Here is a 66,625-nt window from a genome sequence, read left to right as displayed (position 1 = left end):
ACTTCTTAGCTGCAAAGGCACTACACTTACCAAAAGTTCGAGTGAATCCAAGTATTCGACAACAATACCTAATTATAAGTCTACTTTTTCTTACTACACATAGGTAATCTCTTATGAAAAGTAATCTATTTGAGATACTGTAGAGTATACTAAAAGTAAGCATCGTTTCTAACAAAAATTTGAATACTACTTCGTTATCTTGTAAAGAACTAGTTTATTTTGCTAGATCAAACATTGTTTTTAAACTAGAAACAGTAATAGTTCCATCCTTCTGTCCCCCCCCTGGTAACTTCCATCAACATTTAAATCATAAGCAGTCCAGCTGTACCACCGCAGCCGAAAGAGCCCAAGCCCAATGACTGGCAAAATACACATCCACAATGCAAATGGTAATACCATATCCACAACATACAAAGCGCCACCCACCCTGAAGGAACTTTTCCCCGAGAGAAATGGGGTTGATCAAAATTCAAAACTCCAATTGCTCTGCCTATGCTTAAGCCATAGCCTTCATTTGAAAAATGTCAAATGACAGATTAAATAAATCAACTTTAGTGGAACACTCAAAATCTGTTTAGAGTTTGTGCCTCCTTGTGAGGTTCTGTAGTGTTAAAGGGACTTAAAAAAAAAAAAGAGATTATGTGGTATCACGGTGGCCAAATTTTCATTGATCATGTTTAACGTTGTGTTTGGCATGAAGGATTTGAAAGGGAAGGAAGGGAGGAGAAAAGATTTTGATCATTTTCTTTTGTTTGACAACTTAAAAATTTTGAGGGAAGGAAAAATTTTCTAAATTTTGTCATATTATTATCATTATACCTATGTTTATTTTCAATAACCCTGTATCATCCCAAACCCTTTTTTTCTTCTCTCCAAACACTACTCTCTCCTTCCCCACTCAAAAGGTAAAGCCAATAAAATAACAAACGAATTATCCATGCCATATTTTAAAGAGTTCGATCAAAAACCAATAAAATAACAAGCGGATAAAAACTGAAACATATAATTATTATTGTTATATATTGTAAGTATAATCATAAAATATAATTTCTGTTCACAGAACAAAACTATAGAGTATAATTATATATTAAATGTTGTTTATAATTCTATTTTATTAAACATTCTATAAAATTTGAAAAAATAATCTTAAATAAAATAATAGCAAAGTTGTCCCTATAAAATATTTTCCCTCTCCTCCCTTCATGAACCAAATAAAATAACATTCGAACTCCTCCCTTCCCCTGTTTTTTAATAAATCCAAACGAGGTAATATTAAAATCATTTCATTCTTTTTCTCTCATCTTCCCTTTATTAAAATCTCTTCCTTCATTTTTTTTCATTGAACCAAACAGACCCTTGACACTTTTTTGTGGTTAATTTCAATAATTCATAACATATTTTATAATTTTTGAAAATTATAAATTAATATTCTCTGAAAGGATTAGAATGTCTATTATTTAATGCAAAAGGCATCATTTAAAAATATTATTACTTGCCCCTGAAATTCGTAAATTTCTAAAATCACCTTGATAAATCGAAGACATGATCATCACAGATAATCCAAACCCGCTGCTTTCTTCAGTTTCTTGGATTAGGTTAATTAAGCATGCCTAGCGAGCTACAGCTTATTTTAAAACAAGTCTAAAATGGATACGGGATTTTACACTTATAAATTTAAAATTGATATAATTTTTAATTTTGAAAAAAAAATATAAACAGCCCTCTAGTTTAATCACCAGCGATAATCAATTGTAATATTGATATCGTAATGTATGCTTGCTAAACACTTAATAACAACTTTACTTAAATTAATAAAATTAATTTAAATTAGTTATTTTTTTAATGTTAAATTACCCTCAATAAAAATTATCAGAGGAGTTTGGTTAATTAGTAGTTAGGGTGTTTCACAGTTAATATTTAATTAGCGATATTAGATTGAAAAAAAGTAATTAACAGGAGTTGGTCTAATTGATAAGGAGTTGGCTCATAATTCATAAAACTGTAAGTTCAAACCCCACAGTCAATGTGAGAATTTTATTGGTGGGCAGTTTATAAACGTTCTCTGAGCTTAGTTTCTTCTTTTTTTTAATAACAAAAATTAGTGCTGTAAACAAAACAGCTCTTGGGAATATACCGGGATATTCTTTTGACCCGTCGCAGTCTCTAAACTTGATATAATTTGCTGTTTTTTTTTTCCTATGCAGTATTTTTAAATTAATACTGTCATGATGAAACATTATTAACGTTCTGTCAATTTCCCCGCATTACACTTCCGCCATTATGGGTACATGATCCCAAAGCTCCGCACCATACAATTCGAAATAGAATCCAAAAATGTCATCCTCAAAATAATGTCTCGAATTTCCAAGTGAACTTTCCACTGAAATTATTGCGGATAATGTGTCATGCTCTGTTTATTTGACTAGAAACACGTTTTGAGAATTTAGGCTTCTTTAGTTGGGTTTTTAGTCCGCCCTACTTAAGAATCAGAAGTTGGATTGGGAGGCTGGCCCAAAAAAAAAATTTCGATTGTGAGGTACGACTTAGGGGGTGTTTGGATAGAAACCAGATTATGGTTTCAGAGGTGCTTTTACGGTTTACGAAGTAAATATGTGGAGGAATTTGTCTCGTTTTACAAAAAAGTACTTCTGAAACCATGATTTGGAGGTTGCCAAACACCCTTTTAGTTAAGCACTTGCGAGTTACTTATTGCTTATCTATCCTGCTTATAGGTGGGTTGGAAAAGGGCTGGTTAAAATACTACTCTGATTCTATTTATAAGATACTTTTAATATATTTCACACAGGCTAAGAAAAATCTTAAAATACATTAATTTTCCATTAAAATATAATAATCTTTCAACTCTACCCATATTTACCTACACCATAATAAATGAAAGACAAAATAGTATATTCACACTAAAAATTTAATAAAATGACTTATAAATAGAACAAAAGAAAAAATTTTCTCTCTCTGTCCTATAAATAGGACCAGAGGAGTATAATCAACCCAATGAAAATTGATATTGCTGTGCTTTTATTGAAAAATATTTAGACCAAATTCTATATATCCGTGATATCAAGTTTTTTGATCACATGTCTTACTTTTTATATGAGTTTATAATTAAATGTTATTAAGTATTAATATTTTAAAAATAGAACATATGATCATAGATGATTGGAAAACCTGACATAACAGATATAAAGAACTTGATTTAAGTATTGTTCTTATATATAATATATTTAAATCATATTTTTAAATAATAAAAATTTGAAATAACTTTTATAAAATTGTCTTCTTCCCCAACTGTAGTTTATGAATTGAAATTGAGGTGAAAGTTGCAGCGCCCATGCCGCATTACTCGCATGATTAGCATCCATGGCTAATTACAGACAAAAACAAGAGACTAACTCCGTAGCAAGTACTATTTTTATTTTAAATATAAGAACTAGTTAAAGATTCAATTTATTTTTAAATATGAGACTCTAATCTAGTTTATCTCTTGTATTTATTTTTTTCAAAGTAATTCCTTTTGTGACTGTTTATGTTAAAATGCTTTTATTGTAAAACACATAATTAACAAGGATTTTAGGGAAAACAACACTCATTTCTTACAAATAATTAATTTAACTAATTTTTTTAACATTGATAAATTAGTTATATAACTCTTATATTAAAAATAGAAAATAGTACTATTCAGAACTAAGGGACAGTATCATCATAGAATATCACAATACTTTAAATAACAAAATAAATCATAAAGCAATGACAATTAAATATAAGCAAAAATAATGTGCTCGAGCATCACAACAAAGCCTTTACGGATCACTTTATTTGGTTCCCCCTTTTTGATTCCTATTTAATCTCTAATGAAAATACTAAGATAAAGAGATCAAATCTAACATCAGAATGCTACTGGAATTTTAACATATACAAACAAACTAGCCACACGACAGATATATAACTAATTATCACTAATCATCATCATGTATATATATTTATGTAAACATCCCTCATAGGGAACACATGCAAAAATGTTATTAAAAAAATATAGAATTAATACAGTTTTTGATCTCTCAAGTTTCAAATTATTGGTTTTAGTTTTCAAGTTTTTTTCCGTCTAAACTATTAATTCTTATAATTTAATAAAAACCGGAACCATTTTCTTCTTTGAAAAATCAAAATCAAAATGAGTACAAACTTGACAGATTAAAGATTGTATTAACCCAAAAATATATTATTCCATATAAGTAAATAAAAAAATAAAGTTAACAAAGCACAAATATGAGACACTGATATTTTTTCTTGTTTTCCCTAATTAAAAACGATATCGTTTCAAGTTTAGTACAGAAAAAAAAAATCCAAGACTAAATCTTATTAACCTGTCCAAAACTCTTCACAAAATAGATTGGTTGATTTGTGTGCCCTAACGAACCAAATGAGGTAGTTAATACGAGGAGCATGGTTGAGCGTGGTGGGGGGAAAAAAAAGAAGGCGAGTATACGACGTTGCGGTGCACATGGGAGTTTCTGGATTCCTTTTCGTTTCTCAAGAAATGCCATTTAGAAAAAAAGAAGTATCAAATTTGATCTTTGCAAGTTGCAACGTTAACGTTATTCTTCAATCTTCCCACACAAAAATGCCTTTCTATTTATCTCTTTTTTTGCTCACGCTTATCCTGGCGGTATCCGATCCTTCTGGGAATCACGGGGATCCGCCAAACGCTCACCTCCAAAAACCCAACCTTATCTCATTTCCAATTCGTCCTTCTGGAATTAGTATTACCATGCCACGAAATGTGCGCGCGCGATATATATATATATATATATATATATAAATATATATATATTCTTTTTTATATTTTTATCTTAACAAGGGATTTGAAATACAACGAAACCACACTATAAGTGATACGGGAGTGATTTTATAACGACTTATGTAAAAGGTTTTTTGAGGGAAAGCAAACACCTCATAAATCAAACTAGCGGAAACAAATTGAAAGTTGGCAAAGAATATATAAGAAGTCCATTTTAATCTTCAAGATTTAAAATTTGATTAAAAGAGATTTTGATATACTGAAAAGACGCTGAAAGAAGTGCTTTCGTGTACAAAATAAAACTTTTTTTACATAATTATTTCGTATGTCATAAAATTACTTCTACAAAATAATCCAAATATCCCTTAAATTCAACACAACCAAGTTAAATTATAGTATACCTTAAAAAGAATGATTTCGTTATGTACAATATGGTAGGCAAATCATATCTAATTAATTTCATTCCATTTTCTTTAAGAATTTATTTACTTGGTTTTATGTTTTGAAAATAAGATGAAAATTTTTAAAGAGAAATATTTTTATAAAAAATTTGATAATTCTATGAATAATACTTTTTATTTTAAAATTAACCCAACTTTTTTAAGGAAAAGATGACAGAAAAAACCATGAAAATTATAAAATTCTAAATTAAGAATTCTCACAAAAATATGATGTAATTTGTAAAGTCAATTGTTGTTAAAATCTGCTAAAATGTCACAACGAATTCTAATTTAGAATTTTGTAATTTCTTTTATCTTTATATGTCATTTTTTCTTTTTCTTTTTGTTAATATAATTTTTGGCCCCTCTAAGAGTAAAATGGTCTAATTTTTTATTGGATTCTAAGAACTAATATTTTCAATGAAAAGAAGTTTGAGAGACCAAAACCTATAGTTTAAGATTTGATAAACTAAAAACAAATTGAAAGCAAATTTGAGAGACCAAAATTTATATTAACTCTTTTTTTTTTTCAAAAGTGCCAGCCTTGTTTTAGTTTTGAGAGTTCATAAAAAGGTGACTCAAATTTTGATTAGTTTTAAAACTTGCATTAAAGGTTTGGATATTAATTAAACTCACCCCTCTGTTGAAGACCAAAATCTTTCTAACCACTTGTAATTAGTTGCTTAATCAATAAATCAAATATGCTTAGGAAGTAGTAATTATTAGTTAGTTAATTAAGAAAGGGGAAATGTCCGTGATGAATTAGGATTTGACAAGTGAGGGTGACCTGAATAGTGGGGAAACAAAAAGCGAGTGGGCAAGCGACGAAAATGATTATTAAGGAGAGACAACAAAATTTGGAGGACAAGATGGTTAACAAGTTTGGCTCGGTAGTGGAAGTGAAAGTGAGGATCACGCATTTTGGATGATTCGCAGGGAAAGCGAAAAAAGCAAACAGGTGCACGCGAATCCCTCAAACCCTCCCACTGGCTCAGTGCTCCACAGCTACCATCTATGGTGCTCACACCCCCACTGTTGATATGGTCACGCTCATTTGTAATGTAAATATACCAATTTTATTAGTAGCTCGTGTACTGTGTATGGTAGAAAGAAATAAAAAGGCACTTCTCATTCTTAATATCAAAATTAGATACCATCTTCAGTTATTGATATAAAAATGAGCTTTGTATTTAATTTTTTATTGATATAAAAACGAGCTTTGTATTTAATTTAGTCTTAAATATAAAATCTTAATCTATTTTATTCCTCACGTCTTTTTATTTTTCCCAATATAGTTTTAGTAATAGTTACGTATGTTAAATGTTTCATTAAATAGTAATTTAAGCTAATATATAGTTAAATTAAGGTATTTTAGATAAGACAATATTTATTTATTACAAATAATTAACTTAATTAATTTTTTTAATCTACTTAAATTAGCCAACTAACTCTTATATTAAGAATAGTGTATTTACTAACTTGCAGATATTAAGGAAGTTAATTAAGTTAGTTATTTGTAATAAATAGATATTATCTTCACTAAAACATTCTTGTTAATTACGTGCATTAAAATTACCCATTAATGGAACTCAATTACTATAAGAATTACTTGGGGACAAAATGCATAAATATTATAGAAAAATTAAATTAAAATTTTATATTTAAAATCAAGTTGATTTTTTAACTAATTTTTATATTAAAAACCAGAGAATATGGTATATTAATTTGTTGTGGCGGTTGCTAACACATCTTCTTAGGTCTTTCTTAAATGTGAAACTGCAAGTTGGATTTTTTATAAATATGTTATGATTAATATATGTATATGTATAGGTGTTTGTATACTCTGTTGGTTTCTTTTTGTAAATTTTAATTTTTTGAATGGGTTTGGTAATTTTTATAAGCTTTGCAAATGTTTGAATATTTAATACCAGTCATGATTTTCAATATACAAGTTAGTGGGCTAATTTGAATATACATTAAGTTAATGAAATTTGTTAAGTTAGTTGTTCATAATAAATAGGTCTTATCTTCTTTAGAACACGCTTGCTAGTCATGTGTGTTGGTTAAGACTACTATCTAATAAAACATTTAATATATATAACTACTACAATGATTATTTTGAAAACAAAAGAATAAGAAATAAGATAAATTTAGATTTTATATTTAGGACAAAATTGAATGCCAAACTAGTTCTTATATTAAGGATTAGAGGTAGTACATATATTTTTTTTGTTTTTACTCATAATTGACGATATGTCTCTTTTATTTATTTTTTTTATCCACTTTTTTTTATAATTTTTTTCATTCATTCTCTCCCATATTTTTTCAACTTGTTCTCTTCTACTCACACTCTCCATAGAAGTATTTTACAAAAGTAAATTATATATTTTTTATATTTATTGTTTTTAATTAATTTTAACCAACTTTTTATTTAGTGTTATTTAGTTACACGAAACTTGTAAAAACAATGCCAGGGAGTATTGTTCTGGCACAACCGCAAAGACTACCCTCTACCTCTGGCCATTCCACTGCCGGGAGACAACAAAAGAAGGGCGAGGCCAAATTAAAATTAGATCATTTATTTAAGAATATAATTTTTGTAGAATTAAATTATTTTAAGTCAGTTTCTAACCGAATGCTACCTCATGTCCTTAATATAAGACCTCATTTGATTTTTATTTTAATCCTAAATATAAGACCCCAATCCACTTTGTCTTTCATATTTATGTATTTTTCCTGAGGTAATCCTTCTAATAATGGTAGTTATAACCAATATACTTTATTAGCAAAAATATTCTAGGAAAGATAATATTTATTTATTATAAATAACTAAATTAATTTATTTTTTAATATCAAATTAGTCAACTAACTCTTATAATTAGAACTGGAAGTAGTACTTCTTTTTCCTTTCGCATCTGTTATTTACAGGTTTCTAGCTGTCATGACTAATTTAGATAGATGAGGTTAAGACATTACTACCTCCATCTTTAATATAAGATTCAATCAATCAATTTAATGAAATTAGTTAAAGTTGCTTAGTTACTTTAAACTATTTATATTTATCTTTTTTCTTCAAATTAATTTGTCTCGTTTATAAACTCATATATAATCTAATGATCCCTAAAAATATTTTTAAAAAATTATGTGACATATATTAAATTAAATAATTTAGTAGTTTTCTTAATCTCTCCGAATTAATCAATTAAATTTTATATTAAACATCGATAACAATTCTCATTGAAGGTGTTGTAAGATTTGTCTAGAAACATGATAACCCTTTTTAGGATAAAAGGAATATCATTCGAAGTCTTTAATATCATGAAAATCATTTTTCTGCACAACATGGATCTTTATCCCTTCTCAAGTCATATTATTCACAAATTAACAGCAGCATGTCAAACTTAAGTCATGTTACACACAAGTTAAAAATGCAACTTATAGTTTAGATTTCGTACAGCACAAACAAAACGGATCTAGTTTTATATTTTAAATATTCTACATTTCACATCCTGAAAACAGATCGCTTTCAATTACTTTGTTTAATTCCCAAATACGCTGTCACCTTTTAAAGCATCGTATTGTGCCATTATATACACTAATAGTTAATAGTTAATAATGCATTTATTTATGTTATCCCAGCCTCTTCATATTATAAATAGCAATGGTGTCAAATCAGTCAACATCTCTCCCTAAGCAGATGCAAAGAGCCTTTTATCACCACCGAACGCTTAGATCGATTGACTGTGAGGTCATTTTAGTTTGACTAAAGTTAGGGATTCAATCCTGCTTGAGAACGTAGCAGCGTAGAGTGGTAGGCAAGCCATCCGTTAGAGGATCCTTCACAGGTGTCGCTCCAGGTTAGTCTAGACCCGTTGAAAAGCCTGAAAGATGATATTGGCCTGGGATATCAGAGGAGCTCAACTCAAAAAAAAAAAGAGAGCTCTTTAACCCCCCAGTGGCCAAGCAAAATCATGTAATTAATTGAAGGGAAAATGTCGTTTAAGGAGCGTAGTACATAATTAATTTCAAAAGCCTCTAAAACTTTCTAAAATTTTACTGCAAGATCAAGGAGGCAAATTGATATTAATTCCACAAAGAAAATGACACTATTGCCCTTCATAATACTTATTACGGAGTGACGTATAAATGGACTAATTCCAATTGTAAATAAAGGTATATATGTTGCAAATTATCTGGCCTCACTCACAAATGGGCACTTTCACACTTGTTTACTCACAAATTTTTTTCAGGTGATAAAGGAACTAATTTCAGTTGTAAATATATGTATGTTGTAAATTGTTTAATTTCACTTGTAAATGGGCTCTTTCACTTCTTCTTTTTTTGGTGAAGAGGGCTCTTTCACTTTTATTATGAGAGACAATAGCATCATTTTCTTTGTATAATTAATATCAGTTTGTCCTCTTGGTTCTGCAGTGAAGTTTCAGAAACTTTTAGAGATTTTTTAAAATTAATTTTGTATTGTGATCCTTAAACAAAATTTTCCCTTAATTTGAACTAAACTATGCTATTACCATGCAAACCCCTCTCATGAAGCGGAACCAAAGAAACGGAAAATAATGACAAGGTTAAAGGAAAAATCAACCTCGTATTGTAATTCAGTATTGCAATGACTAATTTACCCTGCATAATGAAGAAAGAATTTTAACGAGGTCTTAAGGAAAAAAAAAACTAATAAATTGTAATGACAAATGAGCATTTATCTTTTGTTCTCATAAAACTTATAATTGCAAGATACTCAATTATTATTGAGACTTTTTAGTAATTATATTTTTAACCTAGCAATTTTCACTAAAATAAACTATCCTGAATGACTAAAAATGGAGGTTGTCCACATACTTGATCCTAATCCCCTATATATCAAAACTATTTTTCTTTTTTTTTCTTTTTTTTTTTCAGTTGACAGAATTATTTTTCTGTTTACAGCCGTAACACACTTTCTATGGACAAATTGCCTCTTCTCTTACCCTTTGGTTGAATTGAGAGAAAATGAGTAGGAAGTAAAAAAAAAAAAAAACTGGGAAGGAAAACAGAAAGAGAAGTGGGGTTTTTTGTTTTGGATGAATAAAGAAAAATGGAGAAAAAACGGGGCATGTTCCATTTTCTCGAATTCTCGCCCACTAATGGAAAGAAAACCATATTTACATGTCTGCCCCTGTCTCTTTCTATTAAATCCCGCTGCATGAATTTGAAAGAAAGCTTTGTACTCTTCTCAAGCAGCCGGATTCATTCTTTAAAAAAAAAAAAAACTTATAGTTTTAAAATAAGATTTGGTTTGAAATAACATTTTTTCCACCAAAAAATGTAACTGTACTTAGTATTGAGAAATAGCATTTTTGTTATTAAATTATTTAGCTTTAATGTATAATAACATAAAATTATATTTTTATTAAATAATTTAATTTTGAATATTTGAGATAAAATTATATTTTTATTAGATAATTTAATTTTGAATTATTTGATCATATTAACGTTAATATGATTTTTTATGGTGACATTTAATTTGATTTTAAACCTAATATATATTTGATGTATGAGTAAGGTTGTTTTAATCATTTGGGTATTTGCTCTTTTTTTTTTTTTTTCCTTCCCTCCATTTTCTTTCCTTCCATTTTCCTTCATGATTTATCTCAACTTTTCATCCCATTCAAATAGAGCATTAGTATTTCTTAAATGCTCATTATTTCTTCACAAAAACTATATATACCCTCTTTTTTTAATTTGTCATTTAATGCTGCACATGGCTGCTTATATAAAATTAATAGAAACGGATTTCATGCACTAAGGTGGAGGTATGCCATATTTCCCTATTATTATTTAATAGTAACTACATACTACTATTATTTTTAATTTATAGTCAAAACTAAGAACATTTCCGTCTAAAACAGTTTTCTATACCATTGCATTTTATATATGAAATGAGGCTCATAATTTTAGCACATAGAGAAATGCTGTGTATTTAACCCGTGTGTTGTAAGAAAGAACCAGCATTTATAGCTTGTTCTTATTTATAACAGATATTTATAGAATGCCTTAAATTTTGTTTTCTTTTGCCCCCATTTAATTCTCTCTCTCACTCACCCTCTTTCCTCCACAATCTTATTTATTATGATAATTTCCTTTTTCTTTGGCCAGCTAATAATTTTCTTATAAATTACAATTCTTTTCACACATTTATTATTTCTAACTAATTTTAGCTTCTCTTGGCCGTCAATTTTAATTAACGGTCTAATCAATTGATTTGGTCAAATGTTTCTTATAAAAAAGAATGAGGAGAATACTATCTATAATTTATTCCTGAAAATAATGCCTCGAGACTTGCCCTTTTTTTAGCCAACTTTTTTTAGCCAACTAGAACCTCAATATATAAGGTAATTTTTGAAATACTCCTTTTAATCCTTTTCATAAACTATAATCATAAATTATAATTTTTTTGGCAAGTTAATTTTAATATATATATCTATTAGCTTTATCTATAATTAATTATATGTACCACATTAATTATAACATTATCTTTCCCTTGTTTTTCCTCACCTATGGCTCACGGATAATTAAAATCACATCTCAATAAAAGGATTTAATTACCCCAAAGTCCATCAACGAATGAAGAACAAATAATGACAAGTTTCAAACTAGGAAATAATATCATGTTCACATTGGTCACTTGTTATTAAACTTTTTGATAAGTAGATTTTTTTTTGGGACCTCTTGGTAATTCTCCTTATGACTCATCCTATGTATAAATAAGGATTTGTTAAAAAAAAAACCATTTCCCACATATTTTTTTGCCTTTTAAGTTTTAACTAATTTTAATCAATTTTTAAGTGGGAAAATTGCAATGAGGTCCTATCCAAGGGAATTAAATACAAAAGGTCCCTTAAAATCATTAATTTATTTTAAAGTCCTAAGAGACTTTATTGTAATAAATTTTATTTGTTTAATTATTAAATTGCCTTCTTTTTCTTTTTCTTTTTTAAAGTTTGTACTGACAACTTGAAAAGCAATCGATGACAATTTAAGATGTAAGGATTAACAACTATTGTGGTAGGTATTTACAGCATATTTTTCTTAACACATTACAAAATGTAATGCATGAATTGTTAATACTTGCTGTAATATTTGTTAATTCTTATACTTTAAGTTGTCAACGACTGTTCTTTCTGTCGTCAATACAAACTTAAGAAAAAAAGAGTAATTTGGTAATTAAATAGATAAATTCTTTTATAATAAGGTCTCTTAAGACTTCAGAATAATTTGATAATTTTAAAAGATTTTTTTGTATTTAATTCTCTTGGATGTGATTTGTTGCAATTTTTCCTTTTCAAATTTACTTAATTCAGTTAGTTATATTTTATAAAGAAAAACTAGAGGCAATGGTAGAGGAGCTGTAATAAGCTTATCTTGAAAATAAAATTAAATTAAAATTTTTCCGCAGACTTTACAATCTAAATCTGATTAAAATACTAAAATCTAAAATTAGACCTACATTTTAGATAAATTCCTAATCAAGCCAAAAGACATAATTAGGGATATATAAACGTTGTTAAAAGTCTAAAATACCCCTATATGATTATAATTTGAGTTGTCATATCCTCCTCACAAATTTTTTTCCTGAATTCCTTTTGTCAGAATTCCTTTGGCCAGCTAATAATTTTCTTATTTTCTTTTTATACTCTCCCTCTTTTTATAAATGAGTGTATTTTTAAGGAAAAATTACAATTCTTTTAACATATTTATTATTTATAACTAATTTGAACTTTTTTTTGCCATCAATTTTAACTAACTGTCTAATCAATTGGTTTGGTCAAATGTTTCTTATGAAAAAGAATGAGAAGAATACTATCTATAATTTATTCCTGAAAATAATAATGCCTCGAGACTTGCCTTTTTTAAAGCCAACTAGAACCCCAATATATAAGGTAATTTTTGAAATACTCCTTTTAATCCTTTTCATAAATTATAATTTTTTTGTAAGTTACATTTAGGGGGTGTTTGGATGAAACCAAACCATAATTTGGAGAATAGCTTCTGGAAAATGGATTTTGGAGAGAATAAATTTTATGAAAAATTGATTCTGAGAAGTAGAGTGTTTGGATAGTTGTTACCAGAAGCACTTTTTACATGTGCAAATTACTAAAAAGGACATAAATTAATATGATAATTATATAAGGGATAGATTTTATAATATATTTTGATTTGAAGAAATAAAATTATTAATCAAATAATTTTTACTAACATAATTAATAATATATAAGATAATATAACTAATAAATAATTAATATGTGTATATATATTTATAAATTATAAGATTAAATAGTGAAGAACCGAGTGTGGAATGAAGAGTGAGGCATCAATTATGAAAGCTGCTTTGTCATATGCTGTTGGGCTCACACCAACGTTTGGAAAATTTGAGCCAAAAGCAATTTCAAATCATTTCCGCCGAAACAATAGTTTTGGTGTTCAAAACCATGGTTTGACCCCAAACCATGGTTTCACATTTTCTGTCCCTGTTTGGCTGGTTTCTTCCCCAAACCATGGTTTGGAGGAACATCCAAACAGGGCTTTAATATGTATCTATTAGCTTTATCTATAATTAATTATATGTACTACATTAATTATAACATTATCTTTCACTTTTCTCTCACTTATGGCTTAGGGATAATTAAAAATCACATCTTAATAAAAGGATTTAATTACCCCAAAGTCCATCAACAAATGAAGAATAAACAATGACAAGTTTCAAAATAGGAAACAATAACATGTTCAAATTGGTCACTTGTTATTAAACTTTTTGATAAGTAAATTTTTTTCTTGGGACCTCTTGGTAATTCTCCCTATGACTCGTCCTATGTATAAATAAGGATTTGTTGGGAAAAAAAAAACATTTCTCACATATTTTTTGCCTTTTAACTAATTTTAATCAATCTTTAAGTGGAAAAATTACAATGAGGTCTCACCTAAGGGAATTAGATACAAAAAGGTCCCTTAAAATTATTCAATTATTTTAAAGTCCCAAGGGACTTTATTATAATAAATTTTATTTGTTTAATTATCAAATTGTTTCTTTTTTTTTAAAGTTTGCATTGACAACTCGAAAAGCAATCGATGACAACTTAAAGTGTAAGGATTAACAACTATCGTGGCAGGTATATTTTTTCAACACATCACAAAATGCAATGCATGAGTTGTTAATACTTGTTGTAATAGTTGTTAATTCTTACACTTTAAGTTGTCAACGACTGTTTTTTTAGTTGTCAATACAAACTTAAAAAAAAAAACAGCAATTTGGTAATTAAACAAATAAATTCTTTTACAATAAGGTCTCTTAAGACTTTAGAATAATTTGATAATTTTAAAATATTTTTTTGTATTTAATTCTCTTGGATGTGATTTATTGCGATTTTTCCTTTTCAAATTTACTTAATTCAGTTAGTTATATTTTATAAAGAAAAACTAGAGGCAATGGTAGAGGAGCCCATTTCGGCCAACTCTCCATCATCTTTCTTTGGCTGAGTAGCATGTATTTCCATGGTGCTAGTTTTTCCAATTATGAAGCATGGCTAAGCGATCCTGTAATAAGCTTATCTTGAAAATAAAATTAAAATTTTTTCGCAGACTTTACAATTTAAATCTGATTAAAATACTAAAATATAAAATTAGACCTACATTTTAGATAAATTCCTAATCAAGCCAAAAGTCATAATTAGGGATATATAAACGTTGTTAAAAGTCTAAAATACCCCTATATGATTATAATTTGAGTTGTTATATCTTCCTCATAAATTTTTTTCCTGAATTTTTTTGTCAGATTTTCCAAAAATATAAAATAGTAAATCTTTAGTAAATGATAAAAAATTACAACACAGTCATAGATTTGCATTAATAATTACCCCAACGCCATCATTAATGTAACAGTGCAGGTCGCTGATAGATTTTAATTTTGAACGTGTTTAATTTCTGTTCAGTTTTAATATTAACCCATCCTCTATATACTTAATAATACATACAAATATATGTAATTTTTTTTTATTAAACATATATTTTTTGAATAGAACACATGTACATTTTAAGAGTAGAAAACTTATCTAGACAACAAATTTTTGCCAGATTTTGGATTAAGGACAATGTTATAATTTATTATTTTCATATTTTAGCAAAACAATTTGTGAGGGAGAAAAATATAAAAATATTTTTTGGTTTTTTAACAATATTCATAAATTTCTTAGCCTAATTAAAAATTTATTCAAAATGAATACCTGATCTTAAATTTTAATATTTTAATTAGATTTAAATAGGATTCTACCTGAAAAAAAAATCGAATGGTAATATAAAATTTATAACCTCCTGGCTCCAAGCCAGCCCACAAAGTGGAATATTGCCGATAAATAAAGCAGTTATATGCAACGAGGGAGCATCTTTTTGCTTTTCCACTGTTTAAGTACCCGAGCGAGTAAAGCTCCCGAGGATCGGTGAAACGGATCATTGACCCAGTAACAGGCGCCGCCGCCGCTCCGGAAGCTGACACTGTTCACCGCCGGCTGAGATTCCCAAAAAGCCAGTAAAGGCGAAAAGGGGTCACGATATTTTATATTTTCTCGGGCCTAAGATGGTCACGATGTTATCTGCATTTAAAATCTCCACCAAACAATACATTTCTCAACCACAAAACGACACGTGTCAGTTCGTTTCCCGTTTGTAGGGCTAGGGTCAGCGCGCACGTCCTCTGAGCGGGAGCATCTCTGTCTCGCCCTCTGCTTCTTCCTTCGTTTCTTCCCCAAACTTTTTGGCAAAAAAAATTGACAAACACAGATTTATCATCATTTCATAAAAACAGTATTTTCATAATACTTATAAAATAACTATAATTATAATAATAAATTTATTCTCTTTCTCGGTCCAATTTTTTTTTCCCTCTCCTTCTGAGGTGGTGGTCACTCGCAAGTTCGTGATCAGTTGTTCCTTCAAAACCCTAGCCACCATCCAGCCGCCTATTGTTCGTCCAGGATATGAATCTCATCTGTAAGTATTTGTTTTTGTATTGATCAATGCTAACTTAAAATGCCTTTTTCGTGTAATAGTGACGTAATGACTTTTGGCTCTCCGCATTGAATTCTCACAAGATATATAATTCTTCACTGGCAATTCAATTCTTGGAGCTTCCATCCAATTTCTTCATTTTGTTTGTTTTTATTTTGTCAAAATTGGCGTGGGAATTCGCTGCGGTTCATGAACTTTCGATTTTTTCCCTCCAAGACCTTGTTAATTTTTCAGCAATTTGCGCTTACTTGTATATCCCTTTTTTTTGTTCTCGCCCATTTTTAAATTTTACTCCTAAACTGTTTTCATGTGCCGTTGAAGATTCCACTGTTCATGGATCATGACCGTATTCAAAGTACAATTGCGGTCCAAGGAAATTTGAAAGCTTCAGCTGGCGTTAGGCTGGGTGAGGGATAGTTTCTTCTGAATCATCGATGGGAGAAGACGGACTGCGCATTAGTGGCCTTTCAGCTGGTCTGGCAGTTATATTGAACGGGGAGGACAGTAAAGAAAATTTGCCGAAAACTCGGCTTTTATCATGTTGTGATGAATCAGGTCATGAGTCTGTGGAGCGAACCCTTGAATACGTGTTTGGCCTCCCCAATAGATCACTCAGTCCATTGACTGGTCCAGTTGATAGCAATATAATTTGCTCTATCATTAGGAACAATTTCTCTAGATTTAATGCAAAATTGGGTGATTCATTTTGCGAAAGAGATGGAATTTGTATTATGGAGAATGGCTCTGGACGTGACGTTGTTGGCCTAGAAGATTACAGTATCTATGGGGACTTAAGAATCATCAAGCCGCCATTGCTTATAGAGAGCCTGGCAATGTTTAGTAGTGCCAGGGCTAATGCTTGTGTTTGGAAAGGAAAATGGATGTATGAGGTTTTGTTAGAAACTTCTGGTATACAGCAGCTTGGTTGGGCCACTCTCTCGTCCCCTTTTACTGAACATGAAGGTGTTGGTGATGGTGATGATTCATATGCATACGATGGTAGAAGAGTTAGCAAGTGGAATAAGAAATCTGAAACATATGGTCAGTCATGGGTTGTTGGTGATGTCATAGGATGTTGCATAGATCTTGATCGTGATGAAATACTTTTTTTCAGGAATGGTAATTCACTTGGGGTGGCATTCCATGGAATTCGAAAAATGGGGCCTGGTTTTGGTTATTACCCAGCAGTCTCTCTTTCTCAAGGTGAACGATGTGAGTTAAACTTAGGGGCTCGTCCCTTCAAGTATCCAATCAAAGGTTATCGTCCTCTTCAAGCTCCTCCTTCAAAGTGCTATTTTGTCACCCATTTGCTGCAGTGTTGGTCAAGGCTTTTGAGCATGCATTCTATGGACCGGAAGGAGCATTCATTAGTTCAGAAATTGAGAAGGATGAAGAGGTTTGATTCATTAGAAGAGTTTTTTCATCCTGTTTCTCATGCAATATGTGAGGAGCTTTTCTCTGTACTCGAAGCAGATGCTGGGAACACAGAGTATATGGTTTGGGGTCCACTGTTGTCTTTCATGTTTGAGGTTTTTGGATTGCATGCACCACATGATTATTCAAGCTTGGATAAAGTTGTGGATGCACTTTTAGAATTTCGAGGATCACATGTGCTGTTTGAACACTTCTTAAATGCCCTTTCATTTGGTTGCAAAACTGCATCATTAGTTTTAACGGACTGCCCTTACTCTGGATCATATCCTTACCTTGCTTTGCTCTGTCATCTATTAAGACGAGAAGAACTTATGGTTCTTTGGTGGAAGTCACCAGATTTTGAATTCTTGTTTGAAGGCTTTTTGTCTCAAAAGAATCCAAACAAACATGACCTTGAATCTATGATGCCAACTGTTTGGTGGCCTGGTTCATGTGAAGATGCATCTCACGAAGGTAATATGGTGCTGACAACCACAGCTTTGTCTGAAGCAATAAGCAAGGTTAGATTTTCTCATTGCAATAGCTTTATTTTAGTTAATATCTTAATTGAATCTCTTTTTCTTTACTGTCTTGTGGTGCATAATACTTTATTTTGAAGATGCAGTGAGCCAACAACGGATAACCAATGAAAAGTTTGAATACATAAGCAACTTTATTGTTGAAGCCTTACATATGAAGAGTAATATATATGTCAATGGAAAATGAGAAAAAGTTGCATTCAATGACAAACATGCAATTGGATTGTTTTGAATTTTTGCGCTTACCTGGACTGGTGGAGTTAGGATCCCTTTTCTTGACGCATATACTGCTGTGCTATCATTGCTGGCGTTCTAACTTCATGTGCGTCAAGATATGTGTCAAGTATGTGGACACGTTGGTTCCATCACGCATACATGAAGCTAAACAACTATGAGAAAAGTTAGTTAATTTTACTACTGACAATGAGGCCAAAAAGTGTCTTTATCTAACTATTCTGCTAGACAAATCATGTTATATAATTAATGCTTGTAAGTGCTTATTTCTAGGAATTCCCATGTTAATAAATGGCTTGATTGGGCAAAATGGATCTATATGTTTCTTATATCAGTATTTTTGTAATTATGGAGTCGCTTTCACTTTTATTTGAGAATATCTTATCATTAATAGTTCCATCTCGTTTGGCCCTGACTGGGAATTGGGAACCATGGCTCATGATAAATCATATGCATTAAGAATATTATGTAAGGACGATGAAATACTGGCATAATAACTTAGACTATAGTTTTCTTCTGTTTGTTCTTCTGCCATGTCTCTCTTTATTTTCCTCTGAATATACCTTTTCTGCAAGCAGATTGAGGAGAAACATAGAGACCTTTGTCGCCTTGTGATACAATTCATACCACCTACATCGCCTCCCCAGTTACCTGGGGCAGTGTTTAGGGCATTCTTGCATAGTCTTCTATTGAAGAACAGGGGAGTAGATAGAAATGTCCCACCTCCTGGAGTTTCAAATAACTCTGTTCTTGTTTCAGTTTATACTGTTGTGCTCCATTTTCTATCTGAAGGATTTGGCTTGGGTGACATCTGTGGTTGGTTGAAGAGCTGCAAATCTGATGGCTCAGATGTTGGTTTTCTTCATAAAGGCGGTCAACAAAGTTTTCCTGTAGGATTATTCCTAAAAGATGATCCACATAAGACTGATATTTCCAGGCTTGGGGGATCTTATACTCATTTATTTAAACTGCACCCTGCAATAGATCATGAAAATGAAGTAGTTCGGTGGGATGAAGGATGCATGGATGATGAAGAATGCAGAATAACTCATACATCAAGGCAGAAGCCCTGCTGCTGTTCAAGTTATGATGCTGATTTTACTAGAATCTCGAAGAATCCAATCAAGTACATGGCCAAAGGTTCTCGCGGCCATTGCAGTTCTATTCCAGAAAGACCAGCTCATGTCACTGCAGAATGTAGTGACCGGAGTTTGGATGATGAGATAACAGATAAGCCTGGCACAAGCGATCAATCTGAACCCGAGTATAGTTATCGCCATGTACATCATATGAAGAGTGTACTAAAGGAGAGTAATATTTCTACAGCTATGCTACAAGAAGAGGAACTACTAGATGTGTTGCTGTGGTTATATCATGTTGGTCTTACTACGAATTTTAAGCAGGTGAATACAGATGATGTTGAAAAAACTTGTTTTAGATTATACCACGTGTTTGTGTCATTTGACTTTATTCCTGAAATTTCGTGAAGTTTTAGTGGTAAGGGTCTTGGGTTTGTCCAAAATGCCTTAATTCTCTGTTGAGGAGGAAAATGTTAGGGCTTATTATGAGGTGCGTCAGTCATATTCCCCTTTGGCTCTTGTCCGAAGTAACTAGGTATGGCTTGCTGATAGTTGATTTCTGCATTTTCTATGGGTCAACGCTCAATATTTCTGTGTCAACTGGAATTGAGGATGCTCCTCATTTCCGTTCTTAACTCTTAACTCTTTTATAATCACTATCTCCATGATTTTGTCCCAAATATAATGTTAAACAATGCGTTCTGATTTTCTAGTGTTAACTAGGAGGGGGGCTTGGGGAAGAATTTTATTTTCTGGAGGTCATCTCAGTACTGAATGTGAAATTTTGATCTGGTTTTGTAGGCATCATACTACTTGACTCATCAGTCACAGTCAATCTCCCTTCTTGAAGAAGCTGATAAACAAATTAGAGATAGAGCTTGCAGTGAGCAACTGAAGAAACTAAAAGAAGCTCGTAATGAATATCGGGAGGAGGTTATGGATTGTGTGAGACATTGTGCTTGGTAATATGATCATATGGAGAACCTCTCAACTCATTCTTGCTTTATCTGTTTTCTCCCCTTCCTTTTTACTCTTTTAAACCATCTGCTTCAAACAGTATTAGCTTGACAATTTTATGAAGTGATGTATAATAGTAGTCAATGTAATTTTTGTTCATTTGATCTTATTGTTAACCCACTCTTAAGGACTTGCAATTCAACAGCTCGTTGTTGACCTTTCCCCCCTTTCCAAAGCACACATTTTAGTCACAATTAATAATTAGTCTTGCTTTTCTCCTTCCTGCAAGTTGTACTTTCCTTTATAGTGCATCCAGTTTGAATAGATAGCTCCATGTGACAGTGTACCTACTTTAAACTTCTACTTCAACTTGTCTTATTGGGATTTTTTTCTGTCTGGTGGAGTCCTTGTAGTTTTTAGCCCCTTGTTAAGGTTGAATGCTCATTAGCCTGACTTAGATATTGTGAAGTAAGGAGAGTTTCATGAGGTTGTCACTGGGATTATCATATATTATTTAAATCTTTTCAGACCAAAAAAATGATATGCTTTTCTTTTGCTGGTGTAGTTTGATGTTTCTGAGGACTTGTAATAACCCATATAGAGCCTTAAAGTATTTTCAGCTGTATTTTAAGCATTTTTAAGACTTTGTTATTATATTTAGTTTTAAACAGTTATTATTATTACTATGCTTGTGGGGCATGATACAATTAAGTTTTGCTATTAAATATACTATTTTTTGGTTCTGTGTTAATGATAAAATCACAAATGTAGCGTAGTACTTAATGTTATGCTTTTGCAATCTTTGTTTTCTGAATGCTTCCCACATAATAGCATCCTTGAACATTTTAGTTTAGAAATCTCAAACTTGATAAACTTGAGGAGTCTTGTTACTGTTGTTTTTTCTCATATTATTTGTTACCTATGGCCAAATCTTCATGCTATACAGGTATCGGATCTCTCTATTTTCTCGATGGAAACAGAGAGGAATGTATGCAATGTGCATGTGGGTTGTCCAGCTGCTGTTGGTTCTTAGCAAAATGGATTCGGTGTTTGTTTATGTTCCTGAATATTATCTGGAAGCTCTGGTAATTTTACTGGTTGAAATTTAAGAATAAATTTTCTTCACTTTGTTGCAGAGAAATATTATTCAATCAGTGGTTATCCTTCGTCCTTTCTTTTCCTGTCGCATGTCAAACAAATTAAAATGGTTCTTTGACCGTTATTGTTTCGTGGCCTTGAAGGGCTGTACTCAGGTGTTTATGTGTGCCTTGAGTGTTTATAGTAGGAGAGGGCCTCTTAAAATGCATAGAAATTGATAAGATGTTTGCTGTTTTTATACAGATCCGACCTGCCTGAATTAATGTGCTTCTAAGTTACATTTCACCTTTTTTTTTTTTTAAAATACTTCTTTCATTATTATTCATTAATATTTTGTCCTCATGCAGGTTGATTGCTTTCATGCATTACGGAAAAGTGATCCTCCATTTGTTCCTTCAACAATTTTGATCAAGCAAGGACTTGCTTCATTTGTATGTATAACCTTTTTAGTCTTTATTTTTTTACTCGTTCTTTCTTTTTGTTGGACAAAAAGTTTTTCCACTCAAAGTTGATTATCCGGGTGTTGGAGGAACCAAACCAAGTTGCTGTGAGGAATGACATGACCCATTTGGACCCAGCTTCTTCACTTATAAGTGTATTTTTCATGGCCATGCCATATGTGTCAGCATCCACACACAAACTGTCTTTTTTTTACCTTCTTTTTTTTTTTGTTGGATAATCACTGTTACTTTACTATTCCTCGAGTTCTCAAGGCGTGTGATACGCACGCAAACCTCTGTTACTGGCTAGTGTGAATATGGAGCGGAGTTCGTGTGCTTTACCTTTTGAAATGTAATAAGTCAATTGTTCACACACTGAAACACTGATGAACTATGACTTGGAGCCGAACCAAGTTGAGAGTGGTGGTTTTGTTTGGGCGCTTCTATTAGAACTTTTCACTTGTTAGGTTTCTGAAATTAATGAATGGTGAAGGCTGTTTTTATTGGAGATTGACCCTTAAATAGCATTTATCCTGACAATGAACACGCCTAATTGTCTGTTACTGGGCTTTGGGCTTTAAATCTTGGTAAAACGTTGTCTTTAAAAAAAAAAAAACTTGTGAAAGATTCAATGCGACGAATGGTAAATGCTTAACGCTTTTATATGAAGTAATTTGATACTTTCTTTTACTTTTAAAGTAAGCATTGAGCATTTTTATGATGTCTCAAGTAACGCTTTTGTATTTCTTGATATTCTTGTGCTATACAATTGATATAGAAAGGATTTCCCCCATTAAACACTCCGTAGGTAGGAGACCACTTGATATTTCTTATCAGAAGAATGTTGCAATTCTTGGTGGCATGTTTAGTTTCATTTGGACCTGGTGCTTGGCTGATCTAAAATGGTAATTATACCATGCAAAATAGTTGATCTAAAATTGACTGGAAAAAGTACAGATAACAGGAAGCATTGAGCTCTTTTAGTATTAAAAATATGAAAAGCCATCAGGAAGCATTGAATAGATTTAAGACCTGAGCATTTCTATCAAAGTATATCTTGGTTGGAACGCTCGTGTCTAGTGATAACTGATGAGATATGGATTGTTGGTGATTTTTCCTTCAGTTTGTGCTTTGTCCAGTGTGATCGTCAAATGATTGAGTAATTTTAAATAGCTATAATTATTTATTGTGTTATTAATGTAATAGTGCTTAAACAAATCAATTAGCAATTAGGGCATGGCTTCCTTGCACATTTGGTTTAATAAGATTGTTGGCTGTTTCTTATCCATGAATTCTTGAGTTGTGTCTGATTTGTTTCCGCCAGGTCACCTTTGTTGTTACCCATTTCAATGATCCAAGAATAGCAAATGCTGATCTTAGGGATCTTCTTCTTCAGTCTATATCCGTACTGGTTCAGTACAGGGAGTATTTGGCTGCTTTTGAAAGCAATGAAGCTGCCACCCAAATGATGCCGAAAGCGTTACTATCAGCATTTGATAACCGATCATGGATCCCTGTGACAAACATACTTCTGCGGTTGTGCAAGGGCTCTGGTTTTGGTTCTTCAAAGAATGGGGAGTCATCTTCATCATCAGTGCATTTCCAGGTCTGTAACAACCTCCGGACGTCTTGTACTTGGTAATTTGTTTTTCTCAGATTGATTCTAATCAGATTTATCATTTTGTTTGTGCATTTTGATTTGATGCAGAGGTTACTTAAAGATGCTTGCATGAATGATGAAGGACTGTTCTCAGCTTTTCTAAACCGTTTATTTAATACACTTAGCTGGACAATGACTGAATTTTCAGTTTCTGTTAGGGAAATGCAAGAGAAGTATCAGGTATGGATATAGTATTCTTTTTTATTCTTACAGGTTGCAAGTTGGTATGTGGCTTACTATTCAATCATTATGCTGCTTAAGTTAGTTATTTGGTAGTAGTAAGCATTCTAATTGGATCTTGATGTGGGTGGATTAAGTTTATACTCATCCGGTTCTTAATATAAGACCTATTTAACTAATTTGATTAGATTAGGAAAGTTAGATAAGTTAGTTAATTATAAGAAATATAATATTTTTTCCCTAAAACACCATAATCATCTTTTTTAATATCCCCTCTCCCTCTTCTACTTGATTATAGTTGAGAGAGTATCCATAGGGGTAATTTAGGAAAAATTGATAAATATAAGAAATAGGTTTTATATTTAAGACTAAAATCAACTTAACAATTGGGTCTTATATTAAGGACCGGAGGAGTACTTTGTTACTTATCTGTTTCTTTGCATGGCTGGAACTGGAAGTCTTTGGGTTCTTGGATTTTTTGTTATGAAATGCACTTGTTATTGTGGAGGTTATCCGTTTTAAGCAGTTTTAGTTTTGTTTTCAAGATGTTACATGTCAATAATATTGAAATTAATTTGTATCAAATTTGCAGATATTCTAATAATGTTCTGTTGGCTATCTACTTTTCATTCTGTAATTATTTGGTGAAATACACCTATCGCAGGTTATAGAATTCCAGCAAAGGAAATGCTGTGTTATATTTGATCTTTCATGCAATCTTGCACGGATCCTGGAGTTCTATACTCGTGAGATTCCTCAAGCATTCTTGTTAGGACCTGACACAAATCTTCGAAGGTTGACTGAGTTGATTGTGTTTATCTTAAATCACATTACTTCTGCGGCAGACGGTGAATTTTTTGACCTGTAAGTTCTGAGCTTGTAACTTGAGGTTATAAACCACCAGGACAGGGAAATGGAAGTTATCTTTTTTAACTCGAATCTGCTATTTAACTGCATTGTTCCTTAGTATTATATATCAGATCTTGTTATTTTATCAGTGTCTTGAAAAATTGAGACTATGCGGGCTAACTTAATGTAGTTTTCATTTATGCTATTTGATAAATTGGGTTCCATTATTCCAGATCTCTTAGAAGATTTGGCCAAACTTCGGAGAAAGTAAATCGAGGCATGATTCTGGCACCGCTCGTAGGGATAATCTTAAATTTATTGGATGCCTCTAACAAGGCAGAATGCCAGGAGAGCAATGATCTTGTGGATATCTTTGCAAGCATGGACTGTCCGGATACTGTTCAATGTGGATTCCTGTATCTTCTGGATTATAACTGGGTTAGATATTATCACTCTTTGACCATGTTGAATCTTAGTCCTCGAGTCTTTATGCATTTTCCTGCTTAATGTATCCTTTCTTCAACTTCATGCAAGTCTCAAGTAGTTTAGACGTATATTTAATTGAACTGTCTTAAAACTGTATACTAGGGTCATGCTGCCGGGACCTGTTATGAGAAAAGATATGCTAGTGGCACAAAATAAGTGTTTTATTTCTGGTTCTGGTTCTTATGCGGATCTGCTTCTGTGTCAGTAGATTTTCTCTTTTGGAGTAGAGCTTTATAAGTTCCAGAGATCTTTGAAGTCATTTGAAGTTCTGCATTTTATCGGAAGTCTTATTTCTATAATAACCTCTGACAGTCTCACTGGTGTGGAGTACGAACCATTTGCAAAATGAAATGTGAGCTGTTGAATAAATTTGGGATTCTCCTGCTTTTATTTGAAATTTGCTCAGTTTCACACAGATCTCTGAAGTGGTTGTATATTAATTTAAAAGATGAATCTTATTGACATCATGCATAGATTCACTGTCTGTGATTTTCATTTTATCAGGATGGACTATGTAGGGGGGGCACTTACATTGCAAAATATGAGCAACTAGAGAATTTTCTGAGCCTCCTTACTTGCCGCACGGGAGCTCATCATGAGAAAATGGATATTGTGGAGGATGCAGATGTTGATGATGGCATGTGCTGCATTTGTTATGCAAGTGAAGCCAATGCCCGAATTGCGCCTTGCTCGCACAAGTCTTGCTATGGCTGTATTACCAGGCACCTTTTAAACTGCCAGAGATGTTTCTTCTGCAATGCAACGGTGACGGACGTTACCCGAATCGGTTAGAATGCAGACTACAAGTCCTTCACCTGAGGGTTTGCTTGGCCTTTCTGGTGGAAGTTTAGGCCGTCAGTGACTGATTATTTGATTATCAATGAACCCCAGATTTGAAAAATGACATTGCACAGAGGAAATGAAACACAGATGGGAAATAGAGGGGGGAAGTGGGGGTGGGGGGTTTAGTGTAGGGGAAATTCTATTCAGGACTTTGAAATGCTGACATCATTATTGACGTGTAATTAGTTTTTGGGGGGTTAAACACAGGCCACGAAGGAAGTAGCCATCGGTGAATGAAGAATTTTGCAGGTTAAGTTAGAGGGTATCATTATTCTGTAAATATGCGATATGTAAATGGCAAAGAAAGTCTTCTCAGGGGTATCCATTCTGTTAGCATTCTCGCAGATCCTCGTATTTCAGTATTCATAATGCTGGCTTAAGGCCATAGCAATGTACAGCTGAAGTATTCTATAAGACAAGGAAAAAGGATGTATAGGGGAAGCTGACAGGTTTTTTCCTCAATTAAAGGGTTGTTTGTATTCCTGCAGAAGTACTTTTTAAAAAAACTTTTTCGTAAATCAAGATACACTTTTTATATATTTATTTTGTATATTGTAAAATTATTTTTAGAATCATAATTGGGTTTTTATTCAAATAACCCTTAAATATATTGTAGCCGCAAAACCTACAAGTTAAATGCTTACAGTTCAAGGAAGAATCTGAGGGAAAAAGTGCTCCGAAAATATTTTGTTATGCTTTTCATTTATGCGTGACAAAGTTTGGTCCTAAATTTTATGACTTTAAAGTTTATATGTTTTATATTCCTAGTTGTGGAGGAGAAGCTTCTCCATTGTGTAAAGCGCATAGCATGGGTATAGGTTAAGCGAATAGCATGAAACTCGCAAGTTTCTGACGGAAGATTACTTGGTTAATGATGAATTAATGATATGGGAGTTTTTATATTTTATCCGTTTTGAATTCATGCATCTTGTTAAAATTATACTACTCTGATTCATAATATAAGTTATTTGTAACATATTTTCACATATTAGGAAATGTATTAAATTAACAAAAATTTTGAATTTTACTCTTGTTTTTGCTCTCTACGTTTTCAAATTATTTTTATATTTTTTTTCTCTTTCCAATACAAATAAAATAACGGTGAAATTGAAAAGCAAATATTAAATATATTATAAATATATTATATTTAAGATTAAAATTTTTCCTTACAAGTTACTCATATTTAGTACCGGAGTGTTATTAGTTCCCATTTTAAAAATTTAAATACTTGAATTTGTTGCGCTGATATTACTTTCGTTATACTATTAATTAAATGTGTTGAATGTGTCGGTGAGGATTCCTCAAACTCTTTTTTCGATAGCAGGATTCTTCAATTTGATACAAGTGACGTTTACTACAAAAGTGTTTGGATGAGTATAAAATGCTTTTATGTAAATTAAGATAAAATTTCTTTCAAATATTTTGTACATTGTAAAATTATTTTTAAAATTATGACTTGGTTTTTATTTAAACATCTCTAAAATAGATATTTAAAAATAATTTTACAGAGTTCATTGTATACTTAGGAGGTGTTTGGATAGAAACCAAACCATGGTTTTAGAAGTGTTTTTACGGATTACGAAGTAAATCATGAAACCGTGGTTTTGGTTTTGCCAAACACCCCCTAAGTGTACAATGGAAATTTGCATGGATTTCTGTAAAAACATTCCAGACACTCTCCAAAACTTGCTTGGAGAATATTTTGGGAAGCTATGGCTAGTAATAAATAAAGAGGACATTTGCTCAAAAAAATTAAATTTGAGCAAAATTTTAGACGTCTTATCATTTGTCAACAGTCAACGTACTCTTCTAAAATTTTTTACACTAATTATACTTAATTAATTTATTTAGCTTATTCTAAAATTAAAATTAAAATTCTTTAAAACATCCAAAAAAAAAAAGAAATTGAAAAACAAATTTGGGGGCGTAGCGTGATGCCAGGTCCATAGAGAGGCTAATTTTTGCTGATTCAGCAGTTAGGAATTCTCAGTTTCCCGATAGAGTATTTTGCATTCTTGAATTCAAGAGATGGCGATGATGAGAGAAGAATAGATTACTTTGTTAGTTTGTTATAATTCATTGACTATAGTTTCTATTAGAACCAAAATCGTTCCGTTCTTGTATTGGGTCGTCGTCTTCAGGATTACTGAATCGCGGAGAGCCAGAAATGGCGAGCTCTCTGCAAGTGCGAGCAACGAAATCACCACTTTGTCCGCCTTCCAAGAATCTTTTCGCCGGCAACAACATCGACGCCGGCCGTCGGAGACTACTCTGTAGGAGAAGACCTCCTCTACCATTCGTTTCTTTGACCCTACAATCGCATTCTAATGCAGCTGCTCCCTCGACTTCCGAGCCCTCGCATTCGCATTACACCTTCTCCGTTGGATCTTCTCCAATTTCTCCTTCTCTTCATCTCTCTCACTGGAATCTTACCAATCGCCATATCGCTCTTCTCAATGTCATCGCTTGCGCGGTATATTACTTTTCTTTCTTTCTTTTATTTGGTTCTGTTACTTTCACTTGTGGGTTCTCTTTCAGCTTCACCAAATTCGTTTCCGGAATTTCCTTGTTAATTCTATTTCAGAATTCTATTTCGTTATCCTGCAATAAATTCATAGCTGTTATGATGTGGTAAATCCGGAACCCTGCTTCACAAAAGTGAATGTATATAATGCGTATCATGTGGTGCATGCACTTGTATATGGTAGAAATGGTACATTGGAAGAGAGATGTTTTGTGAATGTATGTATTATATCTGAAGGGACATAATGAATATATATAATGATAGGAATAATTATACAAATAGAGCACTTGAAGAGATATAACGAGGGAAAAAATATATGATCGATATAATGATATGGAGATGTTAGCCAGAGTCGCATTCTTTTGTGTCGTTTCTATTAATGCATGAACGAATAGATGAAGGAGACAGAATTCATGTGCCGGTTGCTTTTTTGTTGGAACTTTTGTAACTTCTTATATTTCCTCTCGCTACATAGACTCTTCGGATATTACTATTTTTCTCCCTCTTTTTGCTTGTAATTTTAGTTAGATGTAACTGGTAAAGTCATGTCTTGTTCTGTTGTGCAGACGGCAATATCTACCACATGGCTGTTTTGTTCTGCAATTCCCACGCTTCTGGTTTGGGTTCTTAAAACTTGGCTTCCATGACTTTTTATCTTATTGGATTGCTTTTGGAGGGATTAATTTAGACCAATGTATTCAAATTGCAATGTTCCTTCTTAATAAAGGCTTTCAAGAGAGCAGCAGAATCAATGGAGAGGCTGATGGATTCCACAAGGGAGGAGCTTCCTGATACAATGGCTGCCATTCGACTATCTGGGATGGAAATATGCGACTTGACAACGGAGCTCAGTGATGTTGGGTATCATTATTAACTGCAAATTCATTTTGCTGATAAAAAAATATCAGTAAACTACTATATGGCGATTATTATTCTTAATAAAAATGCTGCTATTCTTGAGTTAAAGCGTTATTTACGTTAATTAAAGTGAGTTATCAAGCTGATCTATGATATGAGTATACAGCTTTCATATTTGATTACTTAAAATCTGCAGTCAAGAGATTACCCAAGGTGTGAGGAGCTCCACTCGAGCAGTCCGCGTAGCTGAAGAGAGACTTCGAGGTTTCACAACCATGGCTTCATCAGGTACTTTCCTAATTATGCTGCAAAATCTAGTTGTCTAAATTTTAGACATAAGATTCTTTTAAAATGAAAATAAAAATCTATTTTGGTTCTTATGTCATGACCGTTACTTTAATATGCTTCATGAACATTTTGTATCAATTCATAGCATCTGAGAATATGATCTGGTTGAATCAAATTATCTGATCTTCGAAGAATTTTTTATTGTCTTAATACTCCTAGAAAGGGAAAATTAGAGTGAAATCATGCATTGGATTACTAAAGTGATGCAAAAAGTTTGAAGCACTGGATTAATAATTAGACTATTTTCTATGATCAAAATAAGACTTCTGTCATTAAATTTGGGGCTGTGGCAAAGAATTTCACTTCATGATCACTTTGGTTAGCTTCATTGCAGGCAGGGGCGAGCCCGAGAGCCCAGCCAGTTGAGCCTCTCGTAGCAAAAAATGCTAGGGGCTTGAGAGAGGGTCTTGTGAAGGGTCGTACAATCTTGCAGATGTTTTTCACTCTTACCCATTTTTCAAAGTTTGCTCTTAACTACATCACTAGAAGCAGAAAGAGTTAGGGCCAAAGAAGATGCTATATGTTCCTGCTGAGCAATATAGACGTTCTCTTCTGTATATTTTTTGTTCCTCTCTTTTTCATGAGAACGTGGAAATAGTTATGGATTATGCATTTCCCTTTAGACTAATGACAACGCATTAAGGTGGAATAGAATCGAAGATGCTTCACGGCGTATTTGGTATAAAGGAGTTTGGCACTCTGGAAACCAGATGCCGATAAACTCTGGAATAGTTCTTCCCATAAAGGGGTTGAGGGACCTTTTCAGATTCTCGAATACATTGGTTACTGATTTTTTTTTTGTTTGGATCTAATGATTTTCTGTTGATTTGTGGGTTAATATAGGGTTTGTCCATCTTTCCTGTCGTGGTTCTTCGCATATGTCAAGTTCAGCATTTTTTTTTTCAAACGTCGTTTTTATTTTTGTGTAGGTAATGTTCATGGCATGCTAAATATGTTACTGTCATACTATGCGTTTATGGAATATGAGAAAGTGCTATATTATGTGCGGTCTGTGAATTGCAGAACTTGTCAAAGATTTTATATTTTGAAGGCCGAATAAGGCATTTCTTTTTATCACATTTTTCATTTTCTGTGTGATTGAATGATGATGAATGGAATCTAGTCTTCATTTTTTAATAAGATAAATACCTTTTTTCCTCAATATCAAGAAGGTAGATTAGTTTAGTTAGAAACTTCAAGTATGTGGGTAGACATAAATTTTTTCTAATAATAACCTCCAGGAAATTGATTAAAATAGTTCATTTATTATTGGATGTGTTACCAGTATTTCTCTCCTTGTTTTAACAAGGATATAAATGAAAAAACAATAAATAATCTAGATAAAAGTAAACTGTTTTTTTATAATAATAAATAAAATTATAGGGTAAAAGTACATACTAGTTCTCAGGTGTAGAATTTTTTTTTTTTTTCCCCAATCAAAGAACGCTGATGTTGCAAGGGTATGATGAGGACTGATATGACCGCCAGATCAAATGGAGGGACCGTTGGCCGAAAGGAAAAAAAATCGGGAGGGGCCATTACCTGAGGCCCTAACAATTTTCAACATCAAATATGATGATGTCTCTGACTAGATGATACTCAGTGCAACTAGTTTACCTAATTTTTTGGGGAAACAAAAGAGAGCTCAGCCATTTGATATTTGAAGCAGAAACAATGAGACCAGGGGGACGACGTGCATCGAGGTTAGACCATGATTACTGTTTCTATTCATATTCATCGGGGTTAGACGTGCATCGATGTCAATATTCATATTTTATAGTAAGTTCAGCTATTGATACGTTTTGAACACAAATACGATGGCCCAACATCTAATTGAACCATTAAAATGGCAGAACCCCTGCTGCCTCTTTCAGTATAGTACTTGATTAAGACGTCCAATAATAAAAGGCCCCCAAAAAAAAAAACAAACCTTGTTTAACAAAACCCTCAAATTAAGACTTCCAGATTCTCGCATGCGCAGCAAGAACAGGGAGGGAGGAAGAAACCCATAAAGCTAGAAAGACGAACACAGAGCTAACATTATTATTAAGCAGAGAGAGAGAGAGAGAGTTTAAAACCTATGGGGCTGCAAATTCAAGTAGTAGAAACGTTAACTTGGCCACCTTGCCCTTTGGTTAATGGTGGTCTTGATGGCTTCCTGAGGTTTCGTGATGTTCCTTCTCCGTATTTCTTTTCAGTTGCAGAGTCGAGACCAAGGCACTTGGAAACAGCCTTCACCAATCGTTCTATGAAATAACAGGGCTTGTATAAATTGAAAGCCCTCTCTCTTTCCGTCTCCATAGTGTTTTTTCCCCCCAAATACCATTTAGCTCCTTCCCCTTTCTTTTGCTGCATCGGTTCTTAAAAGAGTGCTTATTGACACGCCACTTCATGCTTCAGCTTTCCAACATGTTGCAGCAATTAGACGCGTGCCGCTTCGGGTACCTTCACGTGCATTTTCGGTTCCAATTTATCAGTTTCCCCTTACATCTTGCTCTCGTGCTTTCCATGACTAATTCAGATACAATTATATCAGCTTGTATTAAAAGACGAGGGTTTTGGAATTTGAACTCCTATAAACTGCACCCTGCACTTTCTATAATATTCTGCTAAAATGAATACGTTATATCATACACCAAGGATCGTTTTGGAATGTTGTGGAAGCCTGTTCATTATCAAATAACAACAACATTTCGGTCGGGAGATCCTATTTTAACGTTTTCTTTTCTCCTGCCCTGAGTCCCCGTCATAGTCAGAACGGCTTGTTAAGATTAAACATTAAAATTGTACATAAACCCCATCATTTTCGTGACTTTCGTCTGTTCCACCAGGTGCCAGGTTCAGTCCCAAAATACAATCAAGCGTCAGATTACTCAGCCGAAAGTTTACCGTCCTTTAATTGAATAAATATCATACCACGAGTCCAATCCCATTCTTTTATCAGAAGTCTGTTCTTTAAATTCTTACCGTGGCCATAAATCATGATGAGCGTGAGACCATTATGGGAAATTCGGATTCGAGCAGAAGTAAGGAACTAGGAAGATTATACAGAGCACTGAATAAAACTGATGCTAATTATGTTGATAAATTCGTGGGATCATTTAATGATATGACAACATATGAAGTAAGAATCAGCTTTGTTTTGGTTTTCTGCATCTTTGGGTAGGAGGGGAGTCAGGTGCAGGGTCCAAACCCAGACATTTGAGAAAGGCAACCCTAGCTAACTGGAAATAATGGCAAGGGTGGAACCGGGAGGAACCCTCCCTCTCTCCAAATTCTTCTGCACTCACTATCCTTCTCGTTGTTCCTGATGATACTTCACCTTTTATACTGCGATTCTCTCCCCCCTGCAAAATTATGTAATTCCCATCACAACAGTACAATGACAAGCTATTTGTGCGTGTATCAGTCATCTGTTCTCAATGTAAGAGTTATAAATAAACATGGATTCCCTAGCTCTCAGGATTCAGGAATTTAAGGACATCACATTTTGATAATCTATCAGAGATCTTTGCTTTTCGACTAGGTAAACGACATGAAAGAAAACCAGAGTGATTTTAAGCTGGGCAAGTTCAATAATGAACGAGAACATAATTGCAACGTGCAAATGTTTGTAGCCTTAGCAGCCACTGTTTAAGCCAGCAAGGCAAAAAAACTTTATACGTCCCAAAATGATGCTAGCACGATTATAATGCAAGACTGAATCAAAACCAGGAGGATTATTATGTAGTTTAGAACTTTAGATTATAGATCTCATCCAACAGAACACCACAGTTTTTTAAATTTTTTTTAATAGAATAATTATAAATGGATGTCGAACACTTGATGAGCATAAATAGGATCAATCAAATGAGAAAACGTTTCGGATCTATTAGTCCTTAGCAAAACTCCATTTCCACTGGATCTATCTCTAATGTACTTTCTATACTGTCCCTCTAATATTAGCAAATCTCAGCCATTTTGAGCCAATCCAGAGGGGCTACCAAATTCCTAAACAAATACACGCTACAGGGAAGGCAGAGAACAGTGGCAGAAAAAAGAAATTTTGGGTGGGTATTAGAAGCCAATGGACAATTTGTAATTGCATAGGTCTAGGTTAAATCGAGTTATATCTAAACTTGTCGATAATTACAATCTGTCCTTGAAAACACTTCTTGGGACCAATCCTACTCACTTCTTTCTCCATCTAATTAGGGATACGTTATCCAGAATAAACAAGAACTTTCCTTATCTTCGAAGTCCCAAAATTAGAAAATACCCAAACATAAGCAATATACAATGCAGAATGATAAATAAGAACATTAGAGGGCCCAAATCTGAAAGGAGTGGAATACTTCAAGGATGGTGATGACTTTCATCCTCTACGTCCAATTCAAATACTAGCTATTAGGTTAAAGCTAAAATCTGAAGGAAGAATCAATCAGATGAACAAGAACTATTAAACCATCTAATTATTGCTATGGATAAACACGATGCGGTTGTTGCTTGGAGTAAGAGAAAATCAAGATTTCAAATGCCATCTAATTTCTTCGTTTCCACGATAACTAGGTTTCTGAGAGGGTGAATTAAGAACTTAAGAATGTTAACAATAAAAGAAAAGGTTCATATCCCTCCTCCACAGATCGAGACATCAATGTCAAAAGAGAACGAAGAGAAAAGGAAAACAATCTATGCCAAGCCGAAACACCGCGATTTCTTTGACTAGATGAAGACCAAGAAATACATTAAGTTTAAATATCAAGATCATAAACCCAAATTCTGCGAAATGAGAGGAAGATATTAAAAATATATAGCAAGAAAGAAAAATTCGGTACCTGTGTATCCAGTCTTCGGTTGATTACGAAAGTAGTGGTCGAGGGATCGTGTTTACCACTGGGTTTTTCTACCTGTCGAATCTCATCGAAAAGGAAGCGACTGGTAGATGCAGATTCAGCAGCGGTGGGGCCCTCCGTGGCTGCGACGGTGGAGGCATCGTCGGAGGAATCCAAGGCGAAGACGGTGAAACAATATAGAAGAGCGACGAGGAGAAACAGAACCACCAGCTGAATCCAAATCAGCCATGGAATCCCAGAGCTCTGAAAGGCAAGCACGTCCCCAGGATCGAACATAGTAATTAACAATAATCTGGGGACATAGTAATTTAGATAGCAAATTTAAGAAGAAAGAGAGAAGAACATTGATTCGTTGACGGGTTGAAGTTGAACTTTGAATTGAAGTAAACTTCAACACGAGGGAGAGTGATGAGAAAGGATTCCCTCTGGGTCACTGGCACAAAAATGGTGGATTTTCAGTCATTTCTATGAGAAATTCAGGCTGAAGGTTCACGCGCTTCCTTCTGCGCGTGCTAGAACTCGCTTCAGATTCCGCCCATCCTTTTCTACTGCCTGGTAGACGTTGACATGCCAGAAGGTACTCGACAGTAGACACCGCTCTTCCTTGTTTCTTTTCTTTTCTGGTTAATTTTTTTTCTCTCTTCATGACCCGAAAAAATGGGGGGAAAAAAGGTATCAAAGGAAGGAAAATAATGGTAAAATTGACATTTTAATAATCTAACTTTAGCTAAAATTTGGAAATATTTTTTTTATTTTCGGAGGATAAATTTTGAAATCCTAAATTAGTTATAGTTTAGTTGATCTTTTTGTTAAATACAAACTGCAAAAAATAGTTGCTTTTTATTTTGTAATATAAATATTTATTAAATGCATCAATGCGATTGAGTTTACAGTTGTTTGTAGTATGCTGGGATAACTTTTTTTTTTGTGTAGTTGGGTTAATAAATTACCTTGTATAGCCTTAGTTAATTATCTTCTTCAAATTAGTTCTAATTTAATGCAAATTGAATAAAGTGACCCTAAAAATATAAAGTCAACAACCACACACAACACAACTTCGAAGCAAAAAAACCCACCTTGATAAGGATTGAATTGACACATTCCATCATTTGTGGTTTTTATGTGATGAAAATGATGTTTAATCTAAACCTTTCAACAATTAAAATATTAGCTTTAAAAATATTCATTACCGAATTATTAAAACAACTTGCGTGTTTCCATATAAAATATTTACCTATTTTATCTGTGTGGGGATGGGCATGACAGCCTACAACCATTGACGGAAAAATTGGGTGTAATTAGCATAAGAACAAAATTAAGTATATTTATTAAGAAAATATAAATTAATTTAATGATAAAAATGAATAAATAACAATTATGTTTATATATTTAAGGAATACTAAAAATATATTAGGTAAAAATACTCAACTAAAAATGGGTCAGAAAACATTAGTTAGCTTGAAATATATTAGATGGAAAAACAATTTAAATAGAATTGAAGAGTTACGTTAACTTTAGAAGTGAAAGTAAAATTCAAAATAAAAATTAAACATAATAAATAGTTGGTCAAAAAACCTATATAAAACTCAAAAGGTGAACTATTTCCTTCTGGTCCGTTTATGATAAAAATAAATTTATTATACAAGTTAAATGACAAACACATTTTGCAATTATTACTTTTCTTTGCTTTTGCTAAGTACTTCTTTGATCATTAATATAACATCTACTCTTTTGTCCAAAATAAATTTATAAGACCTGCCCAATTCATTTGAGCGGTCTGAAAAAGCTAGATTAATTAATTAATTATAAAAAATATGATTTTATTTTCTAAAAGTATTGAGTAATATTATATTATATATTTATTTATAAATTAAATAAATTAGTCTGAGAGAATATAACAAATATTAAAAAAAAAATGAATTGAAATTTTATATTCAGATTTAAATTTAATTCTCAAGTAATTTCTATAATAAATTTGGTAAGAGTATTTATTAGTTTTTCCTCTGTTTTGCAAGTACTCCCTCTCGTACCTATTTCAAGAAGTTAATTAAATTAAGTGATTAAATGTATCTTAAATAAAGTTTTTCTTTTCTATATTTGAAGAGTATGATTGGAAAGTAGTAAAATACTACCTCACATCTTAATTATAAAAACTAATTAACTGATTTGAGGAGATTAAGAAAAAAATTAAATTAGTTATTTGTAATAAATATGTGTTATCTTTTTAAAAATATTTTTGCCAATTAAGATACTGGTTATAACTATCATTGTTAGAAAGACTGTCTTGAAAAAAATATATAAATATGAAAAATAAAATAAATTAAAATCTGATATTTATAATCAAAATAAAAATTAAACAAGATCTTATATAAATAATGTAGTACTACTTTCGATTCTTAATATAAAACCTTGTTTGATTTTTATTTTGATTTTAAATATAAGACCCCAATCCACTTTCTCTCTCATATTTACTCAATTTTTTTCAAAATGGTCCTTCTAATAATTATAATTTTAGTCAATACACTTAATTAGTAAAGATATTTTAAAAAAGATTACACTTATTTAAAACAAATAATTAATTCAATTTACTTTATTAATCTTTTTAAATTAGTTAACTAATTTTTATAATTAGAATCGGAAGTAGTATTTTTTAAGTACTCATATACTCAAAAGTTTCTCTCACAATTGATTATCTTTCCTGACCATAATCGTTTTTGACATGACCGAGCGGAGTACGGTTTTAGTGTTTTAAAAACATTTTAAATGGCCATGCATTGAACGAGGGCTAAACGCTGCAACTTGCATACGGAGACAATTGCGCGAGTGTTGCACACGCGCATTGGCCGTTGGCAAAATTGGTGGTGGACATTTACAGGGATTTCACATTACTTTTTAGACGCTAACAAAAGAGAAGAGACAGTTAGCCGCATAATTTATAAGACAAAATACTATTTACAGTAATTATTGTGGGCCTTAATAATACAAATTTTTTCAGCAAAAAAACACCAACAAAAAAAAATACGTAACAAAATACATTCATTCAAGATGTAATGATGGTGCAGATTTGACTCCTATATCACTTTTTTTTTTTTTACCCACCCAACTCATCGGAATTTTGTTTCGACTACATTTGGATTCAACCTACGTCGCGCACCTAGCTGTGGTGAGTGAGTCTCCCAACAGGGATTTCTACGTACGCTGAGGCTCAAACTCGAGACTTCGCTTAAACAGTACCAAGCCGCTTACCACTTAGATCAACTCCTGTTAGTGACTCCTGTATCACTTGATAGTCCATAACGGAAGAAATATTTCTTAAACATGTTAAGAAGGGCAGATATCTAACCGTCCACCATTAAAAAAAAAAAAAAAAGGCCAATAAAATTTTCTCAACAACCAGTGAAATCTACGAGCTCTGTACGGAACTAAAAAAAAAGGTCAATCTAAACGCAATAAAAATGTCAATCTAGTGTATCATTACAAAATTGTGAAAAATTTAATGACATAATTGATAAATTAAAACATATTACTTCTGATCTTTAATATAAGAGCTAATTGACTAATTTGAGTATAAGTAGTTAAGTTAGTTATTTATAATAAATATGTGTTGTTTTTCCTAAAATATCCTTACTAATCAAGTGTATTAAGTAGAACTACCATTACTAGAAAGACCCTTTTGAGAAAAAAATAGATAAATATAAAAAATAAAATGGATTGAGATTTTTTATAATTAGAACTAAAATAAAAGTTAAAAGAGATTTTATATTAATGACTAGAGGTAGTAATTTCTTTTACTTATAAATAAGACCAAAGGTGCATGAATTATGGGAGAATTATGATTAGATCTCAAGAAAGAGAAATAATTACGAAAAAGTTTTAATAACAACCTTATCAGCCTATAATAACAAGTTTCAAAGTAGACAATGACAGGTTGACAACTTTTAGAACTTATTTTGTAATTATTTTTTTCTTAGAACTTGATTGTAATTCTCCAATGACTTATTCGGCGAGTTAAAAATTAATAGCGTATTTAATATGCTACCACCTCTAGTTTTAAATATAAGATCTAATTGACAATTAAGATGTAAGTTATAATGTCATATGTACTCTAAAGTAGATCGGGAAGTAGTACTTTGGAAGTGGTCCTGAGCTAAATGGATGGAAAATTAACCCTAAAGGCGGGTAACCAAAGCCTGAACTCGGGGAGCAAGCTTGTTATAGAACAAACAAGGGTGTTGAATCTAACTTAATGTGTTAGCGTCACAGGGCGAACCATTTTAATCAATCGAAGTTGCACAGTAACAAGCTATTATAACCTTTTTAATGGTAAGTGTGCACACGCCTGAAGCTTCTCTAATTTTAATTATATAATCCGTACATAATAATGCTTTATTCTAAGATTTCAATTCTTTCACATGTTTCTTGTAGCATATACCGTTTCATAAGTCCAAAATATGGAATAAACGAGGGTTTCATTTCTGTTTCATTTTAGTCTTTATTTTATGGCTACATAGCTTTTCGTCTAAGGAATAAGAAACTTTTCTTTTTAGTAGATGAATGGTCTTTTCATTGGGAAAAGCTATCTCTTCCGTAATGATGAAGTACATGAAAACAACGCCACTTTGAGCTACTAACAGGAGTTGGATCTAGTGGAAAAAAAAAACGCCAATTTGGGCTTCCTTTTATGAGAATAGTCCTTCCTCCTTTTGCCACTTTGATGTGTTAGTTATTATTCTGGCCAGTATAATATTGGGTTGGGTTTGCACTTAATATGTTTTTTCTTCAATGTACACAAGCCATTTTCGAATAATATTGCTTTTCAATAGGAGGATTATAGGCCAAAAAAAAATGAATTGTCCGAATCTAGTAAATAGGGGAACAAAAATTGTTCAAAGAACTCACTTCAATTGAATTCCATAATGCTGAAATATTAGATCCCACATGGTTGGATTGGCAGGAAAAAGCAAAGAAAAGCTTGAAGCTAATTAGTCCATTTTTTTTCAATACGGATGCGTTTTAGAAGGAGAGAGACACTTCGAAAGCGTCTGAAATTTATAAAATTTAAATGTGATTTTTTGTTGTTGTTGAAGGAATGCCAAACACGCAATGAATGTATTTTGTTTTTTGGGCAACAACACGCATGAGAGTTAGGATTTCTTTATTTATTTGTTTTTTGCTACACATGTGTATCCTCCTAAATCCTATTCAAGACATTGTCAATGTCAGGTACTAAATATAGGTATCTCTCCTAACTGTGATTCAAACCTTGTTTTATCACTTTATGAGAGATTAACTCCTGCTATTAGACCTAAATCCCCTTGATAAGTTAGGATCTCGTTAGAATGCGAGGCGGATGGGAAGAATTAGGGGCTGCAGAAAGGACCATTGTGAACCCAACAGTGTTTTAGTCATGAGAGGGAACGAAGGAGATCTCGGTGCGATGGGCCTGATCCCGAGTTGGTCTAACTTCTGGCCCATTTTGACTGTGAAGCAGGCTCGAAGAATGGTGAGCCCATAACACAACCTCTTGATCTAATTATTGTAAGGTCTTGCAAGGAAGTCTGCGGTGGTATCCTGGTGTCTTTTGAAGTGATAGACAGTGAATTTATAACAAGAAAACTAGTTTTTTTTTTTGGTATAACTTACTTATATTTATAAAAGTCACTTGAGGTTGTCTCTCTTTTTTTAAAATTTCTATTTTCTCCCATTAATTACCCATATTAATATTATTGTATTTATTATCACGTAAATTGTTTAGAATTTAGATGGTCAATTCTCTCTTTTACACTATATGTCCTCACAAATAAAAATATTTTTTTAAAAAAAAATCATTTCTTACATATTTATTGTCTCTAAATCATTTTAATCAAAATTTTTACTAACGTTATTCCACTAATTAACTCTTAAGAAAGGAACGGAGGGAGTCCTTGAGAAATCAAAATATCGTTATAAATGAAATGACATATATAGCCTCCGCCTTACCAAGTTTTGTCTCTTTCCTTCTTTCACGAATTCTCGTACCCTGGTGGGTCACGCATTCCGTGTTGGAGTTTCTAACATGGACTCAACGTGAGAATGGGAAGCCCTTTGCTCTCTGGAATCTTCGCACACTCCAAAGTCCAAACAACTAGCTTTCATTCCCCTTTATTACGAGCCATTCCTTAAAACGTTTATCCAGTGTTCGAAAACCACGTTCCCAGTGCAGCATTTGACACGTAATGGCCATTCAGTCCTACCACCACCTTCCGTTCCAGTTTTCATAGCGCCAAATTGTTCACGCCAACGACCTCTCTAAGATTCACGGAATCTGCAGAGGTCTCTTCTCCATCCCGTTTTAACATGGCATCTTCGGCGCGTGTTGCGCACTGCCAGCTGCGGCCCCCAGCACCGTCGGTTCGGTCGAAGGAGCAGTTTGTTCCAGGTCAGATTCCCGTTCCGAAACCCAAGCCGGCGGAGTTAGAAGCCACAAACATCGTTCTCCAGCCCCGTCTGTGTAACCTGAGATCTTACGGGTCCGATCGGTCGGGAGGCGTGATCCGGACTAGAAACGACGGCGTTGATGCCGCCGATGACGTGTCCCCCTTCTTTGCCACCCTGTCTGAATATATTGAGAGCTCTCGGAAAAGCCATGATTTCGAGATCATCTCAGGTCGCCTGGCTATGGTAATCTCTCAACTTACTAATCACTTGCAATTTCAAAGAGGAAAAGAAGAAATCCACAATGAATCATCTAATATTTTTAAATGATCGATCATTTTAAAGCAATGGATTAGTAAGAATAACACTTGGGGGTTCGGTGAAGCTTGTGTTTGCAGGGACATTGACGATGGAAATCGTGACGGGGAACTCAGTGTTCAGAAAGATGGAGATGGAAGGGATAGTGGAAGCAGGAGGGGTGTGTTTGGGAGCGGTAGCTTTTGCGGCCATATTTGCGTGGTTCTCAAGTGCTCGAAACAGAGTGAGCAAGGCGTTCACAATCGGATGCAACACTTTCATCGATTCTGTGATTGATCGGATCGTGGATAGCTTGTTCTACGAAAGTGAGCTTAGTGACTGGTCTGATGAATTGTGAAGCTGTGTCAGTATCTAAGCGTTTTGGTTTGGCTGTGTGTAAAAGAAAACTATAGAAAATGAGAGGTGGAGGTATAATTAGGCAAGTGAGAGTCCAAGACTTGGATTTGATGAGCACCTCTGTAGCTTTATACGTTGCTGGATAGTACATAGCATGATGATGTAAACAGCTTATATATGTTTGGTGTTTTATATAGAAAAGAAGAATGGTAACTAGTTGATATGGAGCGTCAGAATTACATTCAAAAGCTCCAGACTGATTTCGCGTTTCGGTGTCGAGTTAGATCTTTGGGGAAGGCACTAGTTTAATTTCAGAGAGGGGAAAAAAGAGAGAATTGTTGAGAGTGGGATTTGAACCCACGCCCTTTCGGACCAGAACCTTAATCTGGCGCCTTAGACCAACTCGGCCATCTCAACTTAGATGACGGCTTTTTAATTCACAATACACATTCCATTAATAGTTTTTTTTTTTATATCTTTATTTTAGTTTTAATCTCTGTAATTTCATATCATAAAAAGGGTAAAATGATTTAAATTTTTATTAAATTATAGGAAAAAATATTATTAAAATTTTTTTGAAAGATCAAAACTTATTATTTAAAATTTGAGAGACCAAAAACAAAATAAAAACAATCAAAGTTGGTATTAACTCTTTTTTTTTTTCCAAATCAGTTGGGCCTTTTCTCTTTTATTTCTTCTAAAATCTATAACTCCCCAAAAGACAAAAAAGGTCCAGAATAAAATAGGAGTACTGGCATGTGATGGCCCATCATATTGCCTTGGGGTTTTGTATACTGGTGGGCCCAAGGAAAGGATTAGTTAAGAATTGTGGTTATATTTTCTTCCCCAAAGCACGAAGGAATTGTATTCATGCTTTTTTTTTCTTGGACAAAATTGTTTTCATGATTTGAATTACCAAAATTAGATAAAAATCAAATACTAGCTCTGGTTTTTAATATAAGATCTAGTTGGTTAATTTAAGTAAATTTAAAAAGTAGGTTAAATTAGTTTTTTATAATAAATAGATGTTATCTTTTTTAAAACCCCCCATTAATTATCTGTGTTAACTGGAACTATCATTTGATGGAACTTTTAAAATGCGTAACTACTATTATGACTACTTTAAAAAAAAATTAAATATGATAAATAAAATGGATTTGAAATTTTAAATTTAAAACAAATTTGAATATCAAACTAACTCTTTTATTAAGAATCAGAGATAGTATAATCAAACAAAAATGACAATATGAGAATGTAGATGGAACAGTAGATTCTACTGTGTCGCAAAATGAAAGGGGAGCTTGCTCTATAGTACCAGACTCCATTCTCCATTGGAATATGAAGTTCTGAGCATGATTATGCTCATAATCTGAGTTTAATTATTGATTAATGCTAATCTAAGCCACAAAAAAAAAAAACTCATTGGAACACAGGAATGATGATTTATATGATTCCGGAGAAATGGACATTAAAAGTTTTGACGGGGACAACTGTCGGCATAGGAATTCAGATGGTATAATTAATATTCTCCTATTTCTTGCCTAAAAAGGTATAAATTCGTTGTTAACATGTGAACTTGCGCAGTAGGGCCAGCTGCAGTGAGTCAAAGCAATATGGGGCACACTGTAGAGGGGATACAAACGCTGTAATTCTACAGTTCATGCAGAGAGAAAAGCCAAAAACACTTCTCAACAACACGTCTACATTCATTAATTAATGCTCATGTCTTTTCTTTTCTTTTTTCTTTTTAATATTCATCCGGCTGTGAAGAAATATTTTTTTAAATGTATCTAAGTACGATGGTTAAATCATGTCTATCTTATAAATAAGGGGAGTAAAGAATTAAAAAAATTGACCTCTTAATTCTGAACTCTCAAGGCAAGAAAAATTCAAAATTAACCAAGATAACTTAGCGCAAATAAGAGTTTTGTCTTTGTGGAGAGTAATGGTATATTTTTACTCTCTCTTTTTGACCTTGTTATTTTTTACTCTTTCAAACTGGTACTTAACTGTAAATTTTTTTTTAAAAAAAAACTAGTTTAAAGAGCTTTATAGTTTTTATTAATTTTGAATCAGGTTTTTATACTTTTTTTTTTCTTTTTATTGATTCTTTGAATTTTATAATGTTAAGGCTATTAGTCCCTTAGAGTTAAATCTAGTAACAGTGTTAAATTTTCTGTTAGTCAAGTTTGAAACATCTTTGTCCACTCTGGCACTCTCTCCTTCGACCATACCTGACCCAGCTCTTCCATCTCCTTCATTCGCCCAACAACTTTATCTTCCTACCCACCATTCCCCTGCTTATTAAAACATGTATTGTTGCAGAATCATCTATGGAGGTAAAAATAAAATAGTAGGAGATTCTGGGTTTCTCTGGCCAAACAGAATTAAATTTATAGTATTAAAAAATCAGCACTAAAATTATGGAGAGGTTGAAAGCAACGGTGAGCCAATTATCAGTAAGGAGACGATGGGTAAAGAGATGAAATAATGGAAAGAATGGAGAGAGGAGAGCTTGGTTCGATATGGTGGAAGGACCGGGTAGGCAAAATGTTTCAGATTTGGACTAATGAAAAATTTAACACTATTAATAGATTTAACTCCAAGGATTAATATATCTAACATTATAAATTAAAGCACCCAAAAAAAAAGAAAGAAGAAAAAACATGAGGACTGATTCAAAGTTGATGAAAACTGTAAATATCTTCAAATTGGTTTTCCCAATTTTTTAAACCTGTTTTCAAAGCACATTTTCAAGTATTCCTGTGTTAAAAACTTTGACTGTGGCCTTTGGAAAATTTCAATTTATAATCCTAATTAGAGCCAAGAAGTAACAGGTTAGGTTGATGAAAATCAGGTTCGTTTTGAAACGGATCTTTTGAGTCCGTAACTGGCAAGACCGAACCCGTGACGGGTTAACCCGCAGGGTTGGCGGGCTAGCTCTTTTTTATATTATTTTTTAAAATTTTTTTCCCTCCCTCAAATATAATTATGTTTACTCATTTGGTCCTTTATCTTATTCTTATTATTTAAAATTACCATAATGTAATATATCTTTTACTTTATATTTTGAATTTTACTTGTGACAAAGTTAGTTGAGCAAAAAGAAGGTGATTATAATTATGATGCTTAACCAAATAATTTCACATCTTCCTATCATTCTTTGAACTATATCAACATTGAATAATAGTTCATTGTTGAGCACTTGATAGTGATTTGTAACATTGTGTTTGTATTGTTATTAATTTAGATTTGTTATGTTTTAATTTGGGATGTATGTTTAATCATTTAGGATGATGAATCATGTATGCTTATAGTAGTATTTTGGAATATTTGAAACTTTGGATTTCATATATTTATTTATGATAATTTCTATATGCATATTTTATTTTAGGTGTTTAAGAATTAAAATAAATTTTATTAAAAGAAAATGGAAGGCACAAAAAAAATTTTAAAAAAAAAGTGGCGACTCACCAACCCACCCTGATGGTTGAGTTGGAAAAATATCAACTCGTCATAAGTCGATCTTTTTAGGACCAGCCTGTCAATCCTTGAGCCTATCATGGGCCAACCCGTAACTAGTGGGTTGGTCCATATTACCGGCTCTAATCCTAATATATGGAATATTTCTGATTAAGAGGGATTTACTCTCTCTTGTTGTTCCTATTATGGGAGCCATTTTAACAAAAAGTTGTTGGTCTTCTTTATAAAAGTTTCAACAGTGCTTGTTCTGGTTTAAAATATAAACTAAATTTTATCTATTGCATTTATTAAGAAACTAATTAAAATCAATTTAAAACAATAAATGTGTAAAACATATATTTGTTTTTTCTAATATATCCTTATTAATGAAAAAAATAACTAAAAGATGTAATAAATGAATTAAAGAGGAAAGAGAATATATAGGGGTAAAATTGAAAAAAAAAAACTCATTAAATACTTGGACAAAAATGAATGTTATCTTATAAAAAAAATCAAACCCTTTAAAAAGGTTTAACTTATATTTTGAACTGGAGGGAGTATTAAATATTTTTCTGTACATATCCATATTTAATTAGGACAGTAAGAAAATAAAAATTAATATAATTTTTAAATTTAGTACAATTAATAAGGTTAATATTATAAACCACTTGAATTTGAGTTTTTATAATAAAGACTAGAGAGAGTTTCTTTTATCATCAATATCCCAAAGTTATTAAAAAAAAAAAAGGACAGATTTTTACTGTGGGTGAATCATACTCTATTTTCATTAGGGTTTTGTTTCGTTTAATTGAGGGGAGAGAAGAGGAGGTTAATTAAATAACAGAGAGAGGAGGAAAAGGGAGGTTATAGGTTTTGTTTGGTTAGAGGGGAGAAGAGAGAAAAGATTTCTTGTTTGATTTATAAGGAGAGGAAAAAGAAAATAATTATAAATTAATAAATATGTTTTTATCTCTATATTTAGACTGTTTTATTTTTTATCTCTATAATTTAGAAAGCAATATTAAACGAACTTTTTTGGTGAGAATACAGGGTGATAGAAAAGTAAAAGATAAAAGAATTTAATAATAAACAAAAAGTTTCGTCTATGAAGAAAAGATCACTTGAACACTTTAAGAAGAAACCATCATGGGGCACAAGACAGTATTCAGTAAGTTGCCTACCCACAAGAAGAAAGAAGCATATCGAAATGATTTTTTTCCATACGCAATAATTTCAATATTCACAACAATCACATTCTTTAATGCCTATTTTCCTTTAAAATATTTTGAAATGCAAGAATGTTTACAAATTCAAATATGTTTCGCATGTTGTTTTTTAAATTAAATATCTATTAAAACGGATCCAATGTCACAACTATAAACGATCACACAGTCTGTTTGATCCTTCGTCTGGATATTATTAGTTAATATAAATGTTATATTTCATTAATTCATTTTTAAACTGCATTGAATTTAAAAGAAACTGAATTTTCTGTTACAACTATGCCATTACCATGTACAGTGGCTGTTAATGTCGGTCGTCAGGACTTATCTCCCACCTACATATATAGGGCTTTGGTGGTCATGGGAGATTCAAAAATGGTGAAGCCTAACTGATTAAGAATCAAATATTTGATACAAAAATCATAAATTACCAATTGAAATAGTTTTTTTTTATTTTTATGACGAGTCAAATTCTAATAAGTTATGCTTATTACATTCTCCGACCATTTTTTTTAAATAAAAAACAACTACTAAAACCGCACGGTTCAAAATATTAGTTAATTTTTGCTAAAAATAATAAATATGTAAGATATATACTTCTTTTCAAACATACAATTGTTTAAAGAAAAATTATTCATCTGATCTTATTTATAAGTCACTTTTAACATATTTCATACAGATCAAGAAAAACTTTAAACTTTATTAACTCTCATTTAAAATTTAACAACTTTTTAACTTTAGCTCTAGTTAATACTCCCTCCGTTTCTTATTATAAGAGACATTTGATGCTTATGACATGTTTCAATATATAAGAGACACTTAAAAGTTGTCTCTATTTTTTTGTATTGATGTCCTATTTTACCCCTATTTATTTTGTCTCCAACTCGTACTCTCTCTCCCTCCCACTTTTCTTTTTTTTTTAATAATTTAATTATTCTCTCTCATATTCTCTCTCCTTATTAATAGGGGCATTGTTGGAAAAGCCATTATACTTTTTACATATTAATTGAGCTCAACTAATTTTAATTGTTTTTTTTATTAACGTAATTTGGTTATTTGTCTCTTATAATAAGGAACGGAGAAAGTATATATTATACTTCAAGTAAACAAAATTAACACAATACTAAATAGAGGGTAAAATTCTATATCCATATAAAAAAATTTTCTCAATACCTTATATATAGGACCAAAAAATATTTTTTTATCTTATAAATAGAACCAGAAAAGTATGTGAAAAATAATTAGGATAAATTTATTGTAAAGAGATAATAAAGAATCGTATATTTACTTAGCGTAAAAATGAAATGACAAATTTGAAGTTTGAAAAAAAAAAGGGAAAATCACTAACAGGTCCCACAGAAGACAATTTATTACTCTGAGGTCCCACGAAATGTCAAAATCACTGACAGGTCCCAAGAGACTTCAGAGTAATATTTTCGTTTTGTAAAATGACATTACTGCCCCTCATATTCCAGATTCACATTTGCTCTGTCATTACGATTTACAACCTCAGCAGCGACTATTAACAACCTAATGAGAGGGCGTTAACAACCCTAGCAGTATCCGTTAACAACTTACTTTATAGAATTATATAACCTCTACATAAGAGTAAATTATAACCAAATAATATAATACAACAACTTTAACACTAAAAGGGGAAGCTTTTTGATATCATTAAGAATTTTAACTAGATTCAATAGGATTATAGTAATATTTTAATGCGAATATCCATTTACAATCTCAACAACGATTATTAACAACCGAATGAGAGGGCATTAACAACCTAAGCAGTAGCCGTTAACAACTTACTCTATAGAATTATATAACCTCTACATAAGAGTAAATTATAACCAAATAATATAATACAATAACTTTAACACTAAAATGGGAAGCTTTTTGATATCATTAAGAATTTTAACTAGATTCAATAGGATTATAATAATATTTTAATGCGAATATCCATTTACAATTTCAACAGCGATTATTAACAACCGAATGAGAGGGCATTAACAACCTAAGCAGTAGCCGTTAACAACTTACTCTATAGAATTATATAACCTCCGCATAAGAGTAAATTATAACCAAATAGTATAATACAACAACTTTAATACTAAAATGGGAAGCTTTTCGATATCATTAAGAATTTTAACTAAATCCAATAGGATTATAGTAATATTTTAATGTGAAGATCCATTTACAACCTCAATAGCGACTATTAACAACCGAATGAGAAGGCATTAACAACCTAAGCAGTATCCGTTAACAACTTACTCTATAGAATTATATAACCTCCGCGTAAGAGTAAATTATAACCAAATAGTATAATACAACAACTTTAACATTAAAATGGGAAGCTTTTTGATATCATTAAGAATTTTAACCAAACTCAATAGGATTATAGCAACATTTTAATGCGAAAATCCATTTACAACATCAACAGTAAGTATTAATAACCTAAGGAGAATTGTTAACAACCTTAGCAGTGTCTGTTAACAACTAATTTTATCGGATAATATAACTTCTGACTATAACTAACTAAACTATAACTAAATAGTCTTAAAGTTAATCTTATATAGTTGTTAGAGGTTATATTATCCTATAAAGTCAATTATTAATAGATACTGCCTAGATTGTCAACAGCTCTCTTTGGGTTATTAATACTCACCATTGAGATTGTAAATGGATCTTCGCATTAAAATGTTGCTATAATCATATTGGGTTTAGTTAAAATTCTTAATAATATCAAAAAGCTTTCCATTTTAGTATTAAAGTTGTTGTATTATACTATTTGGTTATAATTTACTCTTATGCGGAGGTTATATAATTCTATAGAGTAAGTTGTTAATGGCTACTGCTTAGGTTGTTAATGCCCTCTCATTCGGTTGTTAATAATCGCTGTTGAGATTGTAAATGGATATTCGCATTAAAATATTACTATAATCCTATTGAATCTAGTTAAAATTCTTAATGATATCAAAAAGCTTCCCATTTTAGTGTTAAAGTTGTTGTATTATATTATTTGGTTATAATTTACTCTTATGTAGAGGTTATATAATTCTATAAAGTAAGTTGTTAACGGATACTGCTAGGGTTGTTAACGCCTTCTCATTAGGTTGTTAATAGTCGCTGCTGAGGTTGTAAATCGTAATAACAGAGCAAATGTGAATCTGGAATATGAGGGGCAATAATGTCATTTTACAAAACGAAAATATTACTCTGAGGTCCCTTGGGACCTGTCAGTGATTTTGACATTTCGTAAGACCTCAGAGTAATAAATTGTCTTCTGTGGGACCTGTTAGTGATTTTCCCAAAAAAAAATTAATTAGTTTGTTATATATTTAGAGAGGTTGTTATTTATGAAAACAAAAGGAGCTAGGGGAGTAGGAAGGAGGGGGAGGCTAAAGTAGCTGTGCGTCTGATCAGTGTCCGCCAACAGACTCAACCAATGCAAACACATTCAATTCAATTAATTTCGACTCATCAATCACTCAACCAACCAAAGCCTTGGCACGCACTTCATCCCCATCCCCTCCTTCTGCAGTTCTCCTTCCCCCCTAATATTTTTTTTTCCGATGAGCGTACTCTGATATTCGATCCGCTTTAGCTACTGCAGAGACTCGCATGGAGGGCCACTTTTCGAAGCCAGTACGTCCATTCACAATTCGAAGATTTACTTTTTCTTTGGATTGAAAAGAAACTAGGGAGGAAAGGAAATTAGAGAAAAAAACATAAAGAGAAATAAACAGGGAAGAAAATGTGAAAAGAAGAAAAAATAAAATAGGCCTCATCTATCATTTTCTTTTCATACTTTTTCCGTCTCTTATTATAAAATCTACTTAACTATATTATGTGATTTAAAAAAAATGTTAAAATTAATTAAGGTAATAATATTTTTTCCAAATATACATCCTTATTTATAAATGGGTAGGTGTGAGTGAGAAAAAAATGAGAGAGAATGTATGGAAAAAAAGATAATGAGAGAAAATATATTAATTAAGGATAACATGGGTAAAAATATATTTATTGTTTAGACAAATTCAAAAAGGATCTTATAAATAGGAACAAACCAATTTAAAAAATTAGATCTTATAATAATGGACGGAGGAGTATATGAAGAGACTTGGAAAAGAAAACAAGATTTCCATAACTTTTTATTTCTTTATTTTAAAACTATATTTTTATTAAATAACTTGGTTTTAAAACATAATAATTTGAGAGTATATATAAATCAAATAACTTGATTTTAAATTATTTGATAATGCTAATATTAATATAATTTTTTTATTGTAATATTTAATTTAATTGTAAATATGATACATTTTGATAAGGATATTTTAATTATTTAGATATTTGCTAATTTTTTTTTTAATATTTTCTCTTATCCGTCCAAACAAGCAAATAAGAGGGATGATAACAATTTTTTTTTTTTTAATCTTTTCCTTCTCTCTATTTTCTCCGTTCCCATTTTCTTTCCTCTCACCAGAGCCTTAGACTCTGGACTTTACTTCCTAGCGCCTCATCTTATCTTATTAGACCAACTGTATCTTGCTTCCCCTCTGGTATTAACGCCATCTTTGGCACTCTCACATGACTCCACTCATCGCAAATAACTGATTTATAAAAATTAAAAATATTAATTAAATCAATTATTTACAAAAAAATGGGTGTTGATTTTGTAAATTAAAAAAATCTAATCATTTGTGTTATAACTTAATAAAAAAACTTTAATACATATAATTGTTAGTCTTAAAAAAAAATTATAAACAAGACATATCGCGAATGACGGCAAGCTATTCAAAAGAGCCAAGAGATGTTTCCAAAGCTTGGGGCTTAGGTCGTAGGTCAAGCTAGCAGACGAAAGGTTCGAATAAACTTGTGACCAGTCTCGGGTATGGGCGTTGATGGAGACTCGCAGCTGAACAAGAAGCAATGGTCTCTGGTTCGGCCTAGTGCCTACATCACGGTTGCTTGCTCACCAAGCCATTCTGACTTTTCGCTTCTTTCTTTACAGTCAGTCTCACTCCTCTCCTGATCTATAAAAATAAACTTTTATTTTTAATATAAAAATTAGGTAATTAATTTTAAAATATTAAAAAATTAGTTAATTTAATTATTTATAATAATAAAAATGGTTCTTTTTAAAATGTCCTTGTTAATTATGTATATAAGTATATTAGTTAAAACTGTCATTTGATGAAACTTTTAACATATATAACAATTATAACAACTATTTTGAAAAAAATAAATATGAGAGACAATATGAATTGAGATTTAATATTTAGGATCAAATTAAATGTCATATTGGTTCTTATAATAAGTATTAGATGTAGTATTTAATTAGCTCAATTTTTTAGGACCATAGAGAGTATTAAATACTATCTCCGGTCCTAATCATAAGAGCTAGTTGATTAATTTGAGGAGATTAAAAAAAAGTTAAGTTAGTTATTTATCATAAATAGGTGTTGTCTTTCCTACAATATTCTTGTTAATCAAGTGTATTGGCTAGAACTACTATTGTTAGAAGGATTATCTTAGGAAAAAAATACATAAATATTAGAGACAAAATAGATTAGGGTTTTATATTTAAAATTAAAATAAAAATCAAACATTACGAATCAGAAATAGTATTATGAGTTTTATTTTTCAAATCAAATATGCCATCAGCGTCTTCTTCATTCACTGTCAATATGTGAATGATATAAGATTTTTTTATTAAAGATAATACTATTTGAGATATCATTGAATACTAAATAAATATAGAGGGATCTTTTGCTGAGAAGTTAAATTTTGATTCACAGTGTCATAAGATGAGCTATCACCTCTTGCTAGATGCAATCACAATTGATTTTATGAAGAATTATAATCAAGTCTTAGAGAAGAGAAATAATTACTAAAAGATCCTAATAACAACTTAAGTAGTCTGTAATGACAAGTTTTATAGAGAATGACAACTTCTACGACTTGTTTTGTAATACTACCTCCGATCCTTAATATAAGACCCTGTTTGACTTTTATTTTGATCATAAATATAAGATCTCAATCCATTTTGTCTCTCATATTTACTTAATTTTTTCCAAAATAGTCCTTCTAATAATTATAGTTCTAGTCAATACACTTGATTAGCATGGATATTTTAAGAAAGACAACACCTATTTAGGACAAATAATTAACTCAATTTACTTTTTTAATCTTTTCAAATTAGTCAACTGATTCTTATAATTAGGATCAGAGGTAGTTTTTGTTTTTTCCCAGAGGATTTGATTATAATGCTCTCTTGATTCTGTACCATGTAGTTGGTCCTTTCTCGCAATGCTTCAAGGTCCATAGGCGAAAGAACAGGACAGAAGGGTGTATTATTTAGAAATAGGGAATACTATAATTTGGATTTGAGAAGGCCCACTAAGATACAGAAATATAAGAGAGGGGGGAAGAGGTCACGCGTACGAGTACGAGCGTGTCGTGAAGGGAGGAAGGAAAAGGACGATAATAATAAAGAAGGCGCAGTAAATAATTTTGCCGTTTTCACGTGCTTTTGGTCTCCCTTTTCTGACATGCAAAATATATGTGAGGATTTGTGATATTTTTTGATTTTGATAGCAGAGAGACAGCACTAGGACGGATGATGCCATCACCAGTGCTTCCACTGTTCATCATATCCCGCGATAAGCGGCTGGCATATAACTAGCTACTTAGCTGGCTTCTCCCCCACCTTTCTGTCCCTCCCCCTCTTGTCATTTCCTTCCCCACTTCTCCTACTTCATCAACTTTGTCTTGCGTTTCCACTTACCAATGATTCAATAATTTCATTTATGCTATTTTTAATTTTTAATATAAGATCTTATTTAATTTTTATTTTAAATCTTAAATGTAAGACTCTGATTCATTTTGTTTTTTATATTTATCTATTTTTTTCAAAATAATCCTTCTAATAATAGTAATTCTAACAAATAAATTTGATTAGCAAGGATATTTTAAGAAAAACAATATCTATTTATTACAAATAACTAATTTAACTTATTTCCTTAATCTATTCAAATTAGACAACTAGCTTTTATATTTAGGACTGAAGATAGTAGTTTATAAATAAGATTTTATAATTAGAATAGATGGGCAGTATTTTTTCATGCACATGCATTGCTGTAAATATTGAAATGATTTATAAGTAATATTTCAAATATAATTTACAGAATATAAAATAAGTATGTGAGAAGAGTTTTATTTTAACTTACATGAAAATGTTTATAACCACTTTTATAACATTAATCCAAACAAGCCAGAAAAGTTGTTTTCATTTGGGAGGATGGAAAGGCGTTTTTATCCTAAAAAAATCAATCTCATAATTAAATTTTCAATAATCAATACCACCTCTCTCGTAGCTTTTCTCAGTCTTGGATTTATTGAATCCAACTAATAAATAACCTCTTATACTAAATCTTTTTTTTATAGGTTTTTTAATTTCAATCCTGGTCTCTTAATACGGCTTAAAATATTTTGTGTTCATTAATTACTATGAAGTATTTTTTTTTGAAATATATTTAATATTCTAAAATATTTTGTATTGTAATTTTGTCTTTAAAGTATTAAGGTGTTGAATACATCCCAAAAAACACTTCATATTAATGAATGAACTATTAAAATAATTTAAACTATAAATTGTGCAAATCAAGTTTTTAAGATTTTAAATTTTTTATATGTGATACTACATTCATAATTTTATAACATTTTGAATCTTAAAAATTTATTTGTTAATTTTTTTGGCGTAAACTCAGAGTTTTCTCAAGCCATTTTATACTTGGGACTAATTTCTCTCGAGTCAAGAGTATTAAGATTAAAACCCTCCTAACAAGTGCGTTTCCTGAAAGTTGAACTTGTATTCTTCTTTTTTCATGATTTAAACAGTTTATTTGGTAATTTAATAATAAGGGTAGGGTAAGAGAAATGGGGGGAAAATTAAAAAAAATTGAGGAAATGATCGAAAATTCAAAATAACACTTATTTGTTTCTCTCTCCTCCCCATCTTCATATCCAGTTTGAATACTTGTCAAGAATATTAAGTGATAAGTAACCAAATTTATTATAGGGAAAACCATATTGGAGGTACCTATATTTTTTTTCAATTTTTAATTTGGTACCTATGTATTTTTTTTTTTAACTAAATCTTTATTTTCTTCTATTAACATCATTAATCCTTATATAGAGACTAAAAATATCAATAGAACAAAGTTATAAGAGCTAATATTGCTAAAAAGATAAAATTAAATGTTTAATTAAAGGAAAAAACACATAGGTACCCAAAGAGAAAGTATAGGTACCTTCAATATGGTTTTCCCTTTATCATATATGAAGGGTTCAAATTAAATTTGAACTGTCCACATTTTAAATTCTAACTAATTAATTTTAGAAATATTTTATACCTTCTAAATAATTATTTTAAAAATAAAAAATAAATTTGGAGCATTCAGATTAGTTAAGAATTGGTCATCAATCTGAGGTGCTGGACTGGTTATCATCATATATTTATAAGTTAAGGTTGGCTAAAAAAAAAAATCTTCAATTCATAAGTTAGGACTCTGAACCTAGCATTCGGTTCAATCTGATTTTAACCTAGCATTCGGTTCAATCTGATTTTAACTTGTGGATTATTGGGTTGAATTGAGTCGGGTTAGTTTATTCTTGAATTGGGATAACCTAGATTTTTAGTTTGCAAAAACTATTACTAGTACAATTTAAAATCAACAATATATGGCTTAGCTGAAAATTTTCCACCTGGGATCACATCAAAATCACTTTTTTTGTTGGACTCAACAAAATCACTTATTTTAATCCAAAACGTTTTTAAATACGCGTAGTGTAATACTCCTCCGGTCCTTAATATAATATCTATTTAACTAATTTAATTATATTAAAAAAGTTAGGTAAGTTAGTTAATTATAAGAAACGTGATATGTTTTTCTTAAAATACTATAATCATCTTTCTTAATACCCCCACTTCCTCTTCTACTAATTATGGTTAAGGGAGTATTCATAGGGATAATTTAAAAAAATTGATAAATATGATAAATAAATCTTATATTTAGGATCAAAACCAACTCAAAATAAAAGAGTAAATATTTTAAAAAAAAAGCTAATAGGCCTAAGCTAAATGTGGAGAAAAGGCTACCTAGAAGACTTGACTAGGACTCGCATCCTGGCAAACTGAAAAAAAAAAAAAAAAAGCTTAATTTGAGGATGGTGTAGAACAATGGTCCATACTTGATTGCTTATAATTAGATAACAGTTTATTTGGTATTGACAATATTAAATCTATAAATGACAATAAATTTTTATTAACTCTTCTTATTTAGTATAGAGTAATTTTCAACTTTTTTTGTTATTTTTTTAATACATCAATGTTAAAAATACAATAAAATGATTTAGAAATAAGATTAAAAAACTTCTTCTCACTCCCTCTCTGGGTGGTAATATGAAAAGTCGTGAAAAAAAAAACATTTTGATCTAAAATATCAAAGATTAACAGGATAATTAATAATAGTAAGAGAGAGAATTATAAGTGGAAAAAAATCACATTTTTTAATAAAAATAAAAAAATTAATTTTTAGTAAATTAAGAGAAGAAAATGTGAGGGAGGGTCATAATGAAAGTAGGGAAGGCAAGGGGTAGGGAGCTGAAGAGCAGAGCATAGGGTTGTGGCAGACAAGAGATAGAAAGGGGAGAGACAGAGTGGGGAGAGGGAAGATCTTTTTCTTGATGAGACGCCCAAACTGAACTGTCCCTCCACAGTAACTGCCACAGACAACTTCCCGTGGCCTCTCTTCCCCGTTCCTTTCCTTTTCGGCTTTTCTTTCTCTTTCCTCCCGTTCTATAACCGCCTCCCATCAATTATGCCCCATTTCTGTTCTCATGTGACGTATTTAGGTAAAAAAAAAATCATAATTTTAAAATATTTTTACAGTGTATGAAATAAATACAAGAAAAATTTATTTTAATTTATAAAAAATTAATTTTAAAAAAATACTTATACACTAATCCAAACACCCCCTATATATCCGGCATATCCCCCGAAATTGCTCCAAATTTCACTTTTTTGGAGAATTATAATCAGTCTTAATGAGATTTAGTTGCCCTGAAATTTATCAACAAGTAAAAAAAAAAAATAATGACAAATTATCAGAATAAAAAACAATAATTCCATTTTTTTATAGTGTATTTATACTATAAAATAACTCTTATATTTAGACTAGAAGAGCCATAGGTTCAAACCGATTACTTGTCATTTAAGATTTGTTAGTAATTAAATTTACTACTTAAGACTTCTTGATGATAATTCTTTTTTTTTTTTTGGGAATCTAAATTTCCCTCGTTGACTTGCATCCATAGTTTTCAAAATTTACTTCTTTTTATTCAAATAATCAATTATGTTATTTAAAAAACTGTTAAAATTAGTTAAAAATAATAAGTATATAAAAATTATTTTTTTTGAAAGATGCGCTTACTTATAAGTGAATTAAATGGTAGAGAATAAAAATAAAGAAAATAATGAACGAAAATATATGAGAGAAAATAATTAGAAATAAAATTGATAACAAAATCTTTAACATTCAAAGTGAATCCTGTAAAATAAGCGATAATATTTGAAAATTTAGATATAACAGAAGAGGACGGGGGAAGTACTTATCAAGCATAGTAAACTTGAAATTTAAAACACAAAATGAATTGAAATTTTTATTTATGATTAAAAGAAAGCTTTCGTTTAACTTCTATTAACTTCTATATTTACAACGGGAGATGTTAGTAAATTAGAAGGGCCATGTCTTTATTTATTGTAAGACCACTAAATTTGAAGGTCACACTTGTGGTCAAATTCTTTTGGTATAGCTTTAAATATTTTACAAAAATACTTGCGCAATTTATCGTTTTCAACATGATAGGGGGAAAAAATAATTAGTACTACCTCTTATCCTTAATATAAGAATAAATTGATTAATTTGATTAGATAAAAAAATTAGTTAAATTAGTTTAGTTTTGTAATAAATAGACGTATTTTTAAAATATTTTTGCTAATCAAGTATATTGGTTTACACCATCATCATTATAAGGACTACCTTATAAAATAGATAAATATGAGAGATAAAATAGATTTGGATCTTGTATTTAAAATAAAAAAAAATTAAATAAACTTTTATATTAGAACCGGAAATATAGTACGATAGACAAAAGAAAACAAAATCATTAAGTAAACAACCAAAGTCCTCAGCATGCTTTTACATTGTACAGTATCAAAGGAAATACTCAATTTATGTATTATTACAAGTAAATATATTCTCTTTATGTAAAACCTAGTGCTTTTTTTAAACAACTTTACATATGTATATGTATGTGTATGTGCATATATATATATATATATATATATATATATTTATTTTCAGTCTTGTACCTAAAAGCAACAAATAAATTTGGCTTGGCCACATTACAACTTTTCTCTGTTTTTTTTTTTCCCGAGAAGAGGACCTTTGACTTAGGTACTAATGATTTCATAAATTAAACCTATAGTTTTCCACCCGTCGTATCCCCAATTCGTGTCCTCTAAAGCCTAAAACCAGGGTTTGTATAAAATCATTATGCAAAATATTTATTTCAATATATACATATAAGTCTTAAACAATAAATTTATTTTTATTTGAATAGTGACCAATAATACATAAAATAGACGTTGTATTTTTTAAAATATTTTTGCTAATCAAGTATATTGGTTTACAACCGTCATCATTATAAGGACTACCTTATAAATAGATAAATATGAGAGATAAAATAGATTTGAATCTTATATTTAAAATAAAATAAAAATTAAACAACTTTTATATTAAGAACCGGAAATAATAGTACGATAGACAAAGAAACAAAATCATTAAGTAAACAACCAAAGTCCTCAGCATGCTTTTACACTGTACAGTATCAAAGGAAAATACTCAATTTAGTATTATTACAAGTTCTTCTTCTGATGATGACTTTTTTTTTTAAGCCAAAGAACTTATCTCGATCTTCTTCTTCAACAAACCCCCCCCCAATAAATGACTACTAAATTTGGAACTAATGTAAATATATTCTCTTTATGTAAAACCTAGTGCTCTTTTTAAACAACTTTACATATGTATATGTATGTGTATGTGCATATATATATATATATATATATATTTTATTTTCAGTCTTGTACCTAAAAGCAACAAATAAATTTGGCTTGGCCACATTACAACTTTTCTCTGTTTTTTTTTTTCCCGAGAAGAGGACCTTTGACTTAGGTACTAATAATTTCATAAATTAAACCTATAGTTTTCCACCGTCGTATCCCCAATTCGTGTCCTCTAAAGCCTAAAACCAGGGTTTGTATAAAATCATTATGCAAAATATTTATTTCAATATATACATATAAGTCTTAAACAATAAATTTATTTTTATTTGAATAGTGACCAATAATACATAATGCATACTAAGCCTATTTCTCATTATTTCAAAAAATAACTTTTATAATAATTTTTTTAAAATTCTGAATTAAGTTGATCAAGTAATGTGTACTGTTAATTAATTAACAGGGAAGCTGTCTCTAGATTCCTGACGAACCATAAATTAAAAAACATAAAATTACATATCACTAATGGTTTCATGTGGATATGTATCGAAAGATCTCCTTAAGAAAGGAATGATGATTTAAGTTTCGTAAGTGGGATCCCTGCTTTTATAATCAAATACTGTCTCTGATTTTTATAGAAGATCTCGTTTAACTTTTATTTTGATTCTAATTATAAGACGTCAATTCACTTTGTCTCTTATATTTATGTAATTTTTTTCAAAGTAATCATTCTAATAATAGCAGTTATAACCAATATATTTGATTAGTAAGGATATTTTAGAAAAGACAACACTTATTTATTACAAATAACTAACTTAACTTATTTTTTTAATCTTCTTAAATTAGTCAAATAACTCTTATAATTAGAACTGGAGGTAGTATATAAAATCACTAACCTAATTTGTGAAAGTTGGTCAAAACTCAAAAGTATATGCAGTTCTCAAGGGTTCAGAAAAGTCCCATATAATATACATAATTTCATCAAAGTATTTAAGTATTAAGAGAAATGAGGGTATTTGATGGATTCCAAAAGCACTTTTTAGAGGTATTTTCACATAAATTGAATATTTTTTTACATATTTATTTTGTATTTATAAAATCATTTTTAAAATCTTGATTTATTTCAAACACAAACACTAAGCAGAAATTGTATTTAATAATATATTATTATTTTTAAAAAGGCAACTAGGGCCCACCATAGTGTTGGCAAGGGGCGCGCGCATATATATATATATATATATATGTATGTGTATATGTATTTGGAGTGTTTTTAATTTTTTTATCCCTAAGATCGTTACTTTTGTTTAAATGATTTTTTTATAATAACTATTTTTTAAAAAAAATTAAATTTAACATGTCATTATTTTTAAATATTTTATCAATACTCAAAATCTCAATACCATTATTTTTGTTAACAATTTTAAAATAAAGACAAAGTTAAGAAATCATATTAAAATTTTATATAAAATTGAATGATTTAAAATATATTTTAGTGTTGTAATTCATCATGTGATTCATTTTTGACGGGTAAACATGAAACTGAGGGTTTAGAGAAAAGCCAAATCCATTTTACTCTCTTTCGTTCAAAATATAAGCTAAACTTTATTCATTACATTTATCAATAAACTAATTAAAATTAATTTGAAATAATAAATGTGTAACGCATATATTTGCTTTTCTTAATATAGAAGAGTAAATAAAAGATGTAATAAATAAATTAAAGAGAAAAAAGAATATATAGGGGTAAATTAAAAAAATTCATTAAATACTTGGATAAAAATAATGTTATCTTATAAAAAATAAACCCATTTAAAAAAATTTAGTTTATATTTTAAACCGGATGGAGTATTATTCAACCCAATTACAATTATGGATCTCCACATTATTAAACTGAGATGCCACGTGGAAACTGGCAAACTGAGGCTACCCAGTTCACGCTCTCTGCGTTCCGCGTGTAGAGCTTGTGAACAAGCAACGGTTTCCAAATTTAGAAGCAAGAGATGGGTGACACACCTAACTTAATACAACCTCCTCTTTGAATATAAGAGTTAAGTTTACACTACATAAATTATTGTTTTATATTTTTTTTTTACAAACTAGCTCTTATATTACCTCCGATCCTTAATATAAGACCCTATTTGATTTTTATTTTGATCCTAAATATAAGACCCGAATCCATTTTCTTTCATATTTATATATTTTTTTTAGAGTAGCCCTTTTAACAATGATAGTTCTAATTAATATACTAAATTAATAATAATATTTTAGAAAAGACAACACTTATTTTGGACAAATAACTAACTCAGCTTACTTCTTTAATCTCTTCAAATTAGTCAACTGGCTTTTATAATCAGGACCGAAGGTAGTATTACTTTTGATTTTTAATATAAAAGTCAATTGATTAATTTGAATAGATTAAAAATTAGTTAAGTTAATTATTTGTAATAAATAGATATTGTCCTTTCTAAAATATCCTTATTGATCAAGTATATGAGTCAGAACTACTATTATTACAAAGACTGTGTTCAAAAAATAAATATAAAAAAAAGGGTTTGAGATCTTATATTTAGGATTAAATAAAAATTAAATTATCTCTTATATTAAAGATTAGAAGTAGTATTTAAGATCGGATGTAGTGATTTTTTTTAAGGGTATCATTTGTAGTATCCAAAATTTGAAATTATTTTATTTTTGTTATGGACATAAAATTTGAAAATAGTAATTTCAATTCTTGAAATTTTATTTATTTTGGTTCATCTAAAAATTTGTCTTTGGAACCTTGCTTCAAGTACCAAAGTCCCTGAATTTGAATTTTACATACAAAAACCAAAATAAGATTAAGTGCCAAATGCTAAAGATGACAATAATGTTTTTTATGAGATTCAAATTTTTAAATAAAATTAATTTTTTTCACAAGATCGCAGAATATTAAATACATTTCTATTAATTTTATTTGTAATTAATTACATTTTTTCTTAATTTTCTCTCGCTTTCTCTCTTTCACTTATTCTTTAATTACGTTATCTAGTTTTGCATGTATTCTTTTTATTTTTTCTCCCTATTTCTTGTTCTGTAGAAGCATGTTCCCAAAAAAAAAAAATAACGTTCATTTCTATATATTAACATGTTGATTAATTTGTCAGCCGAAAACAAAACTTGTTGATCGGAACGGGTTTTTTTTTTTTTCCCGCCAGAGCTGATTGGAACTTAAAAGACATGAATCATTGTTAAAACATATAAAAAACTAGTTTCATATTTAATTTAGTCATAAATATAAGAACTCAGTCCTTTATATCTTATATTTGTCTATTTTTTTTTCAAAGTAATCTATATAATATCTAGTTTAATATTTAATTTAATCCTAAATATAAAATCTCAATCTACTGTCTCTTATATTTATTATTTTTTTAAAAATAATGTTAAAAGTTTCATATAATAATAATTCTAATAATACACATGACACCTATTTAATATAGACAACTAATTAACAAACTTTCTTAACCTATTCAAATTAATCAAGTAGGACTAGCTAAGCTATCCTACCACCCACATGGTTAGGCGATGTTTAGTATTGTATTGACTTTGAGCAAAACAATCACATTATGATTCAAACATTGTTTTGTTTTGTCAACTCCACATTTTGACCAACATCAACAAAATACAACTATCACAAAAAACTCAAGTGGATCATACAAATAATATTTTTCTTCAATCTCTCCCTAGTTTTAAGAAATAAAAGTCAGCATCAAATAACAGCCAGTATTCATCCGAATGTGACTAAATTGCATATTTCATTCGTTATCATACTATACAGCAGTAGTTATAGACTGCAAAACCATAAAAATAAACCTCGTCAGTAAACATAGTTTAGAAGTTACGAATATTTTCGTTCGTAATTGCCAGGCAAAAACAACAATACTTTGACAAGCAAGACTGATAAAATAAAAGCGGAGCAAAGATAAATTCGGCACATGCAAAGAAACCCGACAATGACTTGACCAAAATGGTAGTCCTCCCTCTATAAAACCGTACAAAGTGAAAACTCACCAAGCACAAACAGTATTTTTGTCTGGACGCACCGTACAAATTTATATGATAACACCATAGAATGGCCCCGAACTTGGAACTTGGGAATATTATAAAAAAGTTACACTACATGCGTTCGCATTGAAGACCCTAGGTTCTTTTTTAACTGCAAAAGCTGCCTCATAAACATATACAAATTGCATATTTTAGAAAAAGGTCAAACAAACTCGTAAAATTAAACTATCTGGCCAAGCCCCTAATATATCCCTAACCATAACTTCACCAAATACGTCATTACAGGGACCTTATAGATTTTTAACCATGCCTTCTTTCAACGGCCATGGCATGCAGTGGGTGTTTCATTTCGCAGGACAGCTTTAGAACCTCGGAGAGATCAACGGGTCGAGTCGGATCCTGGACCCACTTGAACCGTTGAACCAGCTTGGCCACCCACAGCGACACCGTCACGAGGCCAAGGTTTTTCCCCGGACAGACCCTTCGTCCCGCCCCGAACGGTGCCAGACGCAGATCAGAACCCCTGACGTCCACGTCAGCGCCACCTTCGTTCTCGACAAACCTCTCCGGCGAGAACTCGAGCGGGGAATCCCACACACGGGGGTCGTGCGTAATAGCCCACATGTTCACCATGGCGGTTGTGTTGGCGGGAACCACCATCCCGTTGCTTAGGTGGACGTCCGACGTGGATAGTCGGGCCCACGACAGGAGTGGACCAGGCGGATGAACTCGCAGTGATTCCTTCACCACCGCCTGTAAGTACGGCATTCTCGCCACGTCGGCGTCCGTCACAATTCCTTCGTCCCCAACAATCCCGTAGATTTCACTGTAGAGCTTATCCTGCACCTTCGGGTTCAAAATCAACTCTGCCATTGCCCACTCGGTCAGAAGCGCCGTCGTATCTGTCCCTCTGAATACCATTTCCTACAAAATTTAACACCCAAGTCACTTCGGTTCAACAGAAGAAACTAACTTCACAGCTTAATTAACTAATGAACATATTACATACCCATAACACAGCAATCATATCATCCTCTTCAAGCTTGTCTTCTCCTTCCAAGGAAAGCAGCACGTCGACGAAATCATCGTTATCGGTGGGTTTTCCAGACTTGGCGGCTCGGTGCTCTTCTATGATGGCGCCGACGAATTTTCTGACACGAGGAACAAGTTTCGAGCAACGTTCATTTATATGATGCGGGTCATAGATAGCGCTAAGCCATGGAAGATAATCAGACCAGTTGAAAGCCCCAAGAAGCTCAAAACCTTCTCGAACCATATCCTCGAGCTCTTTAAGTTCTTCGCTCTTATCGATGGATCGTACCTTTTGCCGAAGACGCTACCCATTATGTTGTTGAGAGAAGCTGCTTGGAGATGCTTTCGTAGAGACACGGTTCCAAGTTGCTTCTGTTCGTTTGCTATGTTGCGCAGCATGGCGGCGCACTCAAGCTGGCGTCCTTTTTCGTGGGCTATAATTCGCCGAGGTGCAAACAAGTGGGACGAAGCTATCCTCCTGAGAAGACGCCAGTAGCTTCCATTGGGAGCAAAGCCGATGGCTCGGCTAAACATGAGGCTCTTGGCCGACTGCTTGAGAGGGCGGTCGGCGAAGTGAGGGGAGGTCAGAATTTCGCGGGCAGTGGTTGGATCAGAGGCCACAACAACAGGAGTACTCAAGCCGAGGCTGAAAGCCATGAGCTGAGTATTATCCCGAGCCCAGGCCATGGCGGCGAGTGACCGGTGAGCCAACCCACGGCTCAAGCTAAACAAACTGCCAAAAACAGGAAGACCCCGAGGACCAGGGATAGGAACTCGCCCTCTAGAGTTACGACCATTTTTCCAGGCGAGACCGCCACGAGAGAAGGCCCAGGTGAGAAGGCCAATAGAGAAAGGCAAGAAAGATGGAAAGCAAAGCGTAGGCGTCGCCGACAAAGTGTTCGGCGCCAAGAAAAGCAGGGAGGGTGAAAACCCACAAGTTCGCGGGCTTCGTAGCCGTACACGAACCCACCTCCATCTAAAGAGGCTTCGTGTAGAAATTAACAGCAGAGAATAAATCAGAGACAACAAAGAAAACACGAGAATGCTCTCAGAGCAATGGGTTGTTGAGGGAGAAGTACTACTACGAATATATATTGCTCGGAGGTGAAAAGTACAAGTAGAGGGGCTTGGGTTAAAAAGGAGATGGCCGTAGTAATTGATGGATAATAATAAGTTAATGCATATAGTGATTATGAATGAGGAGAGAGAGAGGAGGGTTCACGTGAAAACAGGAAGGTGGAGAGAGAGTGGGGTATGGTATGTGGAGGGGGTGCGATGGCAGAGAAGAGAGAGATGTGTGGTTGGGGAAGGAGGCACAAAGAGGAGAGAAGGGGGGAGGGAGCTTAAAATTACGGCCCCAAAGACGGCGACCTATGTAATGCATCGAGAGCAGCAACGCTAGTCATTTAATGTGTCTTTATGTGATGCCGTTGCCCTAGACTACTAGACTTGATCCACAGCCTAGTGCTGCTTCCTCATCAGTGAATGAATACTGAGAACATATTTAGGGAGTCGTAAGAAGCAGCAAAATATCTCCAACGTAAAAAACCACAAAAAAAAAAGGTGTAGCCAGAACTTATCATTGCATTTTGTTTACTTGTGAGATCTTTTGGGTAATTGCATTGCATACTTGAAACTCGTTGTAATATTTTCATGGAAAAATGCAAATGGATGGTTCCAATTGTTTTAGAGGCAATTCGTAGAGTGATAGCTTTCTCTCGCTACCAGAGTGAGCTCTTTTCTCTCTCACCTAGGGGTCTTGTTACCATCCTCATGTGGCCTTTTCCAGTTGTTCTTAAGAATCTTCCCCATTCTTTGTCGGTTATCACCCACTGTGATGACCTAAAGTGAGTGAGTAAGAGTGCCTTCCTAAGATTAGTGAGAGTTGCGGAGAAGAGTGTGAGTCCAGCAAAATCAGAGTCTTGGAGGTGGGCGGTAGGTTTTGGTAGTGTCACGAAGGAATGGAAGTGGGGCAGGGTTCCTCCGCAGGGAATCAAGGAAGAATCCAACTTGAACGAAATCAACAAGTCTGGATGGGTGGTTCACTAATAGGAAGGTTGGATGTGACCAAAGATTTGCATAAAGGAACTGTTATCTTTGTGGTGCGAAAAGGATAGAACTTGAAAGGCGAGATTGAAGTCTTAGATATAGAGAAAAATGTGTTTGTTTTCCAATTTGCGGAAAGAGACGACTTTCATCATGTCCTTTGTGGAAGACCATGGGCAATACAATCACACCTACTAAACTTGCAGCTGTGGGAAGACGATATGATATATAAAGAGGTGTGCTTTCACAAATGCTCATTCTGGATCCAATTCCATGGGCTCCTCTTTATCTTCATGAACAAAATGAACGCTATCAAGATAGGCAATGAGGTTGGAGAGGTGATGATGGCTGAAGACCCACTGAGAGATGGACGCACGATACGTAACTTTTTATGGGCCCGAGTGCTAATACATATCAGAGACCCCTTAATCACTAGCTTCTTGGTCCCTAGGCCAGGAAAAGAAGATGTCTAGATAGAAGTGAAGTATGAGAGACTTCCAAGTATTTGTTACAAATGTGGAATCATCGGACATGAACAATGTTTGTGTAAAAAGGAGGACGTAATGGTGGAAGAAGAGATTTCCTTTGGAAGCTAGTGAAGGTAGCACTGCCAAAGATGATGGAACACAAATCAAGCCGGTGAACCTGGAATGGTGTGACTCAAAGGAGATGTCGAAACCTCCGGAGAGCAGGGCGACGCGTCCTACAACCCACGCGTCTGACATGGCAATTCATAATGGTGGAAGAAGAGATTTCCTTTGGAAGCTAGTTGAAGGTAGCACTGCCAAAGATGATGGAACAACAAATCAAGCCGGTGAACCTGGAATGGTGTGACTCAAAGGAGATGTCGAAACCTCCGGAGAGCAGGGCGACGCGTCCTACAACCCACGCGTCTGACATGGCAATTCATAAGGTAGGATGTCCTATACCTCTAGACAAGTTCGGCGAATGTGATAGGCAAGAGACGGGCTGTTAGAG

General features: G+C 32.1%; 5 protein-coding genes and 1 non-coding gene across 7 annotated transcripts; 3 read left to right on the top strand and 3 right to left on the bottom strand.

The window, feature by feature from the left end:
* The first annotated feature begins 15,980 nt into the window (after nucleotides 1-15,980).
* On the top strand, nucleotides 15,981-26,579 carry LOC114714528 (E3 ubiquitin-protein ligase RKP). Its single transcript, XM_028899270.1, has 11 exons — nucleotides 15,981-16,293; nucleotides 16,633-18,245; nucleotides 19,076-19,900; nucleotides 20,378-20,538; nucleotides 21,480-21,618; nucleotides 21,979-22,062; nucleotides 23,396-23,677; nucleotides 23,780-23,911; nucleotides 24,576-24,775; nucleotides 24,994-25,198; nucleotides 25,751-26,579. Exons 2-11 carry the CDS (start codon nucleotides 16,746-16,748, stop codon nucleotides 26,036-26,038), a joined length of 3,816 nt encoding a protein of 1,271 aa, XP_028755103.1. The 5' UTR covers nucleotides 15,981-16,293; nucleotides 16,633-16,745; the 3' UTR covers nucleotides 26,039-26,579.
* Nucleotides 26,580-28,030: 1,451 nt separating this feature from the next.
* Nucleotides 28,031-30,447, top strand: LOC114714529 (uncharacterized). 2 transcript variants are annotated; one of them, XM_028899271.1, is made up of 5 exons: nucleotides 28,031-28,562; nucleotides 29,180-29,230; nucleotides 29,341-29,474; nucleotides 29,668-29,759; nucleotides 30,143-30,447. In XM_028899271.1, exons 1-5 carry the CDS (start codon nucleotides 28,257-28,259, stop codon nucleotides 30,319-30,321), a joined length of 762 nt encoding a protein of 253 aa, XP_028755104.1. In that variant the 5' UTR covers nucleotides 28,031-28,256; the 3' UTR covers nucleotides 30,322-30,447. The 2 variants fall into 2 exon arrangements, with proteins under 2 accessions (XP_028755104.1, XP_028755105.1); XM_028899272.1 differs by having other exon boundaries at nucleotides 30,154-30,268.
* A 2,354-nt stretch (nucleotides 30,448-32,801) lies between these two features.
* LOC114714557 (uncharacterized) lies at nucleotides 32,802-35,103 on the bottom strand. Its single transcript, XM_028899309.1, has 2 exons — nucleotides 34,634-35,103; nucleotides 32,802-33,166 (listed from the first exon to the last, which is right to left on the bottom strand). Exons 1-2 carry the CDS (start codon nucleotides 34,925-34,927, stop codon nucleotides 32,951-32,953), a joined length of 510 nt encoding a protein of 169 aa, XP_028755142.1. The 5' UTR covers nucleotides 34,928-35,103; the 3' UTR covers nucleotides 32,802-32,950.
* Nucleotides 35,104-40,842: 5,739 nt separating this feature from the next.
* On the top strand, nucleotides 40,843-41,982 carry LOC114714556 (stress enhanced protein 2, chloroplastic-like). Its single transcript, XM_028899307.1, has 2 exons — nucleotides 40,843-41,311; nucleotides 41,451-41,982. The coding sequence occupies exons 1-2, from the start codon at nucleotides 40,988-40,990 to the stop codon at nucleotides 41,718-41,720; spliced, it is 594 nt and encodes a 197-aa protein (XP_028755140.1). The 5' UTR covers nucleotides 40,843-40,987; the 3' UTR covers nucleotides 41,721-41,982.
* A 73-nt stretch (nucleotides 41,983-42,055) lies between these two features.
* On the bottom strand, nucleotides 42,056-42,136 carry TRNAL-AAG (transfer RNA leucine (anticodon AAG)). The gene has a single exon. It is a non-coding gene; the product is annotated as a tRNA-Leu (tRNA).
* Nucleotides 42,137-62,771: 20,635 nt separating this feature from the next.
* LOC114714532 (cytochrome P450 78A7-like) lies at nucleotides 62,772-64,588 on the bottom strand. The gene is given in 4 exon segments (XM_028899275.1): nucleotides 62,772-63,493; nucleotides 63,579-63,880; nucleotides 63,883-64,445; nucleotides 64,447-64,588. Coding segments are annotated over 4 exon segments (1,620 nt in total). The 5' UTR covers nucleotides 64,578-64,588; the 3' UTR covers nucleotides 62,772-62,869.
* Between the last annotated feature and the right edge of the window lie 2,037 nt (nucleotides 64,589-66,625).

This window comes from Neltuma alba, unplaced genomic scaffold, assembly GCF_004799145.2.
Source record: "Neltuma alba isolate B1F8T4 unplaced genomic scaffold, ASM479914v2 tig00011509_pilon, whole genome shotgun sequence".
Lineage (NCBI taxonomy): Eukaryota > Viridiplantae > Streptophyta > Magnoliopsida > Fabales > Fabaceae > Neltuma > Neltuma alba.
Note: the sequence above shows the minus strand (reverse complement) of the source record. Positions and strands in the feature narration are given on the sequence as shown.

Excerpts from the sequence above, each read along its gene's own strand:
- LOC114714528 (XM_028899270.1), top strand. The coding sequence starts at position 16,746 with ATGGGAGAAGACGGACTGCGCATTAGTGGCCTTTCAGCTGGTCTGGCA. Across the intron at positions 23,678-23,779 it reads CATCATCAGTGCATTTCCAG|AGGTTACTTAAAGATGCTTG; the intron begins GTCTGTAACAAC and ends GATTTGATGCAG. Across the intron at positions 24,776-24,993 it reads GACGGTGAATTTTTTGACCT|ATCTCTTAGAAGATTTGGCC; the intron begins GTAAGTTCTGAG and ends CCATTATTCCAG.
- LOC114714529 (XM_028899271.1), top strand. The coding sequence starts at position 28,257 with ATGGCGAGCTCTCTGCAAGTGCGAGCAACGAAATCACCACTTTGTCCG. Across the intron at positions 28,563-29,179 it reads TCAATGTCATCGCTTGCGCG|ACGGCAATATCTACCACATG; the intron begins GTATATTACTTT and ends TCTGTTGTGCAG. Across the intron at positions 29,760-30,142 it reads CACAACCATGGCTTCATCAG|CTTCATTGCAGGCAGGGGCG; the intron begins GTACTTTCCTAA and ends CACTTTGGTTAG.
- LOC114714557 (XM_028899309.1), bottom strand. The coding sequence starts at position 34,927 with ATGTTCGATCCTGGGGACGTGCTTGCCTTTCAGAGCTCTGGGATTCCA. Across the intron at positions 33,167-34,633 it reads ACCGAAGACTGGATACACAG|GGGGGAGAGAATCGCAGTAT; the intron begins GTACCGAATTTT and ends ATAATTTTGCAG.
- LOC114714556 (XM_028899307.1), top strand. The coding sequence starts at position 40,988 with ATGGCATCTTCGGCGCGTGTTGCGCACTGCCAGCTGCGGCCCCCAGCA. Across the intron at positions 41,312-41,450 it reads TCTCAGGTCGCCTGGCTATG|CTTGTGTTTGCAGGGACATT; the intron begins GTAATCTCTCAA and ends GGTTCGGTGAAG.